Consider the following 72089-nt stretch of genomic DNA (forward strand, 5'->3'; position numbering starts at 1 on the left):
TTTGATTAAGATGATTAGTCTTATCGTTACGTTCCTTTGTATCTTATTCTTAAGTCGTTGATCTCCTTTAGGATCTATGTCATTGTGAACTTCTTAGTTCACACGTAGCTGCTTCGCATATGATCCTCGTGATGGTGGGACAACAATTGTTGTCGTGTTGGGATTTTACTCCCGTCGTCTATTACTTCCTGCCTTACTAGGCTCATATCTTTTCACTTTCTATCCTTAATATCTTTTTAGTCTTTATCCATTACTTGTGGATATTAACTTTGACTCTGTCATTTCAAGTTATCCTTAACTTGTTCAAAACTTGGATTTTCTAACTCACTTTGATTATCCAAACCGCTTATTCAAAATGGTCTGTTCACTGAATAGATTCGACACTCTTATAGTTTGCAATGTCGTCTATGACTTTCATTTGAACTTCAGGTTGTCATTAATACCCGAAAGCGTCGAAAAATGGCAAGGAAATCGCTTTCCTGGGCTAACTTTAAAGTTGTAGAATTGCTTGTATAGACTGTTTGAGTCTATAGACTAAGCATTCACACACTCTTTATCTGGAATACATTTAGTATTCTTATACCTTGACATATTGTCTACAATTTTCGTTTAGAGTCGAACTATTTTCGACATCTCTTTAACCTCCGAAATTATCTTATTAATTGTTGCCAACTATGCTCATCAAAGTTAGCTTGCTTAGCGAGGTCCTTTACGTTTTTCGGTATTTGCGATGAACTATTATTCCATAATAGTCTCATTGATTTTCCCTTTGATTGCTTTTTAAGGTCTTAACTATCAGTCCTAACTTTAGTTCGTTAGGTTGTATTACTTCTTGATGAATTTCTATCTCCTTTCTCGCGTTGTATAGACCTCCGAAGTTTATCGAAGTCCAACGTCATTCCTCTTGATGTTTCCCTTTTTCCTCGTACTTGGTTACGTGCATTTTCGTCTTTCCCTTTCACACTTTCACTGCGCTACTCTGATTATTCATTTATTAACTGTTTTCTTTACAGTTAGATCTATATGGCCTTTTATTAAATACCCTTATTGACATCTTTATGGTTTACAGGAATACTTTTCTTTTTATACCATCGTACCCTTCATGGCTCTCTATCGTTGAATCCTATGAAGTTGAATGCTTGTTACGCATCATTTACTATGCGTCGTGTTCATCTTTCACGACTTGCTTCTTATTTCAATGTGTATATCATATACGTCATTCTTTAGGCCTAAGGATCATATGACTGATGACTTCTTTATCATCATCTGATGATGTTCCTACCCTTATCTCATCGTGTTTTCTCGATCGTCCCATACTTTTGTTTTGATATTTTGACCCATTGACTATCGATAGGAGGTTAAAGTTGTTCCTTGACGAACTGGTCGTTGTGTTGCATCCTTGATCGTGCGCATAACCTTATATCACACTCTTACTGATATTAAATCTATTAGTAAGGTCCAACTTAGTCCTATATCAAATCCTTCCACTTGACTCTTTTAGTCTATGACTACTCCGAGTCAATCTCCTCTTATCTTATTTCTTTAATCCTTATGTTAGGTGTCTTTTCCTTATACTACCTCATCACGTACTTCCTTTCTTGTTTACTCTCGATAAGTACTTGACGTTCTACGCGTATTACTTGATTCTTCTTATCTTTATATAGTCTTTCTATGGCCCGTATTCTTTTTGGGTCTTTATATTTCCTTTCTTTACTCTTTATACTTTTCCTTTTTATACCCCCATGTCATACTTAGGTAAGTACCAATCGTAGGTATCTTACCGACACCTCTTGTGTCTCGCATCGATTGTCTTGATAATATTTTATTATCGTTAGGGCTTAATTCTTATATTGGGGTGTATTTTATCACATATGTTCATTCTTCTTGATTTGTTTATCAAGAATCTTTTATTTTATTTGTCGTAGGACTTTACATCTGAGTTTCTTACAAAACAAATACATTTCAAACATTGCTGGTACCAGTCTTTCAAACATCTCTTTCGATTCAAATCCGTAAGTCCCTCCAGATTACACACTCTGCGACATTAATGGCTTTTCATTATTATTTATTGGGGTTTATTATGATTTTTGATTATTGGAATTTTTGTTGTACGCTAACACTTACTTAAGTGTTTTATAATCAATGCTATTCTCTTCTGGCATTGCTAAATGAATATTTTTTTTCCCCCGATCTTCGATACTCATTCGTCCTTACTGTTCATCATCTCGATCTTATTTTTACATCACATGGCTCTTAGGCTCATGGATCAATCTTCTGTAGCATCCTTTCTTCAATATAGCATACCATTTTCATGGTAATTAAAACGTAATATAACGAATTACATTTCACGGCGTACATATGTTATGTATTTTATGTATTTTTCATTCAATTCTTGTATAAGCAACTACGTTTAGGATAAAGCCTATAGGCGCGGGTTCTCATTCTATTTCTATAGGCACTATTTCAACATTACACAATTCTAACAATGCATGCAATATCAATCAATCACATAACAAACAAAACATACAAACATTTCAATCATATAAACGCATTTAGCACACAATCATAGAAATCGTTTCGTACTTGGGGTTTCTGACTAGACTCACCCTTTTTCTCAGGTCACAGTGCCACATCCGCGTCCTTTAGCGCGTCTAGCACTGCCCCTACCTCTATGCACAATTGCAGGGTTATGCCAAATACTAGGAGTAGTACTCCTACGAAAAGGGAATGTCAGTCTCTCACGTGGAAAGAAGAAAGGTGGAATGGAATCATCATTCCACTCAGGATCACTGGCTATCTGACGATCTCTAGCAGATAGCGATCCAAAATGCTCAGATGCATCGTTGTATAGCTCAAGAAAGTCGGTTCCTAAACCCCTATTGTACCGAAGATTAACCTCTTCTATTTCTTCCTCTTCGGGTGGGTCTTTCTCACTATCTTCACTAACTTCCATCTCAAAGAAAATGGTCCTACCCCGAGTTATAAAAGATCCTTCACTGTCTGATATACACTCGTTCTAAAATATCTCCGATAGTCTGTCAGTATCTACATGAAATCCATTTTGATAAATAGGAGGCGCTTCCTCCTCTTCTGATACAGAATGTAGCTGAGCTCTATTTTGCCCAGATATGCTGAACAGGAACAATTCTTATTTATGAGATATTGTCCAAACCACTTTTCCATAATATCCAATAATTTAATTGATGATATGCCTTATCTAACTTAAAGCTTGACTAACTATCTAAGCATATCACAGTCACTTAAACACATAAGCAATCTCACACACACACGCGTTCTACTTGGCATTAGACAGCTTATTACATCAAACAAATTCAATCAAACGCTTATAGTCAATAAGGCTCGACTCTATATGCTACAGTAGTTCATAGGTACTTAGGGTCAAAAAGACACTTTCCACAGACTAATAGTGGTAACTGGACTAACTGCAATCAGATTGTATACTAGCAGTGGAAACTGGACAAACTGCTCTGATACCAACTTTGTCACGACCCAAAATCGAGGGCCGAGACCGGCGCTAGAGCATGGGAATGGTAGTTCCGAATCCCGCAGCAAGCCTGAAAAATCACTAATACTTTTTTGCAAATAACAATCATACAAAGACTTTACAAACTGAAGCATTTATATACACTAGTAAAACAATACAACTTGCTCGGGCCTATCGTTTCCATACCTCGTACGTACTAGCCCAGCATATATACTAGTTTCAAAGTCACATCACGGGAATCTACCTCCGAGGAACAAGGTAAGATAATCGTAGTCAAACAAGCATATAAATACTGATAGTAACTATAAATAGTGAATAACATGTTATTGTGCTAGGCCACGACACTGGTCAGACATCACACTACTGCAGCAACTACGGAAGTCGGGACTGTACATAGCCAAATGGACTTCCAGTCAAATCGGACTTCTAGCAAAGTCCATAGTTAAAGTACCTGAAATATAACACTGTTGGGGGTCAGTATTTGGGGAAATACATAGTGAGATATACATTACTTACCATATTATAAAAAATAAGCATCGCATTTTAAAAACATTTTTAACATATATATATATATATATATATATATATATATATATATATATATATATATATATATATATACGCACAAAATCTCATTTTAAAACATTTAACACATGTACAATCACGGCATATAACGCAAGTATTTGATCCGATCGAAACCTTAATCTTAAACTCCTAGCTTTTCTTATTCATATCGTATTATATCAAATCGTATCGTCCTTAGTGGTACGGATTCGAGATCTCGGATCCACCAAATTACCGACCACGTGGCATAGATTCGAGATCATAGATCCATCGAATTACTTTGCCACTACTTAATCCCAAGATGTGAGTCCCTAGAGCCCCGCTCAACGGCGTAAACTCACTAGATACAGGTCGCAAGAACATCGCTCCAACCGCGTTATCTCGTATCTATAAAAATCATAATCCTCCTTTTTATATCCAAAACATAGTCAACATATTCATAATCATGATATTCATCTAGACACACTAGACTAACAAAAACACCGGTGATCACACGGTCTATTGACGCCCAATAGGTAGCTAGTTTCTTCGGATCGTATACAAATCACGTTTGCAAATAATCACAATTTCATATACAAATCAATTCAATCAACTTGTATAAAAATTTATACAATCCAATCCAATCATATATACACAACTAGTCCATATAATTGCAAACAATTCAATCTTATAAAACAAACCAATCCAATCTACTTAAACACAAACAATTCAATCCAAACAATTTATGCGATGATGCTTCTAATACTAATATATATAATTTATATAAAAACAATTTTAAATATGATAATAAGAATGAGTAAAATATACTCACCGCTTGCTATACATAAATTTGATAATAGCTTGGCGATGTCGCGTTCTTTATGTTTCGGGTTCTGTTGGTAGTCGTCTCGTCGAGTCTATGAAAATTCGATAATAGCTCGAATAGATAATAATCTAACTATAATTAATTAATCCAAAACTAGATTTCTCACCAACTTCGGCTATCGAAATCGTTTACTTAAAACAGTCTGACCCCTAAAAACCTTGACATTCTTAAAATTCAAAATGTCTCCTATGACTTTTGTTTGGGTCTCGGACTGAGATTGGCATCCGAAGGTGTCAGAAATCAGCCAGGAAGTTGATACCATGGGCTGTTTTAAAATTGCAGAACTGATGTGTGCAACTTAATGTTCTGCCTTATACGAGCAGCTTAGAGTCCGATTCAGCAAAAATTTAAACGTAAACATTTATAGCTCATATCATTAAGTTTCCGTACCAACAAACGGAACTTAATTTGGACTTGTACAACTCGAGATACTGCCCTCGCAATAACGCTGTTTTGCAGGACAGTTTCTGCAAAACGTCCAACTAGTTTGCGTTTTAAACGTAAAATGCTTAACCCGTAGCCTTAGCATTTTAAAGCTTAAAACAGCCCTTGTTCATACCATATTTATCCATTTTCATTTGACAATAACCTTTACTCGTCATTCGTTTTAAAACAATTTTTACAATTCTACCAAAACTAGTTATGTAGCTCGACATTTAACGCTAAACCAATTTTAACCAAACCTCAGGGAAGGGGTGGCTTCAGTCCCTTCCTTCCTTGCTTCTCTCCTGTGTTCTTAAACAAGGAAGGGGCTGCTTCGGACGCACCAGAACCGCCGAAGCTCAGCTCCACCGTGCTTCGGCACGGTGGTGTAGCAAGTCCGGCATCAAAACACCTCCGGCCAGCCCTCACCTACATTAAACATACCAAACCCTAAGACAACACATCACACTTCAGCCAACTCTCAATCCTCGCCATATCAAACATTAATCTAAACTTTAATCAATTAATCATACGCCATAAACACCTATTTCATCATCAAAATCATCATCACTCTCGATACACAAAAATCCCGAATTACAACAGCCCATACACTAACAATTTAATTCAAATTTTACCTTGATTTGTATCAGTAGAGTTCCTCCTTCTCGTTCCATGGCCTAAAGAATCGCCTTAATTGGAACTAAAACGAGAAAGTTATGGAAATATTAAGAAATTTTACATTTGGAGAAAGATGAACTCTTTTATCTCTATTTTTCTTGGTTACGGGAATAAATGAATGAGCTGAGAAATTTTTTTATGTTTTGAGTATTACTTAACGGCAAAATTTTCCACTTGATCCTTGATTTTGCCACCTCCTTACTTTCAAATTCTTAACTTCAATTTAGTCCGTCGATCGCTTAATCGTTCGAACTCGAAAAGTTTCATATTATTTTTATCCAAATAAATAATATTACTTTAATACCTCATAATTCCATTTTCCGTCAATTTATTTTGGCAATTTTGGCTAAAAACGCTTAATTTCCAATTTTGAGCTACACTGTGCTTTTTCTCACTTTTTCGTCTAACTTCCAATTTAATAAATATAGATAACCATTTTATCAATATTACTTTTATAAATACTAATTCCCGTCAATAATCTATTTAATTTATATTTTTCGGGAATTATAAGCTTACTTTCCAATTTTGGACTTGTGTACTTTTAGCCACTTTCTCTTGTTTATCTTTCTAACCCAATTTCATTTTTCTTATGGAGTATTATTATTGAAATTTTCTTATTAAAATTTCAATGTCGACCTACTCGAAGCCTCCTTTTTTTATTTATTCGCTTAATTTCTTTGTTTTCTCATTTTAAATTATTAAAATGAGACATGTCACTTATTTTTAAAATACCCAAATTTCTGGATATTACAACCAATTCGCCCCAAATTTATTTCGGACCCAAAAATATTTTTAACGAACCCATTTGTTTTCATTCCGAGGCTCTTCCAAATTTGCTCCTCCTTCTGAATTAATTTTTTTCTTCCGATCCAATCAGAATTTATTTTTCTTTTGACCAATGTCTCATACCGATCATCAGTGTGGTCTTCTCCAGCCGTTCTTCCATAGGAAAAAAAGAACATATCATTTGTTCTTCCATGGGGGGAAAAACAAACTCATATGTTCTTCCATGGGGGAGGAGCAGATGTTGAGGAGCCGCAAAAGAAAAAAAATTGGGTACGTCAAAAAAAAATTGGTCCGAAAAAATTTAGGGCGAATCAGTAGCGACCAAAGGTATTAGATGTGGTTTCGGCGGATAGATAGGTGTTGATTTTAGGATTAGTTAGATGATTTTAGGTTTAATTGTATTGGATTGGATTAGATTATAGGTTTGATTATGGTGGGTTTGGTTTGATCAGATTGAGGGCAAATTCGGATCTTGGAGTAAACATTAGGGGCATAAACAAATTTTTTTTCTTAAGGCTTACATGTATCATCCATGTCATCATCCACGTAGGAAAGAGATGACGAAAAATTTGAATTATTTAACCCCATCAAAAATGAGGGTATAAGTAGGACAGTTTAATTACGTTAGCGGTGTATTTAAGCCAAAAGTAAACTTAAGGGAAAATCCAGGTCTTGGAGTAAATATTAGGGGTATAAACAAACCTTTTTTCTAAAATTATATATGTGTTTAGATTTTAAAAAGAAGAAAAAGAGAAAAAAAGAAGTAAAATCTAAGTTTTACCCTTGAGAATGAATCATGGCTGTTTGAAATAGAAAGTAAACCTTTCTGTTTCAAATGGCAGCACCAAACGACAAGTCGTTTGATTGAAAAAAGGGCTAAATGACACCTAAAAAAATCATCACGAGTTGCAACGCGGAAACTCGTGATGAACTGATGATGACCGGAAGTGTTGTGGAGCAGATCTCCTCCACCATCTACTGCCTAGGGGGTCGAGAGAAGAAGAAGGCTAGTAGAGAGTATGTAGCACTGGTCCCTCGATCTTTCTCCGACGAGGAGCGTCGGCCGACCCTCCTCGAACCCCAGTTTCGCCACTTGTTGAGAGTCACCATTTCCTTAATTCTTCGACATGCTCTGAAAAACTCTACTATTTCAGCTTTTTTAAATTTTTCACATCACAAGAAACCATAAAATTTGTCATAACTTCCAATAAGGATCTTTTAGAATAATATTTTACCATTAATTTATAAAATTAATAAAAGAATCAAGAAAAATTCACACCACATTTAATTTCTAAAGAATATCATATTAAAGCAATAATGAATAAGATATGATCTGGCGTTTTCACCACGCCGCAAAGTGAACACAAAGAATTATCATGGAAATTAATAAAATGTCTTGTTAAAAAATCAAGAGACCGGACCTTATTATACAAAGTCAACCAAAATGAAAAACTTAATTAACCGAAACAATCCGCCCTCCAACAATTTGTCCAGCATAAATTATAGACAAGTCAACTGGTCTTTGATAAGATTTTATATTAATATGGGATAATTATAAAATTATCCCAAAAAATTATTTACTTTCCAAACATTTTACTAAGTCAAAAGAAATCAATTTTACCTAAAATATTTTTTTTTAAAATTATGTACTTTATTTACTATAAAAGAATATATTTTTAATACATTATTGATACATCTCTGATACGGTATGTAAAAAGTAAAAATCTATTACATTTTTTTAACATTTTTTGATATCAAATGTAAATGTTTTTAGAAGTATGTATTTTTATAATTCTTTTCCAATTTTTAGGTTTTTCTATAATTTTTCCTTTTTATATTATATGTTGTGTTTTTAATATTATTTTAATTTTTTATTTCAACATACATAATATTATTTTATTTTTTATTATCTTAAAAATGTGCATGTAGAGATAAAAAAAAATCAGACTTTATTAATTATTCATATATCGAATAATCTATCTATAACTATCTTATATGTGGAAAGAGGGGGGGAGGCAGGCAAAATTACGATAATAGTTTTTAATAATTAAAACAATAACAATGTTAGTACAAGTATAATATTAATAACATCTGCATTAAATATAAATAAACTACTCTTAGAAAATATAAAATCAGATAACATACTAATAGTTACAGCACTGACCATGTAAAAGACAAAATATATAACAAATATAACGGGTCATGTTAATATTATTCACGTGCTAAAATTTCAATGTCAATATTATATATAATAATTTATTATAAATTAAATTATTATATTTAATAAGTAAATCTATAACTATCTTATATGTGGAGAGGGGGGGGGGGGGGACAGGCAAAATTACGATAATAGTCTTTAATAATTAAAACAATAATAATGTTAGTACAAGTCTAATTCTAATGACATCTGCATTAAATATAAATAAATTACTATTAGAAAATATAAAACTAGATAACATACTAATAGTTACAGCACTGACCATGTAAAAGATAAAATATATAATAAATATAATAGGTCATGTAAATATTATTCACGTGCTAAAATTTCAATTTCAATATTAAATATAATAATTTATTATAAATTAAATTATTATATTTAATAAGTAAATTAAGCTATATATAGAGGGTCATATAAGTATCACTCGCGTACTATAAAGTCAATTTCAATAAAATTTGTTACAAAAAATAAATATTTTATTAAATAATGTAATTAATATTTACTACATATGCATAACGGGTCATATAAATGTCACTCGCGTGCGTACCACGTGGCCGAACGCTAGTACTATATATAAAAGCACGGATGTGGGGGGACATGCACATTTACGTTAATGTCTTTTTCACTTTATAAAATATAATTATTAATTTAAAACTATTAATATTAGAGTACTAACTAAAATAAACTACTATGGAAACGATAAACTAATGACACGATTTTCTCGAAAAAAAACCTGATGTCTTCCCTCCCAGCCTTAAACCCTAACCCTAAAATCCCCATCATCAACCCTAGTTTCAACCCCAACCGATCATCACCTTCAGCTTCCAACCATGTCGTTTACTTCGAGAATTTACCAAGGTCATGGAATTATCTCAATCTTCAGAATGCATTCGAACGATACAACCTTTATGGTAAAATTTCAATTGCAAGAAGATTGAATTCTGGAAATCGTTGTTTAGGGTTTCTCAGAATTGACTCGTCTACCAGTATTGATTGGATCCTATCACAGATTAACATTATCTCTATCGGGAAATATAGGTTACGTGCTTTTGTAGCTAGGTATCCAAATCCTAATACAGTTTCTTCATCACCTATTGAACCAAAGGAGGTTAGCAAACCCATTCAGCATAATAAACCTATATCTACTGCCGTTCGTGACGAGAGGAGCTTTGCGGATGTTCTAGTTAAACCTGCAAACAGTAATACGGCCTAGCTACAAGAACCTGTTGCAATTTTTTATTCAGAATCTGGACATATCTCGGACTGGCTTTCACGATCAGTTTCTATTTCTTTGAAATCACCGGATTCATTACTTTCTGCTAATAACTATCTCATGGATTTGAGAGTTGATTTTGAGACATCTTCCATTCTTGGTGGCTTGGATTTTCTACTTACATTCTCATCTGCAAGAAAGCGAATGATTTTATTCGCAGCAGACCTGGTGCTAGCGATGGTTTTTTCCAGGATTATGCAAGGCTGAAAACTACGTCAAAACCTCCAATCGCTTAGCGTGGATTAATATCTATGGAGTTCCTCTAACCTTATGGACAGATAAATTTTTTATCTTCATCGGCAACCTCATTGGAGAATCAGTTACTGTTCACGAGGAAATTGCACGGAAAGATCGTTTAGATGTTGGGGCGGTCTTAGTTTCCTTAAAAGGTGCTCGTGTTAATAAACTTTTGAAAGTTATTTATAACAATCAGTTTTGCATGATTCATGCCTTGGAAACTGACAGAGCTATCTCTTTTAGCTCAGACGAAGATGGTTCAATTTATGATTCCGAGTCTGATGTTAAAATTGAAGGGAACGATCTCAACAAAGATATTTTTGCCCAGCTAGCTTCTCCATCTTTATCTTCAGCTTCTTTAAACAGCAATCAGATCCCTTTATCAGCAAGGGATAACCTAGACAGCAACGAGATCCTTTCTCTTGGAAAGGATACCCCTTCTTTACCTCTTCTAACACCACAGGTTGGCTCTATTGTTCAAGAGACCTTACCAATTGATGATGTTTTGAACTTAAGTAATACGGTATCCGATTCTCATAATTTGCCGAATGAGAGTTTTTCTTTTTCGGCTGAGCAGACTACACTGCAATCTGCTGATTCTACAACTTCTATACCAACACTTGAGGATCATCAGTTGACACCTATCAACAACGAATTTGTTCATTATTCTCTTGACAATATTACGGTCAGAAAGCGCAGGGCTCACAAGACAATCTTGCCGAATGGTAATCTTATTTCAACCTCAGAACAGCAACTTTCTTCAGCCTCTGAACCATTACTTTCTTTAGCTTCTGAACCAAATTTTGAGAACATGAACAAGCTTATCATCTCTGCCAGAGAAAAAACGAACAAAGGGTCTTTTGATGAAGCCCTTAAAATTTGGGATGTGGGACATTCGATGTGTTTTTTCCACTCAGATTCAAAGGTAACGACAGTTAAACAGTTACTCCCTAACATGGAGCAAGATTTGGAAAATCAAAAAGCATGATTTTCTTTCTTTGTCTCAAGGTTTTTAAATTCTCTTAATGACTATTCCTTTCACTTTTATTTCTTGGAATTGCAGGGGTGGCTTGTTAAATCATCGAAAACAGCATTTTGTTCAGAGTTTGGTCAATAAATACCACCTCTCTTTTTTTGGTTTGTTAGAAACTAAAAAGGATACGGTTGATGCTTTTCTTGTTCGTAAGCTATGGCCGAATTTATATTTTGATTTTGCATGGGTCCCGTCGGTTGGTCCTTCAAGCGGTCTTCTTGTTATTTGGAATACGATTATACTTCAGAACACTGTGATTGTTTCTGGGTCGCGCTGGATTTGCATGGATTTTACTTTTAATTCTTTGCCCATTCGTCATATACTCGTTTACGCGAGTAATCTAGCATCAGAAAGATTGTCCCTATGGAATGAGTTGTTGCCTCTATCGATATACACGGGGCTGGTGTTTATAAGCGGAGATTTTAATGATGTTTTATCTCCTGCTGAACGTTTCCTATGCACAGATTTCTTGCCTTCTATGATAGCTTTTCGCGACTTCCTAAACGTAGCTGAACTAGTAGATCTTCCGCTACAAGGTCGCTCCTTTACTTGGCAAAATTCGTTCTCAAAATCTAGAATCGATAGATGTTGTTCCTCTCTGTCGGCTGTCTACGCTTGGAGCTCTAGTTCATTAACAGCCCTGTCTAGAGGGTTATCTGACCATGTTCCTATTTTATTCCAATCAAATGTCAAAATTGATTGGGGCCCAAAACCTTTTCGTTCGATTGATTCGTGGTGGGAACATTCTGAGTTTAGTAGCTTCGTTAAGAGCTCTTGGGATTCTCTTGATTCAACTACAAATCCTTTACCGCTTGTTCGAAAACTAAAGCAACTTCGAGAAAGGATCAAGACGTGGAATACGGATGTTTATGGGGATCAAAATAAGAAGAAAACTGAACTCTCTGCAGAGGTGGCACAGCTAGACATCATTGCTGATTCTAGAAGCCTTTTAGTTGGGGAAATAGAGCGTTTAGCTGATATAAAATCCCAGCTTTGATTTGTTGAAAAACGCCTAGAAAGCTTGTGGTTACAGAAGTCTAGACTGAATTGGGCGATGCAAGGGGATAGAAATACAAAATTTTACCACACAACAGCTTCCATACACTACCGTAACAATTAGATTATGGGTATTACTGTTGGAGATGTAACCTTTACTGAACCAGATGATATACGGTTGCAGATAAGGTCTTTCTATTTGACATTATACTCCAAGAATCATAAGGTTTTGGTGGATTATAAAGGTTTTGACTTTAAAACGTTAACTGCAGATCAAGCTGCGGGTTTGATATGCCCATTTCATGAATCTGAAATTTATTCAGCGCTGACTTCTTGTAGTGATTCGAAAGCTCCAGGTCCTGATGGCTTTAATTTTTTCTTTTATAAACGAGCTTGGCAATTCATCAAAAGGGATGTCATAGAGTTCTTTAACTCGTTTCATTATTCGAACTTGTTGCCGGCAGGTTTGAATTCTTCGTTTATGATTTTAATCCCAAAAGTTGTTGGTTCTTCAAATATCCGAGATTATCGACCTATCAGCTTAGTAAATTGAATTTATAAGATGTTATCTAAATGCCTCTCTGCTAGACTTGCTCCTCTTCTTCCATTTGTAATATCTGAGCATCAACACACATTTATAATGGGTAGGAGTATAATGGATTATTCAATGATTGCAAATGAATTAATCCATTTTGCGAGAAAAAGGAAAGAAAAACTTCTTGTTCTGAAGATTGATTTTCACAAAGCATTTGATTCTCTGGATTGGAGCTACTTGTTGAGTGTTATGAAATCTATGTCTTTTCCAGAAAAATGGATTACGTGGATGTCTAACTGCTTATCATCAGCTTTTATATCTGTGCTTGTGAACAGAAGCCCTGTTGAGCCTTTCGTTCTTAAAAGAGGTGTTAGGCAAGGAGATCTGATTTCTCCCTATCTGTTTGTTTTAGCGACAGAGGGGTTGAAAACTATCTTGCAAAAAGAAAAGGAGATTGGCCTTATTAATGGGTTTTCTTGTACTGATGATCACGACTCTGTTTCTGTTCTTCAATTTGCAGATGATACGGTCTTATTTCTTCCATATGATCTACAGCAACTTCGCAATTTGACTCGGATCCTCCGCTGCTTTAAATTAATCTCAGGTTTGAAAATCAATTTTTATAAAAGCTCTCCGCTTGGAATTAATGTCTCTGATTCAGATTTGAGCTTAGCTTCAGATGTAGTAGGCTGCCGTATTGAGAAATTCCCTATCAGATATATGGGATTACCTCTAGTTGTTAGTAGGATTCCTGTTTCAACTTGGGATCACGTTATTCAGCGCTTCAAAACTAAACTGTCCCTTTGGAAAGGAAACTTGTATCTCCGGCGGGTCTGTTAGTTCTTCTGAAGTCGGTTCTTTATAGTCTTCCAATATATTTTATGTCGATTATTGGAATGCCTGTTTGTGTTCAAGATCAGATAGAGACTTATATGCGAAAATTTCTTTGGAAAGGTGATAGCTCTTCAACTAGAGTTCTTTGTCGAATTTCTTGGAAAATTGTTTGAAGAAACTATGAAGACGGGGGATTGGGTGTTTGTAATTTGCGAATTCGAAACCAAAGCTTGCTTTTAAAATGGTTATGGAAGTTGCGTACGTCAAATAGAGATTCTTTATGGTTTAAGCTTATTTCAGCTTGTTCTTTTGTAACAGACTGGAATTTCTCCTTCTTGGTGATACTCAGCAGTTGTCGTTTATTTGGAGGGGCGTTAGACGATATCGTTGTCTTGATGAGGCAGTTTGGGATCTTTTTATTAACAATAAGAGTTTCAATATCGGGAATGGAAAATCGATATCTTTATGCCATGATAACTGGCTGGGGTAGGAACGGCAGCAAGTCTCTTTCCCTGTTTATTTAATCTTTCAAATAATAAGCAAGCTAGTATCAGCTCAGTTTTGGCGAATGAGTGGAGATGGCGTAGAAGACTTCGGCTGGGTGAGAACAATCAGTTTGCAGATCTGTGTTTTCTTTTTCAGCAGGTTTGTAATGGATCTACAGCAGGTATTGGCAATGAGGATGTGTTGGTTTGGAAGCTTAGCAGTCACGGATTTACAGCTGCTAGTATGGCTTCAATAATCAGGTTAGCAAATGTTCAGAATAATAATTCAGCAGCAGCAAGTAGAAGAACAGCAGCTGCTGGAATTAATAATTCTCAAGGGCAGATTTTGGCAGCTACACAAAGAAGAAGAACAACTACAGGGACCATAATTGATGATCAGCAGGTTACAGCAGCATTTCAAGGAAGAAGAGGTGATGCAGATTCGACAGGTTTAAAATCCTCAGCTGCAACTTTCAAATTAATCTGGAAATGTGAGGCTCCTCCGAGAGTGCTTTTCTTCATGTGGACGGCACTGCATTATTGTACTCCAACGCTTTCTTTTCTTGCTTCTCGAAAGATCGTTTTGGATAGCAACTCAAGGTGTGATATTTGTGGAGAAGTTGAAACTCAAAATCATATTTTTTTGCATTGCATTTTTGCTAGGAAAATTTGGTATGAACTCCTTCACTTGATGGGTATATCTTGGGTAATGCCTTCTTCCTTTGAGGATTTCTTTTTATAGTGGATTGCTTTAGTTCCTAATAGAGGTGTTTCGAAGCTTTGGACAACTATTTGGATAATATTCATTTGGGAAATTTGGAAGTGTCGAAATTTGAGAGTCTTTCAGCATAAGGATTCATCAACAACAGACGTGATCTTCAAGAGTCTTAATAGTGCAGCTTTTTATTATAAATGTAAACATCCCGCTTTTGTTTACACCGGTTTAGACTTGTATAGAAATCCGGATTCAATTTTTTGTAGCTCTTTCCTTCTCTCTCGAAGTCGTAGCCTTAAGTGACGTAAGCTTTGAGTAGGGTTTGTTTGCCATTTCTTGTGGCGTTTTTATAAAATATATAATCATAAAAAAAAAGATAACAATTGAGATTAGAGTACTAATTAAAATAAACGACCATGTTAAGATAATTATCTAGAGTACTAATTAAAATAGACTACTTAAAATATTTAATAATTACTATTTTAATTATTTCTTAATTATATAATATAAATAATTAGTGGACAATTTAAGAGATGCAAATATTATTTTCTAGACTACTTTTATCATGTTTTGACAGATCTATGAATTAAAAATTCTTCGCAAAATAAAGTTCTTTACAAATCCTAGAGATTAACCATTTATTTTTATCATATAAATTTTCTTCCTAGATTCATAAGAAATGATGAAATAAATTCTCTTATACAAAAAAACTCATAACATTTCTTTAGTGACAATCTAAATTTTGTGACGATTTGATATGTCATTAATTAATAGCTTTGGTAGTAATTAACTGTTAAATTATTTAAAATTCTTGTTTACTTAATGGTATCGCTAAATAATTGTATGCAGGATTGGGATTCTCTCAAGTTTAAAATGAACTTGAGGGGGTCATGTTCACGATCTACACCGTTCATTATAAAATGAACGGTGTAGATCAAAAAGGTATAATTTTGATCAAATTAATCTACACCGCTCATTTTACAATGAACGATGTAGATTATAAAAATGACCCCCTCAAGTTCATTTGAACTTGAGGGAATCCCAATCCTTATATGCATTTCTAACACCGAAAACTAAAAGAGAAACGATATGGATTGATGATGTTCTTTTAGTGACAGTTTTAAATTCGTCACAAATCCATCACAGTAAAAAAGTTGACAATTTTTTTATTAATAATTTTAAAGTAATAACTAAAATAAACTATTATATTAAAATAACTATTAAGATTTGAATAATAATTAAATTAAACTACTATATTAAGATAATTTTCTAGAGTACTAAGTAAAATATACTATTCAAAATATGTAATAATTACTATTTTAATTATTTTTTAATTATATAGAATTTTAAATAAAATAAACTACTTTAATGACTATTTTAATTATTATTTGATATTTGATATTTAAATTTTCTATAAATATAACATTTAATATTAATTAAAAATGTTAAACTATTAAAAAATTATTTAAAATATATTAAATAAAATAAATTATTTCTAATTAAATACTATTTTAAATATAATTTGATAATTTGGCGAGTCACACTACGAGCCACGTGTGTAACAAGTAAAGCGACACTAGTATAATAAAAAGTGTTGTGTTGGCTAAGATAAAATATTTTAATAATTTATTTTCTTTCTATAAAGCTTCGTCAAGAGATTTAAAAAAATAAATATAAACGTTTAACAATATATAAAAATGAATCTCAAGTCGGTAAAAATATTTGAGTCCTACACGGTAAAAGAAATTATTTCCAAGTAATAGTAGAGTCTTATGCTGATCTTTATTGATGGAGTCTGCCTTCTGATCCGGTGAATGAGACCTGCAAAACAGGGTAGAAGCTAACTGGACGGTGGTTATCCGATTAACTCTCCGATGGTAAAGTCAGTTTTGAGCTTTGAGAAGCGTTTTGAGTATATTAATGTAGTTGTGTGTTTAGGCATACCTCATGCTCCTTTTATAGTACATGATTACATATCTAGTAGAGTCGTAATAGGAAAGTGAATCCTACTTTATAGGGTTTGACCCTGTTTAGAAGTAATCTACCTTATTCAGACATGAGTCCTATTTTGGAATGTCTTCATAAATAGTCTCGTCTTCCTAAGTTAGCGCTTATCTTCCTAAGTTAGAGTTTGTATCCAAATACGAGAGATACTTTGAGATTATGTAGTATATCTGGTAATCTATCCGAATCCCAGGGCCGACGCGCTTTATCCGAGTTCTCAGGGATTCGGTTTTTATCTTGTTGGATGATAACACGACGGATCCTATGAATTCGGCCGTCTGCTTTATGTGTTTTGGTCCTCTTGGCGGGAGTCCGACATCGTTCTGAGAATGGATCTCCTGCGACTCAGCTCCATTATATTTAAGATAGGATTCGGTATCTATCATTTATCAACAGAAAATAGGGTAATAAAGTAATACTCTCTCTCTCCCGTTTAAGAAGGGACATATTCCATTTTTAGTTCTCTCCTATCTAAGAAGGTCATAACGTGTTTTCTGTGTCAATTTATATTGAACTTCCACTTTTATCTCTTTAGTTATTTCAATATGCATTAAATGCAACTCAATTTACAATATATTTATTTTATTATTAGGAGAAACTATACTAATTAATAGGGGTACACATGACAAAATAAAATATTGTCTTATTTTATTAATTTTTGTGCAAAACTCATTTGTTCATTATTAAACGAAATAGAGGGAGTATTTTTTTTGTTTTGCAGAGGTATATTCTCTTATAAATTTTAGTTGCATTAAATCTTTTACTTTGTGTCCATACATTTGTGGCCAAAGGAAAAGTCCTAAGAATAATGCTAATATACATTATAAAAAAGTTACTGCAAAATTGTAAAACCGGAACTTTATTTCTCAAATACTCATTCTTTAAAATATTTACAATTTCTATCCATCTCTCTTTACATATTCTAACCTACTAATAAAACAAACTCACCACGATCTAGCAGTTTGATGTACAAGCGTATCAAATATCATTTTTACCGGGTTTCCTAAATATGAATGGTGAATTAGATAACTCAAATACAGTAGATATTACAGGTAAGATTATGGTGATTGCCATCATAATTCTATTCCTGTACTTTTTGTTTTCTTACTTCATCTTTACGCAAAATGGTTTCCGTGGAGTGCTGCAGAACCACATCCACCGCCTCAATCTCGCCGGAACCGTCGCCGATTCATCTTCAATCCCGGGCAAGACCCAGTTCGGAGAGGGCTAGACATCTCAATACTAAGATCATTACCGGTAATTTTACCCACGACACACACATTCATTGTACTTTTTCTTCTCTTTTGCACAGTAACTGCTCCTCATCAACACTTACCGCCGCTCGTTATCCACCGCTATCCATCGCTTCCGCTCACTATCTATCGATACCGCTGCTCTTAACAGTGCTTTTGATAGGGAAGAACAACTAGCGGCGAAAATGTGAAACTAGAAAAATGCTGCAGAGACGAAGAAATTTGATGGAAAAGTTGATCTTCTCAGAATCATCATGATGCGCCAGACCCCATTCGTAATAGGTACATATTATCAAACTTCACTTGCCACCGTGATCCACTTGTTTCAAAAATCACTGCCGTTGCGAACAACCGTTAACCGAGTCGAAGTCACCCCGGTGACCGCTCTTCCTCCTACAGGAAACACATCAAAACAATCTGTACCGATGGCTAACTCTGTTGATACTCAACCGTATGGTTACAATCTGCATTAGTGGCATTGATGGTAGTGTAATTATTTCCTTTTTTATTATAAAGTCTGTATAACTAATAACTGCTTCTATGTGCATGGTGCATAGCTTACACGCGTGTCATCTTTTCAAATCCAACGAAACAACACGTCTAAAATACGTGAGATACTTTTGAAATGTGCAGAAAATTCATATTTAGTTCCTTCGAACATTGTTTTGCAGTTCTGGAAATTGTTCTCTACATGTTTGCTCAAAATAAATGAAACTGCTAGAATTTGATCATTCGATCGAAACTCATATAACCTTTAATCTTTTTACTTGTTTGAAGAATAGTTTTTATTTGTTTCAATTATGAATAACTGTACTATTTTGGTTTTGATACTTTTTTATGTCCACTTTTTGTGGTTTCAAAAAATAAAAGTTTATATAAACTTTACTCTGTCAATTTCATTGAAAAACAAAAAGAACCCTATTTCAATTTTACTATATTTTTTAAAATTTTACTTCAAATTTTTCATCTTGAGTGATGTTCATTTCGCACTAAAAATCTGAAATGTTTTACGTAAAAACATTTCCTTCATAACAACTCTCCTATTGATTTTTAAAATAATTTTTTTTGTATATTTTGTGAATTCTTTTGTCATTTTTTAAGAAAAATTCCATCCCCAATTGGGTGTTTATTTCCACTTTGTGGGTGTTTATATCACATATGAAGAGTTATCACATTTACTTATGCAAGAGGGGCATCTCAATTGGCCCCTCTAGCTTTCATCCTCTATCGTCAGTAGGTGGAATTTTTCTATTATCAAGTAAGATTAAATTGGTTTATTATATTATTTTTATTTTTAACTTAAATGATCATGTATGCTATGCTGGTGAGTCTTATTTTGAATGATTCCGACATTTCAGTTTTGCATTCTACAAAATTAAGATAATATTTATATTACTCTAGTCGATACCAACAGTAAGTAATTTTAATTTTTAAATTTTATCGTTCTATATTGCTACCGTTTGTTTAATAAATTATTCACGCTTATAATTTGTTAAACAAATGTGTAATTGGATGGCTTATTTAATAGCCGCTAAGTCCATTTTTATATACTTTTTTAGGAGAAGACCTTTCTTCTTATATATTTATATCTTGTTATTTTTGGTAAAAAAAAAAAATTAGTCTAAATGTTACAAAAAAATATTAATTTATAAATTACAACTGTAAATATTTTATTTGTTTGTGTTTTTTATTTTTTTGGACATATACTTCTAAATGAGGGGCCTATCAAGCATTTCTTACTCTTTCTGTCGTCAATTGGTAGAACTTCTCTAATATCAATTAAATAATCAGGTATTCTATGCTGGTGATTGTTGCTCTGGATGATCTTGACATTTCAATTTTTGCTTTTCTACAAAATCAAGGTAATATTTACAACACATTAGCCGCAACCAACTATAAGTAATTTTTTCATTTTTTATTATTTTATATTTATTGTTCGTTTAACAAATTATCCATATATTGATATTTAATTTTTTAAATGAATGTGTAATTGGATGGCTCAAATAGTAGCTGCGAAGTCCACTTTTTAGTTTTTTTATTTCAAGAGGGTTTATCATCTTCATGAGATGGCCTTTCTTATTATATATTTATATATTGTTATCTTTGGTAAAAAAAAAACTACTAATAAAACAACAACACTTGGCATGATTCTAACAGACGCGTCGTTAAATAGGCACGATCATGATCTTTTATTGAAAAAATTGGGTTTTACTATTTGCCGCTCCTTTTCACTTAACACCGCCCATACAAAAGACATTTTCGCCCTTCTAGCAAAATTTTCACAAAAAAGTTATCTCAACTCATTCGAACACATTCGAACAAATACGTCAAAAGACGATTAAAATGATGGACAACGAGTACAATTCGTCGAGTAACGAGTATCGACGTTCAGAAACAAATTTTTTCGGCTTTTCCGAGGTAGAAAATAATTTTTTAATTTTTTTTTATGTTTTTATAGGGGGGACGACCCCAATTCACGTCCTCTCCTTCAGAGGGGACGTGAAACTTCCTCTCTGGAGGAGGGGACGCCGGACGCCGGACGTCCAGGCTATTTCCGGCTGCGACCGAAACGTCGGAGCCGTAAATTATTATTTTTTTTAAAAAAATGTTAAAATAATTAATTTTTTATTTTTAATAATTTAAGTGATTTTATAAGTTTATTCGATTTAATATATATTGAATATTATTAGGATTTGTTAAACGTAATTATTTATGTTTTGTAGTTTCATTTAGAAGATTATGGCGATGACGGAATTGATTACAGCGATCGGTTTAATGCAGGACATGGGTTTGATACTGATGTTGAAGCAATTAGTTGGGCTAAGAGTATTGCCACAGGGATTGGGTTTGAGTTAGTGATTTCGTCTCATAATAACGAGGGAAGAAAAAAGCTTCTGAGATGTGCTCGGGGTGAACGTTATAGAGGTTCATTCACAGATTCTGATTCATTCGTACGAAAAAATACGAAGACAAAAGCGTGTCAGTGAAAATTCAAAATTGTTGTCAAATTAGGCAAGACTGCATGGTTTGTACTTACGGATCCTGGTATTTTGAGTACACACAACCATGCTTTACCTGTGTATCCTGAGGGATACCGTCAGATGAGTGGGCTGAGTGCTGAAGCGAAAGAAATTGTGCGAGATATGAGTGCGGCACAAGCGAAGCCGTGTTCTATAATGGCAGCTTTAAAAGAAAAAAATACCATCTGACAACCCTACAAGAAGGCAAGTCTACAACTACAGAGGGAATTTGAGAAAATCTAGCTTTGAGGGTAGAGATGTGGTGGGTCAGTTTTATCACATGGCTCAGAATAGTCATTATGTGCACTGGACTCTTACTGAGGAGGATACAGGTGTGGTGACCCACCTTTTCATGGGTCATCTCGATTTAGTGAGGCTACTACATTCGTACTACTGGATAATCGGTATCGACTCCACGTACAAGACGAACAAGTACAAGCTGCCTTTTTTTGAGATTATTGGAATGACTCCTTCCAACAAGAACTTCATAATTGCAGATGCAATTATGAAGGATGAGACTGAGAGGAGCTACAGATGGGTGTTGGAGAGACTGAGGTATTTGATTATCATCATGTTATTTAATATTTTAAAATTATGATATTGAAATTCAAATTCCTTATTAAATCATCGGGTAATACAGGTGCTTGATTGGGGAACATATTCATCTGAGTGCTATTCTTACTGATAAGGAACTGGGGCAGATCAGACCAGTGTCAGAGGTTTTCCCACGTTCTTCTCATCGACTATGTATATGGCACATAAATAAGGATGTAGAAGATAGAGTGTACAGAATAAGTGGGAAAAACAAAGAATTTGCTGAAATTTTCAAGAATAGTACCTAGAAGAAAATTATCACAGCGCCAACTTTGGCACAATATAACATAGATGTGGAAGACTTGAGAGATCGGTTTAAAGCTTTTCCAGGGTTGATACAGTACATTGAGGGGACTTGGTTGGTGCACAGAGAGAAGTTCGTATCTTACTGGACAAACTTAGTCCTACATTTTGGAAACACCACCACGTGTAGAGTGGAGAGCGCACATACGCAGCTAAAGCAGTTGCTCAACTCTAGCACCGGTACTCTGGACACAGTATGGACGAAGGTCGACAAAGTTATAGAGTCGCAGCTGATAGATATCCGGTACTATTCTTGTCAAGTAATATTACTACTTATATAAATTATGTTGTCATTATTAATAAGGTAAATGTTTTGCATATTTGCAGCAAAACACTTGAGGACTCCCGACGGACTATAGGCATCCATCGACGCGGTTTTCCATTTGATAAGCTCTCCTGCAGAGTGTCTCATTACTGTCTGGATTTAATATCGAAAGAACTAAGGCGTATGCGAGGATTGAGTACTGATGTCTATGATCGTTGTGGTTGTGTGCTTAGATCAACACATCAGATTCCCTGTGCATGTGAGCTGCGAGCAATGGTAGATTCAGGTACCACGCAACAGTTTTATTGCATACTAATATTAAAAATAGTAATATTGTTATTGAAAGCTAATTTGTGTTATTTTCAGGTAACCCGATCAGTCTGGATAGTATGTACCCGTTTTGGATGAAACTTGTTATTCTCGGGGATGGGATGGACACATCTGCACAGGCTGATTATGCTAGTTTTCGGTCGGAGGAACATCAGTATTTTCACGAGATCGCTGAGGAGGTCATGACTAAGGATCCTTTAATGTTGCGTGATATTTCTCGTATTGTTCGAGAGCGACTTCACCCCGAAGACTTAGGCTATAGGGAACCAGAAGTGAAGAACAATGTCAAAGGTCGACCAAAGGGGAGCAAATCAACCAAGCGAGATCCGAGTCGTCATGAGTACAAGGACCGTGTACGTGGTCGTCTTAAGTCTTCCCAAGGTCAGCAAAACCCTGCTTCCACGTCAGGTAAATTATCATCTACTAATATTGATAATATATGTCTACTATAGTAATATCCTTGTTATTTGTAATAATATTGTTTTTTTTTTTGCCGCAGCTAGTTCGCAAAATGCGGAGGTTATTCCAAGATTCATTTTTCCATTTGTTGAAGAACTTGTGGACGTGTGTGGGGACGGCAACTGTGGATTCCGCGTCGTGGCGGACTACATATATGGTGACCAGGAGATGTGGGGACTGACTAGAATGAACATTGCAAACGAACTTTCTGCCCACCCTTTGCGATATGACGGTCTTTGCGTTGATGGGTTAGAAGCAGCCATTACACGTATTAATTGGGAAGGGGAATCCTGCGGCCCTCGCAACTGGATGCAGGTATTTGACTGAATTTGATATCATTAAGTTATTTAATTATTATAAAAAAATTTATTTAAATTATGACTTACTAACTGGATGCAGGTATGGGATGACTTGTACCCTATTGCCACTCTCTTCAATAAAGCTGTTATTTACATACAAGGCGGGACGCTACCAGAGACGCGGTTCGGTTCCTGTTCCTATACTGTTCTGTCTTTGCATTCCTCTGAGGTCCACTCACGATCATCGAAAGAGATAGTGATACTATATATTAGTGGACGCTCTCACTTTGTTAGGTTGAATTTACAGGATAATTTTCATGTCCCACCAATTACCTCCATGTGGTTCAACCACAGGGACCGTACTGTTATGTCTTGGGATACTTTATATGGTAGTAGGAGAGATTAATGGGATAGATTGATAGGTATGGCAGATTGAGTTGATTGTAAAATTTTAATTCGGAGCCTTATTTCATTACGTGTGTTTTATTATTATACGTCTAATATTTTTGAAACGCACATTATATCTAACAAATTAAAATGTTCATAAAATTGCATAATAAAAAACGTACATAATAGTTAATAAAATGTCTGAAAACTCACATCTAATAAAATAAAACGTACATAATAAGAAAAAAAACGTACTCATCGAATTAACATACAACATATCCTAATAGCACTCAATCAGCCCTACGCCAAGCGGCCATGACTCTCTCCAAAGTAGCGCTAGCCTCCTCCGTACGCTGCTCCAACTCCGGAATGCCCTCAAACTCGCAGTGCTGCCTATGCTGGGCGGTAATCGAGCTAAAATCTCCGAGAAAATGCTCGAACTCGGTAGTCAGCAGCGTCATCCACTGTAATACCATAAATAGACAAGTTATTTCAATATGTTAAAAATATAAAATATTCACTAAATTTGAAAATAAAAAATTACATAATCGTTGTTGGAGCGAGGAGGATATGCTCGTGGAAGCTCTATGTCAGGACGGACACGCGGATGCGAATGCCGTTCGTACCAATCCAAGTACGCTGGATGACATCCTCCAGCAATAACGTGGGCTGCCTCAAAGCCCATGAACGGCGGCTTGTACATGGTCGGAAAAGCAGTCCACATGTCAACCGCAATCGTCATACTCATCTCCATAGAGTACTTGATTGACTTCCAGGACCTAACAGCCCCTATTGTCCGAAACATTGGCACAGGTATAGTCTGCACATAACCCAGCTGTCGCAGAATCTTAAAAGGAATGTATGGCTCGACAATGTCCCGGTACGCTATCCAGCCATAATATGAAGTATGCTCAATGTTGGCAATAGGGTCGCCGCCAAAAGGGAGTCATGTGATATGTTAAAAGTCAAATTAACAAAATTAAAATATATCTATTGTAATAAAATCAAATTTAACTAATAAATTAACAAATTTACGTACCTCCTCAGCAGTCAATTGGTCCAAACGAGCTCGCAAGGCCCGAAGCCGGAGGCCTGAACACTCCGACGCAGTAGCGCTCCAACTGGAAGCTCGAGGTAGATGAGCCTCGATCAGCAGCTGCTCTCGCTGGGGTCGAAAGCATGTAAAGTACTCATAAATCCATGCTTGCAGCAGTGTCAGACACCCAATCAAACCCGAGCAATCTCCTCTCGATGAGATTCCAAGCTGCCGATATAGATAAGCTAGTGCAGCTGAGCCCCAGGAAAATATACTCGCATCTGTGACTCCATCCCGCACCTCCCAAATGGTTGCAGGTCTAATCCGATGGCCACTCTTGTCAACGAATAAAGTGCAACCTAACGTCAACCAGATCCAGGCTATCGCCTCCACCTCTGCAATACGGCCCTGCCTACATAAACCGATGATCGACTCAATCAACACACCTCCCTGGGAAAAATGCTTGGTCGTCTTAATCACCAGATCCTCTGGGAGAATACCTAAAATCTGTATGCAGTAAGCCTACAGCTGAGCCTTATTCGGCTGACCTGAAACCATAATTTTGCAATTTAAATTAATATCACGCAATAGGTACATTAAATTTCTAGAAACAATTGGGCAGCACTTCCCCTAAAAATGAGCATCACCCATTTTTCAGGGACGTCCTGTAAGGAAATTACAATTCACAAACCAAAACGCAATCCACATTAAATAACTAATTGGCCTAACATTTTAATAAATAACAAAATAACCCAAAACAATCAAACTATCCTAAATAACAATAATTTTATCTAAAATAAAAAATGTGACCTAATTAAACAATTATTAAAGCTAATAAATAAAAAAATCAAATTAAATATTTTAATAATAAAAATTAATCTTAACGCAAAATAACAAAATATCTCACCTGAAGTCATAGCTCCACCAACTGAAATGGTAAGAATATGCCACACGTCATGTAATGTGATGGTCATCTCCCCGAATGGCAGGTGAAAAGAGTTTGTATCTGGGTGCCATCGCTCCACAAATGCTGAAAGGAGCGGGATATCCAGATGATCAAACATGATATACGGGAGATGTGATAACTCGGTCCTGTCTATCAAAACCTTGACCTCTTCTTAGGCCGTCTCATACCACTCTCTCAGCTTCCGAAGAGCTCCATGTCTAGTCTGACACTTCAGCACGCCTCTGTCCGCCCCATCCCATAGCCGACAAGCGACATGTCACAGAAAACTAGGGATAACAGTGTCGTCCTCAGGTCCACCAGGTAATGGACCAGTAACGGTCCACACATTAACCTCTTCGGGTCGTTTGTTCGATCCTGAATATAATTAAATTATATTTAAATTTTTTAACAATATTATTAAAATAATAAAAATCGTTTAATTATATTTACCTGATGACGAGTCGCCAACGAACCGACCACCTGGACCCTTCTTCCGTCGAGAAATATAAATTTTTTCACTTGGCTGGTCCTCTGAGCTAGTAAAATCACCAGGCTCTCTAAGATCATCTGTTATCAAATCATCAATAGACATGCGTCTGTTATCGGGAGAAGTATGCGTCGGTTTGTTCTGTCGTCGAGTTGAGGCAGAAATTTTACGCGAAATAACGTGACGCGCTCCCGACCCTCCTAATTCTGGGGCTAAAAAGGACGTCCCTCTACGATTATTAAAATTTAAATATAAATTACAAAAATAATATTCAATATATATTAAATAGAATAAATTCTTAAAATTAATTGATACATAATTTATATATGATGTTCTTTTAAAATATAATAGATGACAACTACATCTTTTGATTGTTTTTTAATATTTTCGAATAGACATATTTTAGATATATAATTCGTGATATATATTTGTTGTAATATATATGACATAATAGATACATTAGCGATACGTAATTTATACATTTTTAATCATGGTACACATACTATTTTGATATAAGATACATTACAAATACAATTTAGATACATATCATATATTTTTAATGCGTTAGAGATAAATTTTTTAACATATATTAAAAAAAGTCATACATTACGAGACGTGTTTGAAATTTTTTTATAGACACCATTGATATATATTTATATATAATAAATATATTTTATATAATAGATACGTCATGGATACATAATGTATATTTTTATAGAACATTTATGGTTATTAAATATATATTTATTAATTTTTAATTTTTTTATATATACATGATGGATACTGAATCCTATCTTAACTACAATAAAGCCGAGTTGCAGCAGATCCACTTTCAGACGATACAACACTCCTAACCAAAGGACCGAAACATACATAGCAGGTGGCCGAATCTATAGAATCTGCCACGACTTATTCGACATGAATAAGGCCGAATCCCCGAGGACCCGGACAGAGCGCGTCGACCTTGGGATTTCCGTGAATTACCAAATCTACTAAATATTCACAAGTATCTTACCTATTTGGATACAAACTCCAACTTAGGAAGATAAGCTCTAACTTAGGAAGACGAGACTATTTAGGAAGACGTTCCTAAATAGGACTCATGTCTGAATAAGGTAGATTACTCCTAATCATGGTCAAATCCTACAAAGTAGGATTCACTTTCCTACTACAACTCTACTAGGTATGCAATCATCTACTATAAAAGGAGCATGAGGAATGCCTAAACACACAACTACATTCATATACTCAAAACGCTGGTCATAGCTCAATACTGACTTTAACAGCGGAGAGTTAATCGGACAACCACCGTCCGGTTAGCTTCTACCCTGTTTTGCAGGTCTCATTCACCGGATCAGAAGGCAGACTCCATCAATTGGCGCCTTCTGTGGGAAAAGCTTAACCAAACTTCAAATCAAAGGAGTTTTTCTGAACTCAAAAACAAATACTATTGTAGAAGATGACTTCCGACAGAATGAACTTGAAAGACAAATCAAGAAACACATCGCAATACAGAAAAAGAAAAACACCAGAATTCTTGATTCTGCCTCCGGTGACTTTCGACAGAGAGGATTTTGGAAGAATCACGGAGGAGCACAATGAGACCCTAGTGGTAGCCATGATCATCAAAAATTGGAATGTGGAAAGTATCCTGGTTGACGAAGGAAGTGCTATTAACCTAATAACAAGGAAAGCTTACGAAAGCCTGGGAAGGGATCTCGCAGAATGCTACTCCCGTGACAGGATTTGGTGGATCTCCCATCAAACCCATGGAAACCATTGTACTTGATGGCAAGCTAGGAAGAACGAGGAAAAGTAAAGAATTGCCCATGCGGTTTAGTGTCGTGGAAATCGACCTTCCATACAACACAATATTGGGTAGACCATTCCTCCACGATTCGACAGCTATAACAAGCGTGAAAGCACTAACAATGAAGATACCGACGAAGCAAGGAATCATTATAGTACAAGAAAACCGAACCACTGCGAAAGAATGCTAGGACCAGGCGATAAAAGAATCTTTTGAAACATTACCTATTGAAGAAATCCTCAATCATGACATTGAAGAAAAAGAAACAGCCCCGGAAGGCGAGACGAAGAAGCTAGAACTTAATGCGGAGAAAAAGGTAAACCTGGGAGAGAGCATGAACCCCAAAACTGAAAAAGAAATTGCACCAATGCTAAAAAGGAACATCGGAACGTTCGCCGCCAAAGCTTCGGAGATCGTCGGAATAGACCCGCACGTCATTACCCACGACCTAAACGTAGCAGAAACAGCAAACCCAGTCAGACAGAAGAAAAGGATATTTTCTGAAGAAAAACAAAGGATAATAGATGAAGAAGTGGAAAAACTCGAGAAAGCTGGATTCATCAGAGAGGTGCACTATCCCGAATGGGTAGCCAACGTGGTGATCGTGAAGAAAGCTAATGGAAAAAACAGGATGTGCGTAGACTACACCGACTTAAACAAAGCATGCCCCAAGGATAGCTACCTGCTACCCGATATTGGCCAGCTCGTGAACTCCACCGCCGGACATGCAATTTATAGCTTAGCGGATGCTGCCCAAGGCTATCACCAAATACAGATGAAAGAACAAGATTAGGAGAAAACGTCATTCATCACTGAAGGAGGAACCTATTGCTACACGGCGATGCCCTTCGGGCTGAAAAATGCTGTAGCAACATACCAGAGGCTTATGAATTTTATGTTTAACAACGAAATCAAAAAGCGAGTCCAAGTATAGTGGACGACTTAATCCTCAAGAGCGAGAACGAGGAAAGCCACGCAAAAGACCTGGAGGAAACATTCAAAATCCTAAACAAATTTGGGATGAAGCTGAACCCGGATAAATGCACGTTCGGAGTACAAGGAAGAAAGTTCCTGGGATTCGTGATATCCCAGAGAGGAATAGAGGCGAATCCAGAAAAGATCAAGGCAATAATGGACATGAAGGCACCTCGAAATATAAATGAGGTTTAAAAGCTCAATGGGAGAATCACCGCACTCGGAAGATTCATGTCCTGCTCGGCCAAAAGATGTTTGTCGTTCTTCAAGACCCTAAAAGGGAGACAAAAATTCGAATGGAACAAAGATTGCGAGGAAGCATTCGAGGAACTGAAAAAATTCCTGACCACCCCACCATTGCTTAGTCGACCGTTAAAGGGGGAAACACTCTACTTATACATCTGCGCAAGGAAAGAAACCATAGGGACAATGCTAGTAAGGAAGGAAGATGGCAAGCTGAAACCAATTTACTATATCAGCCGAGTCTTGAAAGAAGCGGAAACGAGGTACCCGGAGATTGAAAAAATGGCGTTCGCAGTAGTAACTACGGCTAAAAAATTGAAATACTACTTCCAGAGCCACAATGTGGTAGTAAGAACAAATCAGCCTCTGCGAAAGGCGATTCAGAGATCTGAGACGTCTGGGAGACTCGTCTAGTGGTCCATCCAACTTAGCAAACATGATATTCGATACGAACCCCGTCCAACATTCAAAGCGCAAGACTTGGCGGATTCCGTACCCGAGATAACTCCTGGCAAACCAGAAGAATCTGTACCGGAATTACTATGAGAACTTCACGTAGATGGAGCTTCAAATAAAAAAGGAGCAGGAGCGGGAGCCATTCTCAAAGGATCCGGAAAGGTGAAAATCGAATATGGAGTAAATATCCAATTCGCCGCTAACAACAATGCCGCGGAATACGAAGCCCTGATCGCAGGACTCGGCTTAGCTGTGGAAATAAAAACATATATTCTGAAGATCTACAGCGACTCTCAGCTAGTAGTAAATAAAGTCAAGGGAGAATATCAGGCTAATGAAACAGGAATGATTGAATATTTGGAGAAAGTCACAAAACCACTCCGGCGACTGGAAGCATAGGGAGGACAGTGGGAAATTTTACAAATCCCACAAGAGGAAAATACCGATGCTAACGCCATCGCCAAGTCAGTATCCGAGCTAGGAGATCTGTTCACGAAAATGCAACTGAAGGAAACTCTTGAATCGCCAAGCATCAAAGAAGAAGAAATAATGACTATCGACGAAGCCGACTCCTGGATGACCCCGTTAATCAAATAATTAGACCAAGGAGAATTACCAAAAGACAACGTTGAAGCCATCCAAACCATCCACAAATCTGCCAACTACTCGTACCACAACGAAGTTCTCTACCGAACCTCCCTAACTCATCTTTAGTCGAGATGTGTCTCGCACGAAAGCGGAAGCCTAATCCTGAAAGAAATCAATGGAGGAATATGCGGGGCACACGAAAGAGTGGTCACTATCGCAAGAAAAACAATGCTTCAAGGCTACTACTTGCCAACCATGAAAGAGGATGCGAAAGCACTAGTGAAAAAATGTGATAAATGCCAAAGGCACGACAACGTCAGTCACAAGCCGGCGGTACCACAAGGATCTCTAGAGAGTCCTTGGCCATTCGCCACATGGGGAATCGATATAGTAGGGCCAATCGAAACAGGAAGAAACCAAATGAAATTTCTGATCATAACAGTCGAACACTTCACAAAGTGGGTCAAAGTAGTGCCAGTCTCAACAATAACCGCGGCTAGAGTGGAAGCACTACTAGAATTCAGCCAATTAGCGACGGAATTTTCCGTCGCTAATTGGCTCAAATCCGTCCCTAATATTGATTAGCGACGGATTGCCAACGGATTCAATCCGTCGGCACAATTTGGGTCGCTAATTATTTAGGGACCCAAAAAATGGGGCCGTCACCAATTTACTGACAGAAGAGCCGTCGGTAAATTGGCCACGGTCAGTCGGTATTTTGGTCGGTCAAGCCGACCAAATACCGACAGATTAGCGACAGAAATATCCGTCCCTAATTAGCGACGGATATTTCCGTCGGTAAAGTAGTCGCTAAGCTGGGCTATTTAGCGACGGAAATTCCGCCGCTAAATAACCAGTTTGGTCGTTTTTTTGAGCTATTTAGCGACGGCATTTCCATCGCTAAATAGCTCATATGTGGTCGCTAATTATTCAATATTTCGGCAGAAATTTTTTGTTTTTCGGCATTTTTCGATTTTTCCCTGTTTTTTAATAGATCAGTTAAATCATTAGTCAAATACACGATAGACGACAAATAAACATAAACCAAAACACAAATATCTGAAAACGTTATATATATATATATATATATATATATATATATATATATATATATATATATATATATATATATATAAACGGTAAAAAGTATACAACTCGCTAAATACTAAATAAGTCAAAATATACAAACTGTATTACAAAATCCAAGTCCAAATATTATACTACCCCAAACTAGTAGTGCCATCAGTAGATGGAGGTGGAGGTGGGGGGAACTGCGGGCGTAACTCTGGTGGGAGTGTATTCATCAGCCGCGCAAGCTCAGTACGGATCCGCTCGTCGAAACCCGCCTCCACAGTACGAATCCGCTGCTCGACCCGCTCTTCAAAACCCGCCTCCACAATACATATCTGCTGCTCGAGCTGCTCCTCAACCTCTCTAGCAATGCGCTGCTCGATCTCCTCACTAACGACTGCCTGCTGCTGTGTCTGGGATGATCCGCTGCGGCGCAATCGGCTGCTCTGGCCGATGTAGGATGCTGAAGCCGATCCAATACTGTAGACTTGCTGCTTCTTGATTGCCTCGAGAGACAAATACAGCTCATTCTCGTCGATCGGCTCTGGAGTCGACAAACTCCCTTCCCTAGTCGCCTGAGACTGGGTCGCTTCAGTAAGCTCTGCCTGAAAACGGTCTGAGATTGAAAAATAAATTCAGAGTTTAGTGAAACATTATAAAAAAGACTTAACAAATATTAGTTTAAACCTACATTTCTAACAAAATTCGACAGCATTTTATCTACAATTTGATCATCACCCATTTTTCAGGGACATCCTGCAAAAACTACATACAACTCTGTTCAACTATACGTAATAGCAATCACAACACCAACAACAAACACGTCAACATCCTATAAACAACGTATATATAAAGTTATATCTATATCATATTAAACAGTCACATAAGGTTAAAATAAACTTACATTTTTATCCTTTGATCTTTTGTTAACGAAGACAGTCCGGTCAGCTTTGTTCAGGTGCAACCGTACATGCAACTCAGCCAAAGTGGGCTCTCGACCGAGCTCCTCAGTCTATCATATGAAATGAAAAAATTAATTAGTAGATAAACAAAATATATAACACAATTATTAATATTAAAAACATACCATAACTATCTTATGCCTCGTAGCCGATCGCGATCCTGCGGTATGTCGAACCGGTCCGGTGCCAGCTCCGGACGGCTCGCTCATCCGATTAGCTCGCGCTATATCGGACTTCTTCTTAGCCTCAGCAGTATCCCAGTCTCGCTTCCATGACGCCCAAGTATCAGCGCTAACACTACCCTCTTTTTTATCTGGCTTCATGTTGTGGAGAGTATTTTTGTACCGATATGCCGCATGTCGGTAGAAGACCCCTCTAATCAGGTCCTCAGGGTAGGTCGTGTCCCAGCAAAAACCCTTCTGCAAACCATTAATTAATAAAAATAATTAGAAATAAAAAAGAAAGTAAAATATAAATTTAAAATATTAATTGAAAAACCTTGAACTCCTCGAAGTAGAAGCCCTTATGCTCTGCTGTCAGCTTCTTCCACGAGGAACCCTCAGTAAACCAGCTAGATCGGAAAATGGGCAAGATCGCCCTAGATGCTGTCTCGTTGTCGTTCCTGCTATCCAGTAACCTTTCTCTGTATATTATAAAAACAATTAGTTTTCACATTTTTAAAATAAAATTATTTTAAAAAAAAGTTAATCAATCATACCTTGCAGCATCAGGTGTAACTTTAACCCTCCCAGTCTCGTCCGTCACTGGCGGCTCGTCCTGTGGCTGCGGCTGTCTCGCCGCTCTCCGTGGTGCGGGTCTACCCGCTAGCACCTGCTGCTCAACCCCAGGATCCAAGCCCTCAGGGGGATCTTGCTCTGGGTCGCCACGGCCGCGTCCACGTCCGCGTCCCTGACCTGTATCCCTACCCGGCCTCGGCTGGCAGAAGAACCACCTGAACCTCTCATATCTGCAAAAACGATTACAAAACAATATTCGACAAGAAAAACATAAACACATCTATTATAAAAAGGCTTAATTCCTTAAAAAAACCCCACCTTGTATTTTTTTTCGTTTATACTCTGACCTTGTAAAAACACCATTTATACCCAATTTTGAGTTTTTATGTTTCATCTCTACCCAAAAGCATTAAATTGTACTTTTTCATTTGAAAAATAGTTTAAAACAATCCTTCATTTTTAACTTATATACTAATTAGATATTAATGTTATTAATAGTATAAAAATACCATCTTCTTCAAAAAAAATTCAAAATAATAATAATTTTTTTTAATTTTTTTAAAAAATATTTCCGAATATTTTATATTTTTTTTATTTTTTTTAATTTTATAAAAAAATATTTCCAACAAAAAAATTAAAAAAAATAATAATTTTTTTTATTTTATAAAATTAAAAAAATTAATTAATTATTTGGATGTATTTAATTATTTTTTAAGTTTAAGGATTTATTTGTATATTTTAAAATAGAAAAAAGTATGTTTTAAACTCTTTTCCAAATGAAAAGAGTACAATTTAATGCTTTTGGGTAGGGATGAAACATAAAAACCCAAAATTGGGTACAAATGGTGTTTTTACAAGGTCAGGGTATAAACGAAGAAAAAATGCAAGGTGGGGGGTTTTTAAGGAATTAAGCCTTATAAAAACCATAATACTTAATTTATTAACAAAATAAAGTTACTACATCAACAAACGTAAATAAAAGTCAAAATCCTACAGAAATTACACTCAAACGAATCATGCAATTTCTGTATTATCTGTCGCTTCAATTTCATCATCGTCTGATGAATATGGTGGATAATCATCTTCCGTCTCTACTACTGGAGGATTGTGTAATGCAGCCTCGTCTGCCTCGCCATTTGGATCAACTAAATTTATCGGTTCATCATTCGTTATGACGTCGAGCGGATGTTCTGCACTATCATCTTGGAAAGCTGGAACAGTTTTTTCATGCATGTCTAGCTTAGAGTGAGCTTTTATCTTGCATACTGCCCACCAATCTTTCTTGTCCTGCCTTTTGCTAGGATAAGGTAAGTAATGTACTTGATCGGACTGTTCAGCTAAAATAAAAGATTCGTATTTGTTGTACCTCTTTCTGTGATTAACATCCACTATGTTATACCGAGGATGGACTAACATACCGACCTTTTTTTGTAGGATCAAACCAATTACATTTAAACAAAACCGTCCTTTTTATTGGTAGAGCTGGATACTCGTTTTCCCGTCCTTAGTTCTTTAAAAACGAAGTCATATGTCGATTCGGCATACCTCACACAATAGTAGCAGATAATGGAAAGCAATTTCAAAAGATTCAAGAAATTTTGCGAAGACCTGATGATAAATCTAAAATTTTACATCAGTGGCGCACCCCCAGACAAATGGGATGACCTAGCGCAGAGGATAAAGAAACGATTGGCTCAATATAAAGAAAATTGAGTAGACGAACTCTACAGCGTCCTATGGGCATACAGGACGACCCCAAAAAAAGTAACGGGCGAGACACCCTTCAGGCTCGCCTATGGCACTAAAGCAGTAATACCTGTAGAGATCGGTATACCAAGTATTAGAGTAAACTACCTGGAAGAAGAGGCAAATGAATCAAAAATAAGGCTATGCCTTGACCTACTGGAGGAGAGGAGAAACCAAGCAGGAATTCGGGTTGCGGCTTACAAGAAACAAGCTGTCAAGTACCACAATAAGAGATTAAACTCAAGGGAATTTCAAGTGGGCGATCTCGTTCTACAAAACGCCGAAATTAGCAGAGGAAATGCTGGAGTAAAGAAAATGCAACCAAATTGGGAAGGACCCTACATAGTGGACGAAACTACTGGACAAGGCGCGTACAAGCTAAAAACAATGACTGGATACATGGTCCCAAAATATTGGAATGTAGAACATTTAAGAAAATACTACTAATAGACTAGCTCGTAGAATGTACAAATTTTTCATTATGAAATAAAAGAAGATTCGACGACAAAACATATACAAATTTAACAGACTCGTTTGAGTCCTGGTTAAAATAAAAGACTCGTTTGAGTCGAAAAACAAACATAGCAGATCCGTTCGGGTCCACAAATAAATTATATACATCTGAATCTTAATTGGGTTCGCGATTATGCACTCATGAAGTTTAAATTAATTTCGGAAAATAAAAAATAAGACAAGCACGAGTTTAGAGTAACTCGGAAAATAAATAAAAAGGGACAACGATAATTAAGAGTGAATTACAACGCAATTTATAATGGATCTGCCATGATCCAGTACAAAAATCAAGCAAAAGAAAAAAAGTTAAGCTATCTTCTTTAAAGCATCCTGCTTTTGCTTGTCCAGCTTCACCTTCACATCTTTAGCTAACGAGGCCGGGTCTAGCTGATTCACCCCAGAAAGGTCGATGACAGGGTTCTGCTCCCGCAACTTCGCCCCGATGGCCAACCGGTATTGAGTAATCACCTGGGAGTAAAAACCCCCAAACTCACCCAATCGGCGGCGAAGGTGCTATTCCTCCTTCTTCAGCCCATCCCGTTCCCTGGTGAGAGCTTCAGAAGAGGACTTTAGAGACTGGATCTCTTCGGACAAAGTCCTAACCCGAGTCTCTAAAGCCGCGATTTTTCTCTCCTTGGCGGCCTTGGAAGAGCGCAGCTGCTGAGTTAAACCCTCCGCTTCGCCGAGAGCTTGCTCCATCTTCAATTTCTCCGATTGCCAAGACTCGGAGTCCTTCTGAAGTTTCTTCAGCTGATCGACCGCATCCCGACGGCGTTTCTCTAGAACGGCGATTGATTGAACCACCTACAGGGAAAAAGAGTACGATAAGTACACGATAATCCTCATAACAAATAAAAAGATAAAACGGAATTTACTGAAAAGCCGCCAAGACAGGCGAACTCTGCGAGACCATCGCCATGATCCCGGTCTATGGACTCTATGTCCTCTTTAATCATAATATTCTCCATGCAAGCATGAAGAATGGAGGCATTTGACAGCCGCGACGGATTCTGAGCATCCGCCCATGCAGCAAAGCGAGGCGCTTCGCTAGGAGAAGTTTCCTTAGAAGCCTTCCTTTTCTTGAGCCGCTTGGAAGAAGGACCGGTCTGATCTTCGGAAGGCCTTTTCTTGCCAACAGATGGCACCCCCTCCTGAGGAGACTCAAAATCCTTCAGTTGAGGCGAAGCGGACTCGGGACCAACAGCTTGAACCTGATCGGCAGCGGGTGAAGTGTCTTTCGAGCTCGGGCTCGGGATAGCAGTAGGGGTGGGGACGACTCCACTAGTGAATTCGCCCATATCTACAGTCATATCGACACTAAAGTTATCAAGTAGATGATCAAGAAAAGTCGACATCCTACAAAACGACAGAGAATAGCAAAGGTTGGAAAAATACCTTCTAAAGAAAGATCTGCCAAAAGTAAATCATGACGACGCAAATATCGCTCTAAAAGAACGATGTGTTTAGGTTTGTCGGTCCGACAATCCGACAAAAGTGCCATGGCGAAATTCCTGTCTTTGTCAGATAAAGAAAGAATAGAAGAAAGTGAAACTTTACGTTGAGTAAAGGTTCGGGACAAAAAAGAAAAAGAAGTATGCTGGACCAAGAAAAACTTCGGAGTCCAACCCTTCAAAGACGAAGTAAGAGTAAAAAGAGATCGATTCGGTCGACCACCAGCAAAAATAAACTCCCCGTCCTTTCGGCGGAAGGAAACATAAAAATAATTAAATAAACCAAGAGAAGGCTCTTGGCTGCGAGACCTACATGACTCAATAAAGGAGCAAATAATGTGAATCGCATTTGGATGAAGCTGACCAAGAGGAACGTTTAAATTATGACAAATATCTACAATTAAAGACTCAAGAGGAAAACGAAAACCCACTGCGAACTATTCATGAAAAACAACAATTTTGTAGGCGAGTCTGTGCTATGATTCGTCCGATACGTTTTTCCGAGCCTTACAATAGTGCATGACTCGGGAAAATCAAATTCTTCAGCAAAATCTGTTATTTGCTGAACAAATAGAGAACTTCGGGTATGGTCTAAGTCATCACGAGCACCCTGAATCCCTTCTATTACTTCTCACATATTAAAATTAAAATGGGGGGAAACAAGGAAGAACGATGAAATTTCGATTTTAAAAGATCAAAAGAGGAGAAAAAAGATGAAATGGGAAGAACACGAAGAACAAACAACACACTAAACCTAGATACTAAAAAATAGAAGATCAAAGAAGCAAAAGCACAATACCTAGAAATCAAATAGGCTGGATCAAAGGAAAGATATGGAGGAACCTGGAAACGAGGAATTTTGAAGATGACTAGCGCAACAAAGAGAGCAAATTGCTTAAAGAAATTTGGAAACTTTTGCAGAAAAATGGAAGTGAAAGAAGAAAAGTGACAAATGAACATTTATATACCCAGAAGAAGGGATTAGGAAGTTGAAGAGACGAAACCCTAAGGGTCGCGTCGAATGAATGACAGATGTCATAAAAGCAAGACACTTGTCTCTCATCCGGAAATCACAGTTCGCCGATGAATGCCACATGGCAGAAAGAAGAAAAAATAGAAATCTTGCTGAAGAAGTAAAACGACTCAGCTCCAAAAGAGTTTAAATTCACTAAGGTATAAATACCAAGACTTCATCTCACTTGTGGGGAGGCTAATAATGGATACCGAATCCTATCTTAACTACAATAGAGCCGAGTTGCAGCAGATCACTCTTAGACGATACCGAACTCCTAACCAAAGGACCAAAACATACGTAGCAGGTGGTCGAATCCATAGGATCCGCCACGACTTATCCGACACGAATAAGGCCGAATCCCGAGGACCCGGACAGAGCGCGTCGACCTTGTGATTCGGGCGAATTACCAGATCTACTGAATATTCTCAATTATCTTACCTATTTGGATACAAACTCCAACTTAGGAAGACGAGACTATTTAGGAAGACGTTCCTAAATAGGACTCATGTCTGAATAAGGTAGATCACTCCTAATCAGAGTCAAAGCCTACAAAGTAGGATTCACTTTCCTACTACAACTCTACTAAGTATGCAATCATCTACTATAAAAGGAGCATGAGGTATGCCGAAACACACAACTACATTCATATACTCAAAACGCTGCTCAAATCTCAATACTGACTTTAGCATCAGAGAGTTAATCGGACAACCACCGTCCGGTTAGCTTCTACCCTATTTTGCAGGTTTCATTCACCGGATCAGAAGGATGACTCCATCAATACACATCAGATACACAATACATATATTTTTTTATATAAAAAATAAAATAATATAATTTATTTATTTATGATTAAAATTAATTATAACTAAATTAATTAGATATTTAGTTTAAATAATTTTATAAAATTAAGTTTGATAAAATAATAATTATTTTATTTATCAATTATTATTATATTTTATTGGTTAATTGATGTAATTGTTTTTTTAATAATTATTGATAAAATAAACAAATAAATAAATTAGTGATTTTTTTAAATAAAAAGAAGACAGTTATAGCTTATATGGGTGGGAACTGAGATGACGCGCGCGAACATGCGTCAGGTGATTGTTCTCTCTTTTTATTTTCTTACTGCCATTAGTTTATTGATTAGGGTAAAAAATATAAATTTTTACCGCTTTTTGATATGAATGTAATATTGAGAGTTAGTTTGTATTTTAGTAAAGTACAGGCTCTTTTAGAAAATATTTGTTCTTTTCACAAAAATAAATTAATTTTTAGTGGAGCCTTTTATAGAGAATTAGGTATGCGTTTAAATTGTAGTATAATCTGTGCCATGGTGATGTAGTCCTTGTTTTGTATAACAACGACTCTAATTAGAGTACCATTCAAACTTCACCAACAACGTTTTATGCAGCCGGTGACAGTAACCTGGAATTTTAAGAAACAAACATTGTCCCTCATTTTTTATATGAGGTTCATATAAAACCAAACATAAATTTTTTAGCTAAAAAAATTACTTAATGTTATAAATTTAAAATATCTAAATGATAACGTATAAACATCTCTATTAACTTTAGCTTTAACTTTCGTAGTTTATTGGTTTTCATTATTTTTTTTAATTTAAACTTTTATCATAGAGGTATATTATAAATCTAAATTTTCTAGTATGCGAAACTTTCAATCTAGGTATTTAAAGAAAACTATGTTTTAATTATATATGATGACATAACTGATGGAGTCTGCCTTCTAATTCGGTGAATGAGACCTATAAAACAGGGTAGAAGCTAATCGGACGGTGGTTGTCCGATTAATTCTCCGATGCTAAAGTCAGTATTGAGCTTTGAGAAGCATTTTGAGTATATGAATGTAGTTGTGTGTTTAGGCATACCTCATGCTCTTTTTATAGTAGATGATTGCATACCTAGTAGAATTGTAGTAGGAAAGTGAATCCTACTTTGTAGAGTTTGACCCTGATTAGGAGTAATCTACCTTATTCAGACATGAGTCCTATTTAGGAACGTATTCCTAAATAGTCTCGTCTTCCTAAGTTAGAGCTTATCTTCCTAAATTGGAGTTTATCTTCCTAAGTTGGAGTTTGTATCCAAATAGGTAAGACACTCGAGAATTTTCAGTAGATCTGGCAATTCGCCCGAATCCAAAGGTCGACGCACTTTGTCCGGGTCCTCGGGGATTCGGCCTTATTCTTGTCGGATAAGTCGGGGCGGATCCTATGAATTAGGCCATCTGCTTCATATGTTTTGGTCCTCCTGGCGGGTGTCCGGTATTGTCTGAGAGTGGGTCTCCTACGACTCGGCTCCATTGTAGTTAAGATAGGATTCGATATCCATCATTAGCCTCCTCGCAAGTGAGCTGAAGTCTTGGTATTTACGGGCGAGTCGATTCGCTTCTCCAGCAAGATTCCTATTTTTCTTCTCTCCTCCACGTGTCGCTTGTTGATTCTTTGTTGTAATTTAATGTTGGGACAAGTGTCTGTTCGTGTCTTGTTCCTCGTATTTAAACTGTTCATATTTATTCTTCCATTTTAACTTATCATTTTTGAAAGAATTCCTTTTTCCTCTGAAATCCTTCTCGTTTTCCCGCAATTTTCCTGTTTTTAATTCTTCATTCTTCAAGTTTGAGTTTCCAGGTACTGGTAATTGAATTTAGAGGTTTAGAATAACTCTTTTGCTTTTTTCATAATCTGTATTTTCTGATTTCTTGTTGTTTTACGTATTCTGGGTAAACTTCCTTTAGTGTTCTTGGTGTTCTTAATTATTTCCTCTATTTGATCTTGCTCTTTGTCAACTTTTGAATAATTCCTGTTTGTATTGTGTCACTTTGAAATGGCGGCCAGAAGGGCAAAAACCGAGTATGCTGCTATGGCCATTACTGATGCGTGTCTTCGTGAAGACGAAGTTCGAGATATTTATTTTAAGTATAATTTTCCATCTGAATATAGAGTCAAGTTGCCTGGTGCCAATAGACCTGCTTTTGGGTCTTCGGGTTCGTCTTGCAGGGCGATTGTTTTTGAAGAACAATTCGTCGTTGGTGTCCGGTTCCCGTTGGATCCTTTCTTGGTGGAGTTGTGAAGAGATTTGGGGATCGCCCTAGGTCAACTCTACCCTAGTACTATTAAAGTTAATTCTTGCTTTTGTAGAGGCATGTAGGCTTCAGGGTCAATCCCCTTCTCTAAACGTCTTTTATCATTTGTAGAGTTGAAAAAGTGTGATGGTTATTTCGTTTTCTTAATTGGTAGGAAGGGTCGATCTTTTATTTATTTTCTATGTTTAGATAATGATTGGCGGAGGCGTTTCTTCATAGTATATCATAATTTCATCTTTCTTCATTTTTCAAATGGTTTCTCCATATATCGGGTTCAGAATTATCCATCTCCTTTGAGCTTGTCCGAATCGATTCTTGCTTTTGATTTGCCATTTCATAGTATTTTCCAGCGTCCAATTTTAGATGTTTTAATTAATGAACAAAGGATCACTTTAGCCCCTGAACTTGGCACAAAGTATCAAAAACGTCCAAATTGTGAAAACCGGATCACTTTTACCCTGAACTTGGCAAAACCGGTTTAAAATCCCCCTCGGTGCTGACGTGGCACTTAATTGGAGAGTGAGTTTAATAAAAATCATAATTAATTCTAATAAATCACACTTAAATACTAAACAATCTAATTAAAGTTTAATTAAAATAAATAAAATTAGGGATCTTTTTGAATCTTTTCCCTAAAAATAAAATTTTCAAATTTTTTTTACTTCAACAGATTGGCCGGAAAATTTTTCGGCCAATCTGTTGAAGAAGAACAGACCCACCGGCCGGCGGGTCTGTTCTTGACCCGCCGCCGGGGGGTCTGTTGTTAACAGACCCTCCGGTGGATCTGTTAACAACAGACCCACTGGAGGGTCTGTAAACAACAGACCCGACATCAAGTCTGTTTTGAACGAACCACCGCACACGGTGGGTCAATGACGAGGAGTAGATCTGCTCCTTGTTCCTCAGCCTGAGGAGAAAATCGCTCCTCAGGCGAGGAGCAGGCGAGGAGGACCTCCTTTAGGAAGAGGAGGAGCTGCTCCTCTTCTCAGGCGAGGAGGAGCTGCTCCTCCTCGCCGGAGGTAATTTTAAAAAAAAAATAATTTTTTTGTAAAAATTACGAACTGGTCCTCTATATTTTTAATTAACATTAATTTGATATATAATGTTATAAAATAACAAGGATTTATTTGTTTTTTTTTATTTTGGTATTAATCTAAAATGAGTTAAAAAAGTTAGGATCATTTTAAGCCTTTTACCTTTAAAACCCCACCTAGGGCTGGAGAGTGTTTCTCACTCTCTTAGGTGAGAGTGGAGAGGGTGGTTTTTGTACCAATTTTGACAAGTTCGGGGTAAAAGTGATCTCGTTTTTCTAATTTGGACGTTTTTTATACTTTGTGCCAAGTTCAGGGGCTAAAATGATCCTTTGTTCTTTAGTTAATAGTCACATTCGGTGCCGATGGCTTCCCTTGGATGATCCTTCGCTTGGCTTGGCAGATCTTCATTATACATTTCTTGAAGGTATTTATTTCTAACTTTGTTATTTTTCTTTTCTTTTGTAAGATGTCTTCTTCATCTGATGATCTGCTTTCTGGTTTTAAAGTAGATTTAGACGTTCCAATTGGCGGTCACGAAGTAGATGTTGCTGGCGAGCCAATTCCTGAAGGTGAAGTATATGTACTGATCAATTTTACTAGCCGGTGACGGAATAATTGTCGTGGCAGAGGATAATGCGATTGAAGAATCCGCGAACGATGAGATTGCTGTTCCTATTCCCCCTAGCTCCAGTGAATCTTTCAGAAGAGGTAGATGTAGTAGATTTGGACAAGGCCATTGTCCTGGACTCAGAGGAAGTTTCCCCGAGTCAAGGTCCTATAGATTCGCCATCTCGGAAGAGACGTCGGGTTGATGAGGAGTCTTCTTTAAAGGAAAGTCTTCGTGGTAGTTCGTTATCTGCTCCGAAGTTGGCGGAATGGGTTGAGGGTCATGACTCGGCCAGTCTGCTTACAAAATATTAAAGATAGTTGTAACACCATCGGGTAAGACAAAGTTTTTACTAGCGACTGGTTATTTTTCTTCTTCTATTCCCCTTTCTTCTCTGATTTCCTTTCTTGGAGATCTACAACAGACTCGTCGTAGCATTTTTTGGCGATGTTCTGGTCTCCTCTCAGCGTTACCACTCCCTTCTCGGTTGGTATTTTCATTGCCAGAACTCTTATGCTGGTTACTATAGCTGAATCGTGGAGGAAGGGTCTCCCTAGGATGACATTGTATGTCAATTCCATGTCTACTATGTTGAACAGGGACATGACCTTCTTGTTGATTCCCCTTTCCGGGCCGATTATGACTTCCAAAGTGACAACGCCTAGTGGGTTGATTGAGGGGCCTCCGAGTCCTGATAGCGGGATCGGTACTCCGCGCAACCTTGATGCGGTTCTTCTAAGCATTTTATATGCAACATTCGTCATCAGATTTACAGCACTTCCCTCATCAATAAGGATTCGCTCCATGTTCCAGTTTTCGATGATGGTTGTTACCATCAAGGCATCATTATGGGGTGCTTTTACATGCTCATAATCCTCAACATCAAAGATCACTGGTGGCATGTGGGTTTCTCTGATGTCCATCACCTCTCTTCTTTGTTTTTTTTTCTGATGGTCGAACTGTTGTGCCCTCCTCCATTGATCATGTGTATGGTTCCCAGAATTTTGGACGGCCTCTCTTCTTCTTTTTCCTTTCTTTTGTCGTCTCTGCTCCTCTTCTCCTCTTTATCACTGCTTTTCGTTTTGTGAGCTACGAACTTCCTTAGCTCGCCTCCATCTATCATTCTCTCAATTTTAACTTTTAGGTCTCGGCACCCATCTGTCTCGTGCCCGTAATTGTAATACCCCAAATATTTTTATCATGCCACGTGTCGTGAATTCCGACAAATTAAATCAAGATGGATTTAATTTAAAATATCGGGAGTTCGGAATAATTTATATTAGGCTATTTAACGGGATTGAAGAAAATTGCTGAGGAAATTCATATAAAATAAATTACAAATCCTGAGTTGATAATTATTTCGCCAAGGTCCGCGAAATGTTAAAGTACCTGTGGTAAAAGTTTCGGGTCAATCGGAGACCTTTTTAAATTTGGACGCGGATGGTTTTGGGCTAAATTGAAACTTTTGAAAAGTTCAAGGACCAAAATGTAAATTAGGCAATTAAACTTCGAGAATAGCAATTAAAATATTATTGACGGAAAATAATAATTTTGGTTTAGTATTATTTATTTGGATATAAATAATACGTAAATAATTGAGTTAAAGTGAATAATTAACCGTTTGGTTAAATTAGAAAGTTTAAAAGAGAATTGGTTTAAGTTAAAGAAATGAAGGACTAAAGTAGCTAATTAGCCAAGATAAATAAGTATATTTCCTTATGAATAAGGAGAAAGAAGATGATCAGAAGGTTACAGAAAGGGTTTCGACGATCGATTTCGATCCGTCGCGGTTTCGCCGTTTCTCGTCCAAATCGAGCGTTCTTTATATCAATTTGCTCAGAATTCAATTTTCTACCTATTATAAGCATCAAATCGAGGTAAGATTGACGTTTTGGTTTAGGGTTTAGAGCGGTTTTATCGTTTTAAGCTTAAATCTTGTGTTTTTTTATGTTTTCGAGCGTTGCGGGATTAATTAGGAGACGTTACCACGTCGGAATGGCCTGGGGAATGAACCCCGGGGCTGTACGATCGTGCAGCACAGCAACTGCACGATCGTGCAGCGTACTGCACCTGCACGAACGTGCAATACACTGCTGCACGAACGTGTAGTCCTTTGATAGTGGGGATCGTCGATTCGGCCTTTCAGGGCCCTAGCGCGACGCGGAAACTTGATTTTAGACAATTTCAAGTCGCGTAATCAATCGTGATTCGATTGAATTTCGAAATGTAAACCAGGACGTTTAAAAATGAAATGTGATTAAGAGATATATTGGGAATAAGATCGTGTTAACCTAAGTTTATAACTTAGGGTCTTTATACTAAGCCTACGTTTATGGATTAAACGTATAGGTAACTCGACTAAGTAATTGAAGTATCGGCGAGCTACCAGGCCGACGAGCTGGAATAGCTATGTGATCAAATGACGTACGGAACTCGCATTCATGGGATCTTGATATTAATATAATTCGGAAAGCGGTCACTGTGAGTGGCAAATTTACTTTCGCGTATTATTATAAAAGTTATTTTCATACATTATGAGTATTATTATTAATACATCACATAGATATGAATTGTTCGTATAAGATGATATGTTGATGAATTTGATTATATGAATGCTGTTATATTCATTGTTTTGAATATGAGTAGCTAGTGTGAGATCTAAAGAAACCAATTACCTATTGAGTGTCAATAGGCTATGAGATCACTAGTGAGTCAGTCTAGTGTAATTAGACTGTTTGTGATGATATGAGAGTACGCATAATTACGAGAATTTGAATAAGTATGCGATACGAGAGTGAACTCGGTTAGAATAACCTGAGCTCCACGAGAGTGAACTCGGTTACAGTAACCTGAGCCCCGTATCTAGTGGGTTGGACCCACCAGTGAGTTGGACTCACACTTTGGAATTAAGAGATTGGTCGCGGCTGACGTGGTTGAGTGTAAACACTCGTGGTTCGGACCATTTGGATCAAGTTGATTCGATTATATACGTTTAGCAAGTCGATGATTAGAGTTTAGATAGGGTCTGTTACTTAAGAATGTTTGTTGTGTGCTTATATCGTGTATGGAATTTACATACGTATTAAGCATGCGATGCTATATTTTGATAATACCAATAGTAGTTTGCAAACTCACTCAGTATTTTCCCAAATACTGACTCCTCTCTCTGATGCTTTCAGGTAGCCGGAGTCGGATCAGACAAACTATCTTCGTTGTGCCAGAAGTCGTTGGACTTGCACAAGTATTAGTTCCAAGAGCTGCAGTAGTCAATTGGCGTTAATAGAAGATTTGTAAATTGATTTCTAATAATTGATTTTTAATGTAAACTCTAATATGATATTTTAATATCTATAAATATATTATCTAAAAGAGTTTTCTAAAAACGTTTTATTTATGATATTACCTTTTAACTGCGAAAAATTTATAACTGTTTTAGGCTTGCTACGAGTTTCGTAGGTACCACTCCCATTCCCTAGCGCCGGTCTCGGCTCAATATTTTGGGTCGTGACAATTGTGGTATCAGAGCAGTTGGTCCAGATACCTCTGCTAAGATGCGTTTGTTGGTCAAGTAACCTAGGAACTACTGCAGCTATAGAGTTAAGTTCTGTCTGATCCAAGTCGTCTGCGTAATGTGTTTTGTTATAAGAGTGATAGATCGATTTGTGAGATGTCTGTTTGCTTCTTGTGACACGTGTATATGAGATACATACACGTATTTTTTTTTTTGATTGGATAGGCATGCATGATATCCCTATTTAGATGAAACTTCTAGGAGATGTAAAGCCTCCTATGAATAGAATATTGCTGACATTGCTATGATTTGATAGTAATACGTACGTGGTTAGCATTATATAATTCGACAGAGACTATTGAAGTCGATCGATAGAGACGTCAAGATGTGTGAGAAAGAAGTATGAAACTTCAGAAATGGGAGAAACTTGCCGGATACAGAGTTTTAAGGTCTAGAGAACTTACAAAGCTTAAAGTTTATAACTTGTTAAAGTTATTTTTTTAACGATTCTAAAAGCATAATTGTGCTTAGACCCGTATTACTCATTGATAACTGCCACGACATTGATAGAAAGGCATCACTACATACATCAATTCATGCATTAGTAGGACTTGCATCATATGCATTATGTTCAGACAAAAAGGTGAGAAGTGGCAACTCTTGGGGAATGAGAGACGTCATCACCCTAGTGCACAATTTTGCTAAGATTTAAATGGAAATTTCAAATGAGTCATTTTATTTGAAAGAGTTTTCAAGAGTTTTGTTTTAGTGTGAGTATACCTAGACCAGAACTCTGTAACGGAAGAAAAATGCTCAAGAGCAAGTTGCGATCAAGGCCACGAGAAGAACGAATACGTGTAGTCGCGCGAACATAGGATTTGTGCCTCTAGTTAATGAACATAGCCTTGATTAAATAGACTAGTATACGACTAGAATAGTAGATATGTTCGGATAGTAAAGCATATCCTATTAATAACGTATAGAACATGTATATTATGTTTTGATACTCTTGATGCTTGATTAAGTCTATGTGAGCGGAATGCTCGCAAGACTTAAGATACGATACATAATCAAGGAAATCTAGGAGGCACTAATTTTCTTGAATCCGGTCAACATAGATGCTTATAGCTACAATAGTAATATGCGTATAACATATACAACGCGAGTATATATTTTAATAATTTGCTAGTCTACAATGAGTCAGAGCACTCAGAAGACTTGCAATAAGAGACGTAATCATAGAAGGCCTAAAGGAAGGAGATGTTCCTAAAGTCAAACTTACGCGGACAACGGTTAGTTGTGATGACTAGTAGGTGTTATATTTTAAGGAATTTATCGGGATTCCTTTATATATTTGCCATATAATGAATAAAGAATTGCGCGAACGTGTGCCGTTTCACAACAAGTGTATGAGGCGCGAGAAAAAGATCGAAGTAACGAAGGCGAATGCAATTCAGTCCATTTGGCCAATAGAGACCAGGAACGAGATGAAGGTCAATGGGAACTAGTAAGATAAGTGGGAATGTCAAACACTAGGAGTGTTGCGACAAGTCAACGTCTATATGAATCGGTTAGCAGTAAAAGCAACTGATATAGGAAATTGTATGCCAATGATAGGACGATGGATAAGTTAGGAGTAAAAGAGTTTGACGGATCAAGCGGTATGCTAGATCCTCTAGGAAGGTAAAGTAAGATGCTCGCATACATCGAGCGGATGAAGAACAAACAATATTATCGATCAAGATTGTCACGACCCAATCTCATGGGCCGAGACCGGCGCTAGGGAATGGGAGTGGTTGCTCCGAAACCCGTAGCAAGCCTAAAAAGTACATCAATTTTTTGCAAAATGTCATGCATGACAAACACATACACGTGTCATGCTACAAAACATGCCAGGTATACATATCCTCTGGCAATCACAATCACAAACATTAAATAATGCAGCAGGCATAAAATATTTATACTTTAAAACATAAGGTTATATTTACAGAAAACCATTTGACACAAAACATCTAACTACTGCAGCTCTAAGAGTAAAGTACTGTTTCTTTACATACTTTCAAAAATACAGACTTGTGAAAGTAGGATAGAAGTTTGTTGCTTCAAAAACGTCTTTCACCTGAAAGGGAAAGCTGTGAGGGGTTAGTATATGGGAATATACTGAGTGAGCTTGCGTAGTTACTAATAAGCATTTAAATAAAACATAAAATCGATAATGTAAACGATTCGATCAAATGCAGCCAAGTAACGTATCCAGATGAAACCCTATTCTCCAAATATCTGTCGATATACGATAACAACGATAATAATCAATTCGATCGATCCAATTGGTAGGGTCTCGAGATAATTCAACCGAGTTCAACCTCTACCATCACTTTATCCCAAGTTGTGGGTCCCGAGATAGTTCAACCGAGTTAAACCCACTGGATACGGGTCCCGAGATAGTTCAACCGAGTTAAACCTCGTATCCCATTTGATATATATACCAACTTCGATACAATGCGATATTCGATATTTGATAATATGGGCCCCTTTTTATAATTTCTCAGATCGAAACTGGTGATCACACAGTCCTATTACCGCCCAATAGGAAGGCACGTTTCATCGGATCTATACTGGTTTCAAATTCAAGTAGGAATGCAATTTCATATAAACATTCACGATAAAAGAAAATGCAATATAAATAAATGATATAAAGCATTTGCGATATTAAGCAATATACTTTTTAAATACTTGAAAAGTAAACCAACAAACTCACTGAAAAATGATTATCAAAAATACGTCAGTGCTTAGAAACGTCAGGCTTCTCGAGCTCCTGGTCCAGCTGTTTCTTGCCTCGCCGGATCTAAAACGATTTCAAATGAACAATTCAAATCAGAATCCTATTCTAAGATTGACTCTAGACTTGAGACTCGACACACTACTCTTATTAACCGTCGTGCTTCTCACGTATATCCCGATAAACGGTTTCTAACTCGTTTACGGATCAAAAATAATTTCTAACTCAATACTCACTTAACCTTGTTAGGTTAACGTCTCAATCTAATCGATAATTAATCGAATACTAATCGATTTCAAATCTCGATATGCGTGTACGACAAATTTTTCGAAAGTGGGTCAATCGACAATTTCACTGTAAGTGCGCGCGTCTACCTGTGCGGTTTCACAGGGGACTCTGCGCCCGCACAGTGTGACTGTGCGTTCGCACAGTCTCTTGACTGTGCGTTCGCACAGTCTCTTGACTGTGCGTTCTGTATTCAAAACATCCAAATACGATTCTATAATCGTTAAAACGATAAAATCGTTTTGTGGCCTAAAACTTTAACTCGATATAACTCCAAATGTATCCATCCTAACGTTAAACGACAAGTTTACCGTGATTATGCACTGAAATACGATCGTTTCAAGCTATAGAACGTCGAAAACAGACGAGAAACGAAATCGTGCGACAGAATCGACGGAAACGGCGAATGAAAAGGAAAAAATGAATCTGATGATGAAATGGTTCTCGATGATTCCTTCAAATAAGGGAAATCATATATATCTCGGCTAAAGTACGCTTTGGCCCTTGAAACTTTTCAAAAGTTTCAATTTAGTCCAAAACCTATTCGCGCCCAAATTTTAAACGATCTCCGATTGACTCGCGACTTTTACCATAAATACTATAAATTATTTCGCGGACTTTGGCGAAATAGATTCCGTCACGGGATTTATAATTTATTTTATATAAATTTTCGAAGTCAAATTCTTAAATCCCGCTAATTGACTTAATAAAAATTATTCTAAATTCTCGATATAATTAAATAAGTTTTTTCTTAATTTAATTTATCGGAATTAATGACATGTGGAACGACTTAATTATCTTAAAATATTTTGGGGTATTACATTCACCCCCCCCCCTTAAAATAAATTCGTCCTCGAATTTAAAACTTTAGCCACGTACCGTGAGTGAATAGGTAAGGATACTTCTCTTTCATATCCTCTTCTGTCTTCCATGTGCATTCTTCTACGGACTGACTTCTCCAAAGAACTTTCACCATCAGAATCTTCTTTCTTCGCAATTGTCGTATCTGCGTGTCGACAATCTTCATTGGTTGCTCTTCGTAGGTTAGTTCTTCACTGACGTCCACCACTTGTGGTCAGATTATTCGAGAGGGATGTGATACATATTTTTGAAGCATGGAAATATGAAAGACAAGATGAACTTGCGACATCTCCGGTGGTAAGTCTAGCTTATAGGCAACTGAGCCTATGCGTTCTACGATCTGGTATGGTCCGACGTATCTCGGAGCCAACTTGCCCTTCTTTCCGAAACGAATCACTCCCTTCATTTGCGATACCTTGAGAAAAACGTAGTCTCCGATCTGAAACTCAATGTCTTTCCTCTTAGTGTCCGCATAGCTCTTCTGTCGACTGAGTGCTGTATTCAGGCGTTGCTTTATCAATGGTACTTTCTCGGATGAAATCTGGATAACTTCTGCTCCAGTTAGCTTTCGCTCGCCAACTTCATCCCAACAGATAGGGGATGGACATTTTTGGCCGTATAATGCTTCGTACGGAGCCATCTCGATGCTTGAGTGGTAACTATTATTGTAGGCGAATTCGACTAAAGGTAGATACGTATCCCAACTACCTCCGAAATCTAACACGCAAAGTCGAAGCATGTCTTCTAACGTTTGAATCATTCGTTCAGACTGACCGTCTGTCTGAGAATGAAAAGCAGTGATGAAGTTTAACCGCGTCCCTAACGATTCTTGTAAGCTCTTCCAGAAATGAGAGGTAAATAAAGAACCTCTGTCTAACACGATTGACATTGGTACTCCGTGTAAGCTCGCGATCTTATCGATGTATATCTCTGCCAGCTTTGCAGCAGAATATGTCGTCTTGATAGGAATGAAGTGCGTTGACTTCGTCAAACGATCTACGATTACCCAGATAGAGTCAAAACCTTTCTGCGTTTTAGGCAATCTGACTACGAAATCCATCATGATTTGCTCCCACTTCCACTCTGGAATGGGTAACAGCTGAAGAAATCCATAGGGTCACTGATGCTTCAACTTGACTTGCTGACAAGTCGGACATCTTGCCACAAACTCTGCGATATCTTTCTTCATTCCACTTCACCAATATGTTGTCTTGATGTCATGATACATCTTCATAGAACTAGGATGAACGCGATAAACCATTCCATGTGTCTCTTCCATGATCTTCTGTCTTAAGTCTTCCACGTCTGGTACACACATTCGATTGCCATATTTCAGTATTCCGTTGACGATACTAAAGTCTTGACTCTTTCCCTGTTGCACTTCCTCAATTAGATGCTTTAATTGAGGATCATTGGCTTGTAACTCTTTAATTCGGTCAATTAAGGTCGATCGTATCGTTAGCTGAGCCATCAGGTTTCCGAGAGATGAAATCTCGAATTCTACTCCTGTAATTCCCCAAAAGATTTAATTATTTATTTGGGCCACGTGTCCAATTTGTGCTCGCCAGAGGGCCGATATCGGAAAGATTTCAGAGATATTAAAGTAAATAAATTTCAAGTAGGTCGGTTTCGGGAAATTAATTATGCAGAAATTGAGGTTATATTTCAATTCTAAAGTTAGAATTAGAATTAAAAGGAAAAATGTCAAGAAAAGCCAAAAATAAGGTACAGGAACCAAAGTGGTAATTTAGCCACTTTGTGTCGAAAATGAAAATTTGTAGGTTTTGACGGGAAAATGTTTATATTGAGTTTCGTGTTATTTATCGGGTGTAAATAATACGTACAAGTAATAATTTAAGAATTAATCAATTTAGTTATGGACTAAATCGCACGCAAGAAAAGTTTAAAAGATAAATGATAATAAACAAAAAGAACAAGGACCAAAGTGACATTTTATCCATTCAATATATGAAAACCAAATTTGAAAGAAGAAGAATCAGAAGAGAAAAGAAGAAGTTAGAAGCTTCAAACGCCGATTACGATCGTTTCGCCGCCATTTCGCCGTTCGACGTCTGAATCGAGTGATTTTCGCGGCGATTTCTTCGAAATCGAGAGCTCTTTACGTTCTAAGCTTTGTTTCAAGGTAATATCTCGAGAATTGATGCCAAAATTCGGATATATGGCTGATTTGAGTTAAAATTATGTTTAAATTGGATTTTATCGAAACTAGCTCAGTTTTCACGTTTTTGGAAAAACTAAATTATGGGTATAGTAGATGGGAGTGTTTATTAGGCTTGTGGAAGGCGGGAAATCGGTGGAGTGCCACGGAAATCGATTTTCCGGAAAGCTGCCTTCGGTGTGCGATCGCACACATGAGTGTGCGAACGCACACTACACTATGCGGACGCACAGTGCTCGTGTACGCCCGAACAGTGGGTCCATAGGGACCAAAGTGGACTTTTTTCCCTAATTGAGCGGGATTTTGATATTTTCAAATATTTGACCCTAAAAACGATTAAGGACCCCGATAATTTGAAAAGTAAAGTTTTAGCTCGACGTTTTACGCGAGTAACAATAATGAAAAATGTTAAGGAAGTAATACGATTCTCGAATACGGGAAGCGAAATTTGATAAGTCGCAAGTACGACTAAGAGTTATTGAATACGTGAATAATACAAAAAATGAAACCAAAATCCTAGAATTTAAAGTATTATACGTGAAGAAGCACAAGATTCACATCTAACTATTAAACGTTATTTAATATGTATCAGACGTACGACCGAGCAGTGAGGGCTTTAGAGGTGGAATAGTACGAGCATACCACCACATCGACTTTATTATAGAGTGGATAGTGGTCACATTGAGTTGCACTTTACTTTCGTATATTATCGATTAAAGTTATTTTGATATCATATGTAAACTATTTATACGCATCGAATTATATGTATGAATTGCTGATGTGCTATATCTTTTGATTGAACTTTTTATATAAGAACGTAGTATACGATCCAACGAAACTAGCTACCTATTGGGTGTCAATAGGCTGTGTGATCACTAGTAATTGAGTCAGTCTAGAGAGTCTGACTATGAAATATGATTTGTTATGCATGTATGATATGATTATGAAAGATGAGATATGAATGCGATACGAGAGAGCACTCGGCTACAGTGTAGTCTGGAGTCCCCATATCTAGTGAGTTGGACTCACACTTTGAGAATAAGAGATAGGTCGCGATCGACGAGGCAGAGAGTGAACACCCCCGGGTCGGACCCGTTGGATTAGTATGATTTGAATATTCGTAAATTGTGTCGTATGCTAGGATATTAGTTTCGAAAGGATCAAATACTTGTTCATATGTATTTTCGTATTAATGTTGATTTGAAATGCGATGCTATGTTTTATAATAATACTGTTAGTAAAGATGCAAGCTCACTCAGTATTTTCCCAAATACTGACCTCTCACATTTGATGTCTTACAGGTGCTTAGTGTCTGGACCTAGCTAGAGGTCAAATTTTGAGACCCGGAAGTCAGCTGTGTATGCATAGTTCCTTGACTTTCGTAGCGCTACAGTAGTAGTCCAATGTCGACAGAGTTGTGGCCTGACAGCAGTACATTTTGGTTATGTGTTTTACTTGCTGTCTTGTTTATATGTTTTGATAGGCTACACACGATATGTTTTTTTCACGGCACCGGATGCCTATGATATGTTTGATACACTAGTATGTATATAATCCCGTGAGGCCAGTTTGTACGAGGTACAGTAGCTAGAGCCCACGTGGACATGAGAAAAGCTAGTGTAAATATTGTATATATATATACATGTTATTTGCTTTCGTATGTGAATGTATTATATGTTATATTTGTGAAAAATTAATTGTGGTTTGAGGATTGCTACGGGTTCCGAAGCTACCACTTCCGTTCCCAAGTGTCGGTCTCGGCTCAATATTTTGGGTCGTGACAAATCCTTGGCTAAACATCGTGTGAACTTCTCTGACTAACGGTCTCCGCCATGTTGTTGTAATATGCCCGAGACTTCCTGCCGACTTTCTGCTTAACGCGTCTGCTACTACGTTAGCCTTGCCTGGATAGTAATGTATCATACAGTCGTAGTCTTTCAATAACTCCATCCATCTCCTCTGTTTGAGGTTGAGTTCTCGTTGATCGAAAATGTACTTCAAGCTCTTATGATCTGTAAAGATCTCGCACGTGGCGCCGTATAAATAATGTCTCCAGATCTTCAGCGCGAAAAGTTCACCTCATGATCTGTAAAGATCTCGCACGTGGCGCCGTATAAATAATATCTCTTATGGTCTCTAAATCATGCGTCGGACAGTTTACCTCATGCTTTTTAAGCTGTCGCGAAGCATACGCGATCACTCGACCATGTTGCATTAGGACACATCCTAATCCAACTCTTGACGCATTACAGTAAACTGTGAATCCTTCTGTTCCTTCTGGTAGTGATAAGATTGGTGCCGTTGTCAGACACTCTTTCAGTTTCAGAAAACTGAGTTCACACTGGTTCGTCCAGTTGAACTTGGCGTTCTTCTGAGTCAACTTCGTCAAAGGTACAGCGATCTTCAAAAAATCATGTACGAATCGCCTATAGTCCCGCTAAACCAAGGAAACTTTGAACTTCCGTAACCGATTCATGTTGTTTCCATTCTATCACAACTTTGATTTTCTTCGGGTCAACTTTAATACCACTCTGAGTTATCAGGTGACCCAAGAAAGCTACCTCCGTTACCCAAAATTCACATTTAGAGAATTTGGCGTAAAGCTGATGCTCTCTTAGCGTCTGTAGTATTATTCGCAGATGATGTGCGTGCTCTTCTTCTATACGTGAATAAATCAAAATGTCATCGATAAACACGATCACGAATTGATCCAAGTATGGCTTGAATACTCTATTCATCAAGTCCATGAAGGCTGCTGGCGCATTCATTCCCAAATGACATAACAAGAAACTCGTAATGTCCGTATCGAGTTCGGAAAGCAGTCTTCTGGATGTCATCATCTCGAATCTTCAGCTGATGATATCCTGATCTCAAGTCGATCTTGGAAAAGTACTTTGCTCCTTGTAACTGATAGAATAAATCGTCAATTCTAGGTAACGGATACTTATTCTTGATCGTTATCTTATTCAACTGTCGATAATCGATACAAAGTCGTAGCGATCCATCTTTCTTTTTCACGAATAGTACTGGTGCACCCCACGGGGATGTTGGGTTTTATGGGTTCATAATGCAGCGGAATTTCAAAAATTTATCTAAAAACCCAAACCAAGATCCATGTATTTCGAATTAACAGAATAATTACTTACTTGTATGTCGAATTCAACAACAATGTAGGAAGGAAGGAGGTGGTTCACTTTGGTGATACCTGGCCTCGGATCAGAAACGCCTCCAAAAGAATGCGTCCTCTACGAGTATCCACACGAACAGACCTTAGCCAAAACTAGTGCTTGTGTGCTAGCACTATTGCTTCACAAGCAATTTCGAATTTTAGTGATTTAGTGAATAATGAATTTCGTGATTCTCAAACCAACTGCTTAATGAGTATTTATAGTGATAAATAACACTAGGGTTTGAGACAAATTCGAATTTCAATCTCATTGCAATTCTACAAGTTTATGTTTATCAAAAACTCCTTTTTGATAATTATCCATATATATTAATTACTATATTTATTATTTTCCAAAAATAATAAATTAAGGAAAACACTTATCCTTAAATTTCGAATTAATATATATATTTATTAATATATATATATATATATATATATAATCACTTAATCACATTGGGCTTGTACAACCCATAACTGTTTTGGGCCTGTTCTTAGTGTGCGACCCTGTAGGTTCATATAACGTTGACAGTAGGCTCGAAATCCCTATTTCAGCCCACAAGTCATAAGTGGCCTCTAGCAAGACATTATGACTACCCAAGTTATATGAATATCGATAATCCGATTTAACCATTTACAATAATATTTTAATCCCTTTGTCTCTCGATATCCAGATTGAATATAAGGCATAGTTATGTCATCCTTATAACATTCAATCATTAGTTTCTTGACTCTAAGTAGACTGAAAATGATAACTTCTTATCAATTAGCATGGCCATGCATTTTCTTCAGTCTATCTTCTTCAAGGGGCCCATAGATATCTTACTCAAATAAATGAGGGACAAATTCCTTCTCAGTCACTCACATTTCTCACATAGTTACTTTCATATCCAATGACAATCTATTCCATTATCCTGTTAAAGATAATGTAAGACTGTATCAAAATATGAAATAGATATGTAGAAATCCATGATGATTTCAAGGTCAAAGATTATACTAATAGAACTGTAATGAGAATTACTTATGACAGTGATCTATGTAGTTTTCTCACAGTGGGTCATCCAGTGCCTTATTTCTCAAATAGCACCTATGATTTGATTTAATATCTCATATACATGATTAGTAAAACATAATCATCAGTCAACATCATACTAGTCTCAATGTTCTATTAAGACTAGGGATAGATGGTATATAATTCTTTTATTAAACCTAAGGGTTCTACTATCAAGTCACATATTGGATGACCTTAGAAAGAATTAACCATTCAAGTATTTTAATCATTAATATAAAATGATAAAAAACTGCCAATCAATAAATAATAAAATGATAAAGTCAAAACATGGTCAAACATGATTGACCTAGTGCATATCACTAACAGGGGATACACTCGGTCTGATGAAACCACGATCAAACAATTCTTCTAGTTGATCTTTTAGTTCTTTAAGTTCTGCAGGTGCCATACGATAAGGAGGTATTGAAATCGGCTTCGTGCCTGGAGCCAATTCGATACAGAACTCAATCTCGCAAGGGTAATCCAGGTAATTCTTCCGGAAAAACGTCTGGATATTCTGACACTACTGATACATCGCTTAAGTTTACGCTTTTCTTCTCCACGTTTCGTACTATAGCTAGGAATCCTTGACATCCCTTCTTTAACATACGACAAGCTTTAAGAGCGGAAATGATACTCGTAGAAGATTCCATCTTATCACCCTGAATTGAAACTGCTTCAATTTCAGGCGTATTAAACGTTACTATCTTCTTCCGACAATCCATATTGGCATAGTACTGAGCTAGCCAATCCATTCCTAATATGACGTAAAAAACTAACACTTCAAGTAATATCAAGTCCACCATCAAATCTCGTCCTTGAACTCTCACCGGACAAGAGGGGTAGACAATACTAACTTCCACACTTTCACCTACTGGGGTAGCTACGGACAAAGGATTCTTAAGATATGCGGGTTGCACCCCTAACTTACTAGCGAAACTAGGCGAAACAAATGAATGCGTAGCACCCGGATCATACAAAACTAATGCATCTTGAGAAGCGATAGGAAAGATACCTTGCACAACAACATTGGAAGCCTGAGCCTCCTAAGGATTCAGTGCAAAAACTCTGGCCTGACTTCCGCCAGCCTGTGAAGTCTGACCAGTACCGCGACCTCCACCATTTCTTCCTCCTCGATTCACAAAACTACGGAACCTCTGACCAGTAAACGTACTCCCCGTCTGATCGTACCCTGACGCCGCCTGATGTGCAGCTCTTTGTTTATGATAGGAAGACTGCACCACTGTAGTCATGGAGCCTTGAGGCATCTGCCTCGGACAATCTCTTGCAAAATGACCCCGTTGGCCACAGTTGAAACATGCCTTAGTAGCAATGTGGCACGCGCCGTAGTGCCTCTTATTACACGTCAAACAAATAGGAGTTCCACTTCCTAAACCACTAGTAGATCTAGCACCAAATCCTGTGCTAGTAGTTCCAACTCGAGATCCATGTCGAGCTTTCTTACGTTCTCCCTGACGTTGTGTCGGCCTTGAGTATCTCCCAACGTATGACTGCGTTGGAGCGCTCTGCACGCTGCGAAACTTATCACTCCTTATTGATACAACGTTAGAAGGGTGAGGAATTATCCCATATCGAATCAGAGAAATCTCCATATGCCTGGCGTTATCAATCAATTGCACTAAGGTTATTCTGATATCAGACGTCAGACTCACAAACTCGGGTCCTAAACCCTCTACAAATCTCGAGTTCACTCTGACTGGACCTGCAGTCAGATCAGGTGCAAATCTGCTTACTCTAGTAAACTCAATCACAAACTCTTGCACAGAGCGATTGCCTCTACTCAGGGTCAGCCACTGGTTACGATAACTCTCCGTCACCGTAAACGGTAAGAAATTGTGTCCATTGTTGGCTGAATATGGCGTTGAAACCAATCTTTCGCAGGTCCTCGCATAGACATTTCCACCATGACGATTGTGTGTCTCTCGTTAGCTTGTAAACGTCGAGCATTACGTTCCACTTCCTCCAGGAAGTCCATAGCATCATCAGAGCCGTCAAACTTTGTTGGCTTAAGGCGCATATAAGCCAAAACGATATCTCGACCGGTGAAAACAACATTTCGTAGCTGATGCTGCTGAAGTTGTTCACGATGCATATTCTGCACCTCAGCTTGATTGGCTTGCATAGCCGCAATTCCCGTAAGAAACTAATTTAGATCAAAACCTGCGACGTTAGGTTGTTGAGCTTGCGCTTGCACCGGGGGTGCCTGAGCATGGGCCTCTTGGCCTCTGCCTCCTCCATGAACAAAAGACTCATCTTGAACTTCTGGGCGTACATCATGTGCCCCTTCAAAAACATTTCGTGTTGTAGCAGCAGCTCGTTCCTCTTCTTGTCGTTGGTCAGACATCCTGACCAAGACAAGCAGAGTTGTTTAGCCGCATAATCGTATATTATTGCAAACGTAATCATAAATAATGCGCATCTCATCACATGCGAAAAACAAACTTACTCATATCCTAGAGGGGTAGCTGAAAGTTTTGAAAATCAAACGAATACTTGAGAAAGACAAAACTCGAGTCCTATGTGCTGCAGTAGATTCCTAAGAACTTAATCACTTAACACATATCTGATAGGAGCAATGGCAACTGGACCATGCTCTAATACCAACATTGTCACGACCCAATCTCATTGGCCGAGACTGGCGCTAGGGAATGGGAGTGGTTGCTCCGAAACCTGTAGCAAGCCTAAAAAAGTACATCAAATTTTTGCAATTATCAAATGTCATGCATGACAAACACATACACGTGTCATGCTACAAAACATGCCAGGTATACATATCCTCTGGCAATCACAATCACAAACATTAAATAATGCAGCAGGCGTAAAACATTTATACTTTAAAATATAAGGTTATATTTACAAAAAACCATTTGATACAAACATCTAACTACTGTAGCTCTAAGAGTAAAGTACTGTTTCTTTACATACTTTCAAAAATACAGACTTCTGGAAGTAAGATAGAAGTCTGTTGCTTCAAAAAGGTCTTTCACCTAAAAGGGAAAGCTGTGAGGGGTCAGTATATGGGAATATACTGAGTGAGCTTGCGTAGTTACTAATAAGCATTTAAATAAAACATAAAATCGATAATGTAAACGATTCGATCAAATGCAGCCAAGTAACGTATCCAGATGAAACCCTATTCTCCAAATATATGTCGATATACGATAACAACGATAATAATCAATTCGATCGATCCAATTGGTAGGGTCCCGAGATAATTCAACCGAGTTCAACCTCTACCATCACTTTATCCCAAGTTGTGGGTCCCGAGATAGTTCAACCGAGTTAAACCCACTAGATACGGGTCTCGAGATAGTTCAACCAAGTTAAACCTCGTATCCCATTCGATATATATTCCAACTTCGATACGATACGATATTCGATATTTGATAATATGGGCCCCTTTTTATATTTTCTCAGATCGAAACTGGTGATCACATAGTCCTATTACCGCCCAATAGGAAGGCACGTTTCATCGGATCTATACTGGTTTCAAATTCAAGTAGTAATGCAATTTCATATAAACATTCACGATATAAGTAAATGCAATATAAATAAATGATATAAAGCATTTGCGATATTAAGCAATATACTTTTTAAATACTTGAAAAGAAAACCAACAAACTCACTAAAAAACGCTTATCCAAAATACGTCAGTGATCAGAAACGTCAAGCTTCTCGAGCTCCTGGTCCAGCTGTTTCTTGCCTCGCCGGATCTAAAACAATTTCAAATGAACAATTCAAATCAGAATCCTATTGTAAGATTGACTCTAGACATGAGACTCGACACACTACTCTTATTAACCGTCGTGCTTCTCAAGTATATCCCGATAAACGGTTTCTAACTCGTTTACGGATCAAAAATCATTTCTAACTCAATACTCACTTAAACTCGTTAGGTTAACGTCTCAATCTAATCGATAATTATTCGAATACTAATCGATTTCAAATCTCGATATGCGTGTACGACAAATTTCTCGAAAGTGGGTCAATCGGCAATTTCACTGTGCGTGCGCGCGTCTACCTATACGGTTGCATAGGGGACTCTGCCCCCGCACAGTGTGACTGTGCGTTCGCACAGTTTCTTCACAGTCTCTTGGTTGTGCGTTCGCACAGTCTCTTGACTGTGCGTTCTCACAGTCGAATGTGCGTTCGCACAGTCCATAGACTGTGCGTTCGCATAGTCTAGCTGTGCGCACGCGCAGCTTGGCTGTGCGACGCACAACCACAGGCTTTGGCCGGGGGTCGATTCCGACGTGCTTTTAGGCGTAAAAACGCTCCCAACGCATCCAAAACGCTAATTATGTATTCAAAACATCCAAATACGATTATATAATCGTTAAAACGATAAAATCGTTTTGTGGCCCAAAACTTTAACTCGATATAACTCCAAATATATCCCTCCTAACGTTAAAACGACAAGCTTACCGTGATTATGCATTGAAATACGATCGTTTCAAGTTATAGAACGTCGGAAACGGACGAGAAACGGAATCGTGCGACTGAATCGACGGAAACGGCGAATGAAAAGGAAAAAATGAATCCGATGATGAAATGGTTCTGGATGATTCCTTCAAATGAAGGAAATCATATATATCTCGGCTAAAGTATTCTTTGGTCCTTGAAACTTTTCAAAAGTTTCAATTTAGTCCAAAATCTATTCACGTCCAAATTTTAAACGATCTCTGATTGACTCGAGACTTTTACCATAAATACTATAAATTATTTCTCGGAACTTGGCGAAATAGATTCCGTCACGGGATTTATAATTTATTTTATATAAATTTTCGAAGTCAAATCTTTAAATCCCGCTAATTGACTTAATAAAAATTATTCTAAATTCTCGATATAATTAAATAAGTTTCTTCTTAATTTAATTTATCGGAATTAACGGCACGTGGCACAACTTAATTATCTTAATATATTTTAGCCTATTACAATGATGTCGATGAAAGGTTTAACTCGTGATTAGCTTCGACAAGCAATTAGAGCAGTGATAGACCAAACAGTATGAACTAGGTTTGTGACCCGATTTGGGAAATTCTTTCTACCAATAGCCCCGATTAAGAATAATTGGGAAAGATCAAGGTAATTAGATCAAAAGATACGGTGAAAATGAATAATTGAAGTATATGATAAGAAAGATCGAGACATAAACGACAAGTATTACAATAGGTGGATTAAGAGGTGAAACTTCCATCTTAAGATTTTGATTATGAAACGGATTAGTAAAGCGTGAAAGGTATTGACATAATGGATGCTTATGAAGTGTCAACCCTTAAAATTTTAAATTAGATCAAATAAAGAGTAAAGTGCATAGTATGATCAATATAAAGATTGATAATGATCCTTGAAGGATTAAGATGTATTATGCGACATCAAACTTATTGGATGTATGATGAAAGCTCCAGGCAATCAGATATATGAGAAGATATGATCAAGAGATTTAATATCGGAGTTGAAACGCACTAAAGAAAGTAAAATCTGATAAATTGAGATAGAAAATAGGAGATGAAAGTAAAACATATCAAAGGGGTATGACATGTACGATAAAGTATAAGAATTCAAAGATAGATTAAGGACACTAAGAAATTGGTTAGAATAATAAGAGCTAAAAAAGTACGAACAACTTGCGTATATCGCAAGCGACTTGATAAGAGTTATTGAAAAGCGAAAAAGAGAAAGTCACATGGAAAGATGACAAGAGGATAAAATGGATCAAATTCTATGTAATCGTGAATACATAGAAATAGAAAAGGATAAAGATGATAGAGACATAGGATCGGATCCACTGACAGTTAAGATGTCAGTAAAGATACAATAGTACAATATGTAAGTAATCGAGAGCGCACTACGTCGATAATCAAGGCAAAAGAAAATGCGATCCAATATTTGATTGGTGATTGACGTTCAGAGTGCAAAACTAAGAAATATTAGAAGTACGAAATACGATAAGATGATATACATACAATTGTGAACACACCACATCACGAAATTTGGATGCAAGAGGCCACAACTCTCTATTAATTATTGATGTTGTGGATATTAATAGCAAGTAGACAAGATGCACTGAGGAGGAAAGCAAAGAATGCAATAGAAGATAATCGAGAAACACGATAAGAGCGTAAATAAGAAACACAAGAAAAATACCATAGGACTATAGCATTTAGACTATTAATCATATTGGTTGACTAAGAACAAGAAGTTAAAGAAAAATTACAAAAAAGTACATCTACGATATGGACAAAAGTGGAAATAACAAGTGGAATAGCAAGACCGTTGATAGTAATGAGAAGTGAGTTTATCACTACGTGATAGTAAAGAGAAGTGATCTGGAAACTAAGAGCTAAACTAAGACTAAAAATTGGAAAGAAGATATAAATGAGAAAGAATTGGATTGTGTCGATAAATGCTAAAAGCATCTTTGAAGGTTAAAAGACGATCAATGCCAAGAAGACGACAGAGAAAAGAAAAGCATAGATGAAACGAGAAAGGATGATAAATAAAAAGATCAAACATGGAGTAAGTAACGACGTCATCAAAGGACATTCTGATTTAAGTATATAATTGGAAAGAGATTAAGATCCTCATTTAAGGTTTAAAAGCAAAGAAATCTTACCAAAGCATTGGTCACACGCTGCCTTATTAAAATATGAATTCAGCGAGCAATATGAAGATCCTATCTGGTTGAAAACCAGATTGATGAAACAGATCAGTGTAACGTAAGAAGAAATAAGGAGTTTCAAGAATAGCGTGTCACGCTAAAGAAAAAGGAAATAGATCAATAACATACGAGATATATTGACGCAAGAAGAAAAGAAAGTAAGCCTTACAAGAAAAGTAAACAAAAACCTTATAAAGGTATGTTATGAGAATTCATCTCATGGATAATCATGATAAGCAGCAATAGCAAAAGAATTTTCGTACGAAAAATGAAGTAACGAGACAAAAGGAGATAGCGGATGACGACAACAGTGATACGAAAAAGACAACATAAGTAATGAAACACATATTAATTGAGTGTCCATATCACTCAATCAGGAAAGATGATAATAAGATCAAGTCGTAACAATGACCAAATAGAGAAAATTAATAGACTGTCTAAACGAGGAAGCCTGGTGACAAGGATTATAGTCCTTAGTGATAAAGTATCGCTAGAACGAACTATCATTGGATATCAGTATTAAACTAAAAATTTATAGTACTGAATATCAGACAAAGGACAAACACAGGGATTGTGTTATAGAATAAAGAAGAAGAGATCACAAGTAAGATTGTCAGTGATAACTGACGTCAAAGTGTAAGAAGTACAGAAATTGGAATGATGATTCCATGCGCCGACAAGTGTCGTAAAATAAACACGGTATTCCTACTATGAAGAAAGTTCAAAATGTTAAGGGAATTAAGATAAGTCAAGGAGTAATATGAAAATTCGAGGACGAATTTTTATAAGGGGGGAAGAATGTAATACCCCAAATATTTTTATCATGCCACGTGTCGTGAATTCCGACAAATTAAATCAAGATGGATTTAATTTAATATATCGGGAGTTCGGAATAATTTATATTAGGCTATTTAACGGGATTTAAGGAAATAGCTGAGGAAATTCATAAAAAATAAACTATAAATCTCGAGTTGATAATTATTTCGCCAAGGTCCGCGAAATGTTTTAAAGTACCTGTGGTAAAAGTCTCGGGTCAATCGGAGACCTTTTAAAATTTGGACGTGGATGCATTTTGGGCTAAATTATAACTTTTGAAAAGTTCAAGGACCAAAATGTAAATTAGCCAATTAAACTTCGAGAATAGCAATTCAAAGATTATTGACGGAAAATAATAATTTTGGGTTAGTATTATTTATTTGGATATAAATAATACGTAAATAATTGAGTTAAAGTGAATAATTAACCGTTTGGTTAAATTAGAAAGTTTAAAAGAGAATTGGTTTAAGTTAAAGAAATGAAGGACTAAAGTGGCTAATTAGCCAAGATATATAAGTATATTTCCTTATGAATAACGAAAAAGAAGATGATCAGAAGGTTACAGAAAGGGTTTCGACGATCGATTTCGATTCGTCGCGGTTTCGCCGTTTCTCGTCCAAATCGAGCGTTCTTTATATCGATTTGCTCAGAATTCAATTCTCTACCTATTATAAGCATCAAATCGAGGTAAGCTTGACGTTTTGGTTTAGGGTTTCGAGCGGTTTTATCGTTTTAGCGATTTTGGATTTAATCTCGACATTTTAAGCTTGAATCTTGTGTTTTTGATGTTTTCGAGCATTGCGAGATTAATTAGGAGACGTTAGCACGTCGGAATGGCCCGGGGAATAAACCCCGGGGCTGCACATCGTGCAGCTAGCAGGCTGCACGAACGTGCAGCATGTGCTGCACGATCGTGCAGCACAACAACTGCACGATTGTGCAGCGTACTGCACCTACATGAACGTGCAGTACCCTGCTGCACGAATGTGCAGTCCTTCGTTTGCAGGGATTGTCGATTAGGGCTTTCGGGGCCCTGGCGCGACGCGGAAACTTGATTTCATAACAATTTCAAGTCGCGTAATCAATCATGATTCGATTGAATTTCAAAATGTAAACCAGGACGTTTAAAAATGAAATGTGATTAAGAGATATACTGGGAATAAGATCGTGTTAACCTAAGTTTATAACTTAGGGTCTCGATACTAAGCCTACGTTTATGGATTAAACATACAGGTAACTCGACTAAGTAATTGAAGTATCGACGAGCTACCAGGCCAACGAGCTGGAATAGCTACGTGATCAAACGACGTACGGAACTCGCATTCATGGGATCTTGATATTAATATAATTCGGAAATCGGTCACTGTGAGTGGCAAATTTACTTTCCCGTATTATTATAAAAGTTATTTTCATACATTATGAGTATTATTATTAATACATCGCATAGATATGAATTGTTCGTATAAGATGATATGTTGATGAATTTGATTATATGAATGCTGTTATATTCATTGTTTTGAATATGAGTAGCTAGTGTGAGATATAAAGAAACCAATTACCTATTGAGTGTCAATAGGCTATGAGATCACTAGTGAGTCAGTTTAGTGTAATTAGACTGTTTTTGATGATATGGGAGTACGCATGATTACGAGAATTTGAATAAGTATGCGATACGAGAGTGAACTCGGTTAGAATAACTTGAGCCCCACGAGAGTGAACTCGGTTAGAGTAACCTGAGCCCCGTATCTAGTGGGTTGGACCCACCAGTGAGTTGGACTCACACTTTGAAATTAAGAGATTGGTCGCGGCTGACGTGGTTGAGTGTAAACACTCGTGGGTCGGACCATTTGGATCAAGTTGATTCGTTATATACGTTTAGCAAGTCAAGGATTAGAGTTTAGATAGGGTCTGTTACTTAAGAATGTTTATTGTGTGCTTATATCGTGTATGGAATTTATATACGTATTAAGCATGCGATGCTACATTTTGATTATACCAATAGTAGTTTGCAAACTCACTCAGTATTTTCCCAAATACTGACCCCTCTCTCTAATGCTTTCAGGTAGCCGGAGTCGGAATAGACAAACTATCTTCGTTGTGCCAGAAGTCATTGGACTTGCACAAGTATGAGTTCCTAGAGCTGCAGTAGTCAATAGGCGTCAGTAGAAGATTTGTAAATTGATTTCTAATAATTGATTTTTAATGTAAACTCTATTATGATATTTTAATATCTATAAATATATTATCTAAAAGAGTTTTCTGAAAAAAATTTATTTATGATATTACGTTTTAACTGCGAAAAATTTATAACTGTTTTAGGCTTGCTATGGGTTTCGGAGCTACCACTCCCATTCCCTAGCGCCGGTCTCGGCTCAATATTTTGGGTCGTGACAGTAATCCTCATGAAACTTGCAGTATTTCCTTGTATCTCTGATTTCAACTTTCATCTTAGGCGGCCACACCATGTTCTTGACATTTTCTTTAATCCATATGAGGACATTGGTTCGGCTGGTGTTCAGCGGTGTAAAGTTTCGTTCATCATTTCGGGGGTCGTATCTTGGTTCGTATCTTGCATGGGGGGGGGGGGGGGGGCGAATCGTCTGCTCTCTTCAGGTCTCCCTCTCCTATCTTCCGATCTTGATTTCGACTTTTCTTTGGGTTTTTCTTTTGATTCCTTCCCCTTCGCCTCTTTCCCGCGAATGGCCCTGCGGCCTTCGTCGAACTCGAAATATTTTTGGGCTATGCCCATCAGGTTTGAGAAAAGTTGTGGGTTTGTTAACCAGCAATTTATCCACTAATTTAACCGTGTTCCCTCTCGTAATGCTTCAGTTGCCATGTCGACATTCAAGTTGTCTATCTTCATAGCTTGTTTGTTGAATCGCTCGATGTAGCTTCTTAGTGTCTCTTCTTCTTCCTGAATACACGACGTCGGGATGCTGGTGGTTGTTTTTGCTGGTATGTTCGTGAGGTATCTGTTGAGAAATTCCGTCGATAGAGAGGCGAAACTCTTAATCGACCCAGGTTTGAGCTTGTTGTACCATCTCTGGGCGGTCCCTATAAGACTGGTTGGGAACACTCGACACAGGTTCGCGTCTGATACGCTTAACAGCCCCATGGTGGCGGTGAATCTTGATGTATGGTCCCTAGGATCTCCTTCTCCGTTGAAAGTTGGCAGGGTTGGCAATTTCATGTTATATGGGATTGTCTCCTCCATTATCTCGGCTGAAAGGGGCGAACCCTTCAACCTGAGGTCATCTATATCGAGCTCTTTAGATTTGAGCTTTTTCAATGCCTTAGCAATTTTTTCGTCCAGGTGTTCTTCGACGACATACATAGCGTTACTTTTTTGGGGTGAATTCGAGGATTCTCCCTCTCCTTCCGGGTGTATTTTGTTTGATTGCGCTTTTCCTGCGTTTTTATCCTGTCTCTTGCTCTTCGGTGGCGCATCCTCTTTTTCCTTCTCCCCTCGCTCTTCTCTTTTAGAGTTGAGCCCGCTTCGGGCGTCGTCCTAGTTTGCGCCGTTTCTTGGCACTTCTCTTGGATTTTCTTCTTCAGAATCATCTCTTCCATGTTCATGGTTCTCTGGGCTTTCTTCTTCTTCGTTTCTCCCTTCATTCCTTCCTTTGTTTCTTCCTTCGTTCCTTCCTTCATTTCTTTCTTCGTTCCTTACTTCGTTTCCCTCTTCGTTCCTTCCCTCATTTCTCTTTTCTTTTCTTCCTATGGTTGGCCCTTGACGGCCTAGCTCTGCATTTTCTATTCTCTCTCTTCGTCTAGTAGAATTTGGGCTGAAGTTTTCCCTTAGGATCTTCATTGTTTCGTCATGGTTGTCGCTTGTCCTTTTGGCTTCAATGGCTAATCTGTCCAAATTCGCCTGGAAAAATTGTAGCACTTTTTTCAGAATATCGTTGTAGAGGTCTTGCGCCGTCATGCCTGGCATTTGTTCTTCATCGGTTCCTAAACTGAAAGCAATCAGATTGCTTCCCCTCATCGGGATAGTCTGGTATTAGGGAGTAGAAAACGAGGTCCCTCCGGTGTTACTCTTCCCAGCAGAGCTATGCATCCCGTCTTCAATAATATTAATGATCTCTGGTGTATTTTTGGGGTCCATTGGCTGTTTGTCTTTCAGGTTCATTCCGTTAGAAGTCATCTTCTTTAATAGAATTTGTTTTCGAGTTCAGAAAAGCTCCTTCGATTTGAAGTTTGGTTAAGATTTTCCCACAGATGACGCAAATTGAGGGAGTCTGCCTTCTGATCCGGTGAATGAGACCTACAAAACAGGATAGAAGCTAATCGGACGGTGGTTGTCCGATTAACTCTCTGATGCTAAAGTCAGTATTGAGCTTTGAGTAGCGTTTTGAGTATATGAATGTAGTTGTGTGTTTTGGCATACCTCATGCTCCTTTTATAGTAGATAATTGCATACCTAGTAGAGTTGTAGTAGGAATGTCTTCCTAAATAGTCCCGTCTTCCTAAGTTAGAGCTTATCTTTCTAAGTTGGAGTTTATCTTCCTAAGTTGGATTTTGTATCCAAATAGGTAAGATACTCGACAATATTCAGTAGATCTGGCAATTCGCCCGAATCCCAAGGTCGACGCGCTTTATCCGGGTCCTCGGGGATTCGGCCTTATTCTTGTCGGATAAGTCGAGGCGGATACTATGGATTCGGCCATCTGCTTCATATGTTTTGGTCCTTCTGGTGGAAGTCCGGTATCGTATGAGAGTGGATCTCCTGCGACTTGGCTCCATTGTAGTTAAGATAGGATTCGGTATCCATCAATAACTATTATAATTTAACAAAATATATTAAATGTTTATGAATTATTTGTATTGAACATTTTATTTAAAATGCACTATGTTAAAATCTATAAATATAATACTCACTCCGTTTTTTTCAATTGTCGCTTTAGGAAAATATTTTTGTCTATCAATAGTTGTCACTTTAATAATTCTATATGAGTTTTACAATACTATTTCAAATTTGACATTCTTATTAAATCATTTCATCAAAATTTAAATGGTATATCAATTTTCAAAGTTAAATCATCCAATAGTGGGTTAATAATTCTATTTTCAAAATTAAATTTTTCAAAAGTGGAGTTTGTAAATAGGGTTATATTAGTCTTTATATTTGTAATTTAGACAAGAGAAGCACTTTCTTAATTTTAACAATTTAGCCTAAAACGACAACTGAAAAAACGAAGGGAATATTTTTAGTGTGTGTATGAAGTGGTGGAAGTCGCATATGTTAACGGAGTTATAAAATTAAACACTAACACAAGGATAATCTGTAAAAATAAATATGTAAATTATTTAATTTTAAGAATTAAGTGTCAAAAGTATAATTATCAAAAGTACACAGATAGCGTAAATACCTCTTTTTCGAATAAGAAAAAAAATAATAAACGGCTAAAACGTCCAATAATGATCTCTAGAAACACACGCCCGTGTGATGAACTAGCGATCCAAATGTTATAATTCAAGCAGACTAGATTGATGTGCAGTATCAAACTTGAAGGATTATACCATAATTTGTCGCAGATAGCCTATAAAAATACAAATGGATTTTTATTTAAGTCTAAAAAAATTGGACTAATTACCATGTTTTAAAAGTTTATGAGCCAATTTGTAGGTTTGATAGACGAAATTGTCCAAAACCAAATTTTAATAGCTATAAAAGTCCTTTTTGACACTTTTAAGGACCAAAACATCCCTTTTGTCACCTTTTTTTATAGCATATACCAATTTATCCGAATTAATAAATAAATAAATAATCTTAAAATAGTGAAAAGGGTATTTTTAAAATTAAAAAACTAAAAAAGATATGTTTGGTAAATAAAAAAAATACGAGATGTTAATATGTTTCAAAACAATGTAAAAATGAAAGTAAGTTTTAGAAAAGGTACTCTTAAATTTTTTTCTTAATATTTATTGTTATTATTCATTAAATAAAAGTATAGTAAAAAAATTATTTGTATTTGTAAACATTTATGATATTAATTATATTTTTTTGTCTCAAAGTGTTTCAGCTGCAGTGAACAAATTCATAAGAAAAAATAAAAAAATTTACAAATTTTTTGTTTTACATCTGAAAATCAATTTTTAAAAACAACTATGGTACATATTAGATAATTTTTAAAAATATTAAATTAACTATTGAGCCATCAATTATACAATACAAAAAAAAAATCAACAAATAATAACTTGCCAATATATATTATATAATGCATACAAAATATACAAAAGATACATTTTTTATACACTATTTACACAGTATATTTTAAAATACACAAATAATATATACTAAATATAATTTTAAAAATATATATTTGAATACATAAATAATACATATTAAATATAATTTTAATAATACATTTATTTTAATATAAAACTTATAATATATAAATTGTATATCAAAAATGTATCTGCAGTGTATCATAAACACTTATTTTATAAAGAAAAATGTTTATAATTATTTTAAAGTATCACTTTGCAATGTATCATAACAAGAGATGCTTTACCGATGATCTGTTAGATTTCACCAATTTTTCTTTCAGAACGGCGGTGGCGACAACGGTAGCTCCTCTTCTTCTTTTCATGGTTGTTTGATGACATTTGCAGAGAAAATAAAAAAAATCGAGAGAGAACCATGAATAAAATGAAATTGAGTGATTTTAAAATCAATCAATTGTGCATGTTTAATTTGAATGAGTTATAAAGATTAAGAAGATAATCACGATGATAATTGATATTGAGAGGAAGAGATTAGTGGTCTAAGTGAAAAAATGGACAAGTACGTATTTTTTGTGAATAAATTGAAAAAAGAGCTATAGAGAGTAAACATGAATTTGTACAAAATGTAAAGAATTCAACAAGTTCGTAATTCTGAAAAATAATAGCGTTTTTTGTCCTATTTTGTAGTTCTTTTATCGTAAAATTTTCATTTTTTTCTATTTTGGTATTTTCCGGTCAAAAATAGTTAGGTGCCAGCCGAAAGTTGACATGTGGCGAATTTTGCAAGTTTTACTTTGAAAGTTATCACACTTATCAAATTTTATTTTTAAAATAAGTTTTAAGGTCAAATTATGTATATATGGTAAATTTTTAGGTGAAAAAAATAAATTCCGACTGCCACCTAAGCATTTTTGGATAGAAAATATTAAAATAAAAATAAAATAAAAATTCAATAATAAAAAAATAAATAAAATAGTTCAATGATTAAAATAAAAAAATTAAAATTTTAATAATCTTCGATATTAATTACCCCTAGAAGCCAAAGGTACAATATAGAGACCTTAAAATCGGCAGCAGCTATTCCCCCTCTCCCATGAGTTTCCTACACTCCTTTGGACCCCACCACTAATTAATCTTATTTATTGTATTTCTAATTGGTTCCGTATGCAATTTTGTTCCAATTTTAACCTTATACGTAAAATTTTTTATTTCCTCTACTCGTATAGATTCCATGCATTTCTTTTAGGTGGATAAATATTAGATATTTGAATTCAATATATTCCTAAACAATCTTTATTCAATTCAGTTTCCGATTTTAATATTGTTCGCCTGGAAATATTCCGGACTCGAATCTTTGAATATATAATCGGGATCGGTTTGAGGTTTGATACTTTAACGAACCTATGCAGATATTCACAGGGCTTGTTTGTTTAAAAACACTTAAACACGTGATCTAAAAGTAATAATCTGGGAGCTACTAACTCAGACGAGATTAATACCGAAAAACTACTGCTAAGTTAAAACAATCCGGAGATTGCGAGATAAAAAGCACTGGACTTGGTTTTTGATTGATTGATTTGTCGATACAAAAATAATGAAGCTCTGAGCTATTTATAACTCCTTATAATCAAGACTCCTACTTCAACTAGGACTAAAACTCTAAAACAAAAAACACTCCTAATGAGTTA

General features: G+C 36.8%; 5 protein-coding genes across 5 annotated transcripts; 2 read left to right on the forward strand and 3 right to left on the reverse strand.

The window, feature by feature from the left end:
- Positions 1–11574: 11574 nt before the first annotated feature.
- On the forward strand, positions 11575–12579 carry LOC126681735 (uncharacterized). The gene has a single exon (XM_050377284.1). It carries the CDS (start codon positions 11575–11577, stop codon positions 12577–12579), a length of 1005 nt encoding a protein of 334 aa, XP_050233241.1.
- Positions 12580–21704: 9125 nt separating this feature from the next.
- Positions 21705–24080, forward strand: LOC126681736 (PKS-NRPS hybrid synthetase cheA-like). The gene is made up of 7 exons (XM_050377285.1): positions 21705–21979; positions 22065–22258; positions 22349–22565; positions 22649–22872; positions 22953–23324; positions 23416–23690; positions 23775–24080. Exons 1-7 carry the CDS (start codon positions 21705–21707, stop codon positions 24078–24080), a joined length of 1863 nt encoding a protein of 620 aa, XP_050233242.1.
- A 271-nt stretch (positions 24081–24351) lies between these two features.
- Positions 24352–26161, reverse strand: LOC126681737 (protein MAIN-LIKE 1-like). Its single transcript, XM_050377286.1, has 4 exons — positions 26005–26161; positions 25097–25597; positions 24606–24946; positions 24352–24525 (listed from the first exon to the last, which is right to left on the reverse strand). Exons 1-4 carry the CDS (start codon positions 26159–26161, stop codon positions 24352–24354), a joined length of 1173 nt encoding a protein of 390 aa, XP_050233243.1.
- A 6293-nt stretch (positions 26162–32454) lies between these two features.
- LOC126681738 (uncharacterized) lies at positions 32455–33652 on the reverse strand. The gene is made up of 5 exons (XM_050377287.1): positions 33354–33652; positions 33134–33278; positions 32881–33054; positions 32578–32685; positions 32455–32505 (listed from the first exon to the last, which is right to left on the reverse strand). Exons 1-5 carry the CDS (start codon positions 33650–33652, stop codon positions 32455–32457), a joined length of 777 nt encoding a protein of 258 aa, XP_050233244.1.
- Positions 33653–55185: 21533 nt separating this feature from the next.
- Positions 55186–58785, reverse strand: LOC126681739 (uncharacterized). The gene is made up of 4 exons (XM_050377289.1): positions 58511–58785; positions 57815–58418; positions 57245–57718; positions 55186–55362 (listed from the first exon to the last, which is right to left on the reverse strand). Exons 1-4 carry the CDS (start codon positions 58783–58785, stop codon positions 55186–55188), a joined length of 1530 nt encoding a protein of 509 aa, XP_050233246.1.
- Between the last annotated feature and the right edge of the window lie 13304 nt (positions 58786–72089).

The sequence above is a fragment of the Mercurialis annua genome, linkage group LG5 (assembly GCF_937616625.2).
Source record: "Mercurialis annua linkage group LG5, ddMerAnnu1.2, whole genome shotgun sequence".
Lineage (NCBI taxonomy): Eukaryota > Viridiplantae > Streptophyta > Magnoliopsida > Malpighiales > Euphorbiaceae > Mercurialis > Mercurialis annua.

What these genes read in the sequence shown, in the direction of transcription:
- LOC126681735 (XM_050377284.1), top strand. Translation starts at nt 11,575, where the DNA reads ATGACTATTCCTTTCACTTTTATTTCTTGGAATTGCAGGGGTGGCTTG.
- LOC126681736 (XM_050377285.1), top strand. Translation starts at nt 21,705, where the DNA reads ATGGCTCAGAATAGTCATTATGTGCACTGGACTCTTACTGAGGAGGAT. An exon ending in GCGAGCAATGGTAGATTCAG is followed by an intron (nt 22,873 to 22,952) that starts GTACCACGCAAC and finishes TGTTATTTTCAG; the next exon opens with GTAACCCGATCAGTCTGGAT. An exon ending in GCCCTCGCAACTGGATGCAG is followed by an intron (nt 23,691 to 23,774) that starts GTATTTGACTGA and finishes AACTGGATGCAG; the next exon opens with GTATGGGATGACTTGTACCC.
- LOC126681737 (XM_050377286.1), bottom strand. Translation starts at nt 26,161, where the DNA reads ATGTTTGATCATCTGGATATCCCGCTCCTTTCAGCATTTGTGGAGCGA. An exon ending in ATTGACTGCTGAGGAGGTAC is followed by an intron (nt 24,947 to 25,096) that starts GTAAATTTGTTA and finishes ATGGCTGGATAG; the next exon opens with CGTACCGGGACATTGTCGAG. An exon ending in CTCGCTCCAACAACGATTAT is followed by an intron (nt 24,526 to 24,605) that starts GTAATTTTTTAT and finishes ATGGTATTACAG; the next exon opens with TGGATGACGCTGCTGACTAC.
- LOC126681738 (XM_050377287.1), bottom strand. Translation starts at nt 33,652, where the DNA reads ATGTGTTTATGTTTTTCTTGTCGAATATTGTTTTGTAATCGTTTTTGC. An exon ending in TCTACTTCGAGGAGTTCAAG is followed by an intron (nt 33,055 to 33,133) that starts GTTTTTCAATTA and finishes AATGGTTTGCAG; the next exon opens with AAGGGTTTTTGCTGGGACAC. An exon ending in AAAGATCAAAGGATAAAAAT is followed by an intron (nt 32,506 to 32,577) that starts GTAAGTTTATTT and finishes CGTTGTTTATAG; the next exon opens with GATGTTGACGTGTTTGTTGT.
- LOC126681739 (XM_050377289.1), bottom strand. Translation starts at nt 58,785, where the DNA reads ATGCATCGTGAACAACTTCAGCAGCATCAGCTACGAAATGTTGTTTTC. An exon ending in ACAATTTCTTACCGTTTACG is followed by an intron (nt 58,419 to 58,510) that starts GTGACGGAGAGT and finishes TAGAGTAAGCAG; the next exon opens with ATTTGCACCTGATCTGACTG. An exon ending in GTCAAGGATTCCTAGCTATA is followed by an intron (nt 55,363 to 57,244) that starts GTACGAAACGTG and finishes TTATTCTATCAG; the next exon opens with TTACAAGGAGCAAAGTACTT.